Here is a 54227-nt window from a genome sequence, read left to right as displayed (position 1 = left end):
CACCAGTTTAACCAATGTCTAATTTGATCAGTCTGAGAGGCGCAACAAATTCCATTCACAAAGGCTGCACAACTTCATTTAATTGGTAACACCAAAAATCTGCAGGGATTTATGTGGGTCACTTGACTCTTAGTGGTCAATCTGGTGCAAGTTGGCATATGTTCATTGACTTCAGTCGAGCTATGCCAATTTACAGCAGCTGATATTAGCTACTGGGTTTATTGCCCCTTTAGAATTTGCTGGCCCTTTAAGATAAGCTGATCTAATGCTTGATGACATTCCAGTAAGGGCCTTCCTGGAACTAAGGCTGGAAAGTTCTGTGTCCGTTGGGCGACAGGCACTGGGAAGTGAGAAGCAGGAAAGCAGGTCTCTGAGTTGAGAAAGAGAAGGGACAGGGCAGACAGAGACAAGGGCTGCGGGGCAGTTCAGTTTGAAAAGATTAGAGAGACCAGGGAGAGTGTTAATAACAAGCTGGTTTCAATACCAGGCAAAGAAAAACACATTCAGCCTGGAAAAATGAAGCTGAGAGATCCGGGGACAAATGGTCTGAAATACAGACTTTTACATGGGAAGAAGAAACCCAGAGAGCAGTAAGGTTGAAACCTAGGGGCAATAGGGGCTGGCAATGTGACGTGAGGTGGATGTGAAATGGTGAATGAAATGTTGCCTTTTATACACAAGTTACAAAATGCGGAGCTAAGACTCAGACTGTGAAAATGCCTCTTGTGTGTTCCGTTCACTTCTGCTCACCCCAGGCCACTCGAGGGAGTAAAATTTTAATTTTGCCAAAAAATTATTAGCGGGTTGTGAGTGGGTTTGTGGAAACGATTTATAAAGAAAAACTAAGATTCCAGTTCATCAGGGCATTTTTAAGTTAAGTGTCTGCTTAGTGCTTTGCTGAACTGGGGCCCAGACTAATTCTTCCCTTACCCCCAAGGGCATTGGAAGAGTAAATTCATTCATGTTTGTGAGATGCTCAGATACTGTGGTGATGGAACCAGATAAGCACCTCGATACATAGTAAGGGCCTGATTCTGCATTCCTGGTACATGTTAAACTTCCAAAGTCACTGGCATTGGATGCACATGGAGTGTATGTTCTGCCCTATGGGATACCTGTAGTTGTAGATTTGGGAGCTCTAAGACTGCTCTGGGAATGTATGAAGTAAAAATGGCCCAAATCCTGAGGTTCCTATTTGGCAAATTCCCATTTTTGTCTAAATGCTGGATCCTGCTCGCACTGACACCAATGGCAAAGCTTCTGTTGCCCTCAGTGGTGTAGGATCAAACCCCAAGTAAGGACTGAATAAAAAACTGAGGAATAACCTGATCCCAAAATATCCAAGAACAGGAGCTGACCCATTAATGGAAAGATGCAAAATACGTAAGCTATGCAAATAGAATAGGAGCATTAGATCTGCTGTAACTCTCCTGGACAGAGGTAACGGTCAGACCTGTTTGTAATCCATACAGCACGTTTCTGATGTTATATAAATAATGACATTGAGTTCTGCAATTTTATTGTGATATTTGGTGTCTGTCTTAAAGCTGCAAGCCTTGGAGGCAAGTGATTGACTTAGAATCTCAGATTTATTAAAGAAAAAGTGAAGTTTCTAGCCCTTACGTTTGCAGAGAAAAGCTTTGAAAATATGACCTGAGTAATGTAACGTCTTAAAAACTGAGATTAAAAAAAATCCAGCACTTATTTTTTAAGCGATTTCATGGTATTATGAGGTTTGACTCATGATTTTGGAACACTTGGTGTTGGCAATGCTATAGTGATGTGTTAATCTTTTTCATATATAGATCTGCATGAAACACAGCCATAATTCACTCTCATTTGCATCACTGCAGAGGAGAGAACTTAACACAGAACATGTTAGATAGAGTTTGGTAACTAATTTGACCAATGTCACCTCTTCTGTTGGCAAAATGTCTGTGAATGGCTCAGGAGATTTTCTGAATGTATCCATTGTTTCAAATGATTTATCAAATCACTTCAAATAAAAATATAAACTCTTGCTCTGTAGGTCATTCACAAGCAATTCATTGTGTGGAAACATGCATAAGGATGGAAAGTGTAAACTGCACATTTCTATTTTTAACTATTATTGTATTTTATAAATTAGGTAAAGAAGGCAGAGCCCTGTGCGACTTGCAGGAGACATTCCTGATTTCAGCTCCAAACAGGTAATATGTATCAAGTGACACTATCACTTCCCAAGCTCTGCAATATAACAAAAATCGCTTTTGCCAACTAACCCAGTGCTCATAAGAGGGTTTTTTTTTTAAAAAACGGTGCTTCTGTTTTCTCCCATGGGAGGTTTTTCCCTACTCCTTGCACCATAATCTCACTACTTTCTTCTCAGGTGAATTACTTTTTCACTAGTTCACACTGTTGTGCCACTTGCACTGTCTGTTCCAAGTGAGCTCACACATTAGTTATAATTTATTTTGAAAGTTGTGTTTAAAACCTATTTACTAGATCATCTCCTACATCGTCCTCTTTACTGCTGCTGAAAGTCCAGTCTACACTTGAAAGTGGTACCAATATAACTGGTTGGGGTGTGTGGGGGGGTGATTTTGTTTTTTACTGATCTAGAGATAGTGGTAGAACTTCTGGCGTGGTTGCAGTTATACCTATATAAAGGGGTCTTATACAGGTGCAGTGTTTCCCCTTTTTGACCCGAGTGGCTAGCCAAAATTTGGGGCTCTGTGTGTGATCCAGTAGGGAGTAGAAATTGGTAATAGGTATGTCTTTGATGCAGTTCTGTTTATTTACAAAGAATGTATAAAGTCCTGCGTCTCTGAACACAGAAGGAGTCAAATAGCAGGAAACACCTTTTGCTCACAAAACCAAGAGCACTCTTTAAAGCCTGAGCCCTGTAGCCTATAGGTATTTGCTAGGTAAGGCACAGACATAAGTTAAGGCAGTAAAGCAATGAGCCTACAAGCCTACATCCTATAAGACATTAGCTTGAGCAGTTAGCATGAGTGAGTTACCCAACAGTGACCCTGGGTTATTGGGGATCTGGGAATATTATGTTTAGGGGATTTTTGTATATGACTAGATAACCACAGGAATATGAACTGATACCAGCTTTTGGATATTGTAGGATAGGAACATCCGCAGATGCATAACCACAAACTTGCCTTGGCAACAAATCGACGTACATGACAATATGTTGAGATCATTAATATGCTAACCTATGGATAAGGTCATGCCAGCAGTAGGAGGGTGAGGAAATACAAGTAAGGAAGAGGGGGAAAACCCCTGCTGAATATGCATTAGGTGTAGTGGTGTAAGTAGAACATATTATAAAAGTTGTTTGAGGAAGATAATGATTAACATTTCAGGTTGTTCTGCAAGGGATGGTGAGAGTTGGATGGTGGATGTTCAGATGTACATTTTGTATTATCTTTATCTACCTTGCTGGGTTAGTGTTGGTGACTTTGCTAACTGTATTAATATAACTATTACAAAAACAGAAGAGCTCCTACGGGCAGGTCTTCACTACCAGCTGGATCGGTGGGTAGTGATCCATCTATTGGGGATAGATTTATTGAGTCTCATCTAGATGTGATAAATCTATCCCCGAACACGCTCCCCATCAACTCCGGAACTCCAGCTCGTGAGAGGTGGAGTCAACGGGTGAGTAGCCAAGTAAGTCGACCTAAGATACGCCAACTTCAGCTACGCTAGTCGCATAGCTGAAGTTGAGTATCTTAGGTTGACACCCCTGCCCCCAGTGTAGACCAGGGCTAAGAGTGGGTGTTGCAACTGTGTACACTGTGGTTCTCAGCTGAACAGTAATTTTAATAATACTGGGCCAGATCTTTGGACAGGAACCTAATCAAACCTCAGAGTGTTAACTGGGAATTCTTAAGTAATCAGTATAATTAATACATAATCCATAGCTCAGGCAACCCAAAAACCCTCTCCCCATGTTTCTTCCAGAGTCAGCTCAGCTACCATGGTTTCAGTTCCTCCTTCAGGTGCTCTCTTCCTGTTTCTTCTTATCTCATATCAATTTCTGTGTAATCTGTTTTCCCATTCCTCCTGCCCCCACACCCAATTACAATACTCATCCAAAATCTCCTGGACCAGTTTCTAAATACCTTTTGTCTTAGACAGGGCTTATCCTTACAGTTACGTTAGTTGAATGGTGAGTTCACAGCTAGCAATCTCAATGAGGTGTTAACTCAACACATAACAAGGTTTCATCCAGTTCATATCAATAACTTATTCGCCTTCCCATGCTGGAATTGCTATACAGGTATAACTTTTATAGTGAGCCCATAGCTAAGGGGTTGTACTGTTTCAGCTATATATACCTATAGTGATAGAGATACAACTTTTATGTCTAGACAAGCCCAAGTCTCAAAGCTCTGCTGGTTCATAGAATAACAGAGTTGGAAGGGACCTCTGGAGGCCATCTAGTCCAACCCCCTGCCCAGAGCAGGACCAATCCCAACTAAATCATCCCAGCCACGGCTTTGTCAAGCCTGACCTTAAAAACTTCTAAGGAAGGGGATTCCACCACCTCCCTAGGTAACGCATTCCAGTGTTTCACCACCCTCCTAGTGAAAAAGTTTTTCCTAATATCCAACCTAAATCTCCCCCACTGCAACTTGAGACCATTACTCCTTGTCCTGTCATCTGCTATCACTGAGAATAGTCTAGATCCATCCTTTTTGGTTCCACCTCTCAGGTAGTTAAAAGCAGCTATCAAATCCCCCCTCATTCTTCTCTTCCGCAGACTAACAATCCCAGTTCCCTCAGCCTCTCCTCATAAGTCATGTGTTCCAGACCCCTAATCATTTTTGTTGCCCTTTGCTGGACTCTCTCCAATTTCTCCACATCCTTCTTGTAGTGTGGGGCCCACAACTGGACACAGTACTCCAGATGAGGCCTCACCAGTGTCGAATAGAGGGGAACGATCACGTCCCTCGATCTGCTGGCAATGCCCCTTCTTATACATCCCAAAATGCCATTGGCCTTCTTGGCAACAAGGGCACACTGTTGACTCATATCCAGCTTCTCGTCCACTGTCACCGCTAGGTCCTTCTCTGCAGAATGGCTGCCTAGCTATTTGATCCCTAGTCTGTAGTGGGGCATTGGATTCTTCCGTCCTAAGTGCAGGATTCTGCACTTGTCCTTGTTGAACCTCATCAGATTTCCTTTGGCCCAATCCTCCAATTTGTCTAGGTCCCTCTGTATCCTATCCCTACCCTCCAGCGTATCTACCACTCCTCCCAGTTTAGTGTCATCCGCAAACTTGCTGAGGGTGCAATCCACACCATCCTCCAGATCATTAATGAAGATATTGAACAAAACCGGCCCCAGAACCGACCCTTGGGGCACTCCGCTAGATACCGGCTGCCAACTAGACACGGAACCATTGATCACTACCCATTGAGCCCGACAATCTAGCCAACTTTCTACCCACCTTGTAGTGCATCCATTCAGCCCATACTTCTTTAACTTGCTGACAAGAATACTGTGGGAGACAGTGTCAAAAGCTTTGCTAAAGTTGAGGAATAACACGTCCACTGCTTTCTCTTCATCCACAGAACCAGTTATCTCATCATAGAAAGCAATTAGGTTAGTCAGGCATGACTTTCCCTTGGTGAATCCATGCTGACTGTTCCTGATCACTTTCCTCTCCTCTAAGTGCTTCAGAATTGATTCCTTGAGGACATGCTCCATGATTTTTCCGGGGACTGAGGTGAGGCTGACTGGCTTGTAGCAAGCACAAATTATTTTAAAATATTTTCAGCTTCATTGTCCATTGCATAAATTGTACTTTGCCACAATCCGGGCTGTCTCCCAGGCTTATCAAACTGAAAGTCTTTACGGAGAGTTGAAATCTGTTGCACGTGGGGGTGTGTGACAGGGTTGGGACTCACCACTGTAGCGCCTCCTACTGTTCACTCTGGGAATTAGCTCAGTTCATGCAGAGTGCCCTCTGCCAGTGGTGTCCCATCCATCTCTTGCCCTAGATCGGCATCTTGACCTACGTTGCTCCCAGCTTGTGGAGTCCTCTTCAGGGCACTGCCCTCCAGCAGTGTCCACTGCTCCAGTCTCACCCCCTTCCAGGGGTTTGGTGTTATCAGCAGTCCTTCTCTTCGCCCCAGCCACACCCCAAAGTCTAACCCCTTTTGGTAGGGGTCTGGTGCAGTCCATGATGGCCACTCCCAACGGCCAGGTGGAAGTGCAAGGGGGGGACCCAGGCCCACCCTCTACTCTGGGTCCCAACCCAGGGACCCTTTGGCAGCAGCCTTCCTGCCTGCCCTCCTTCTCTCCCTTTGTCCATCTCTCTCCCTTGGCCGTTTCCCCTTTTTCTCAAGGCCTGCAGCCTGGCAGGTACCGGAGGGGAGGGGAGGGGAGGGGAGGGGAGGTCCGGTCCGCAGGAGACAGACCTTCATCCTCTGAAGGCCTGGGAGAGACTGCCTGCTCCCTTCCTGGGCAGCCTTTATATAGGGCCTAGCCTGGCCCTGATTGGCTCTCTAACAGGCTGTCCCTGATTGGCTGCTGCCTTGTGCAGCAGCTCTGGCCTGTTGTAGCCCAATCTGGCATGGGGGGGGCACCGCCACACCACAGGCGGGGAGAAGTTGATTTTTCTTTCTTACTGTGTATATTAAACCAGTTCAAAACAATCAGAGCTGGTTGAAAAAAGGTAAATTTTCTGTGTAATATTTTTGGTTTTTCTTAACTGATTTTTTTGAAGTATTAGTATTTTAAAATTTTTTCTTTAATTTCAATGGGGGGCGGGGAAATCCAGTTTCTTTCACTTCTTGAAATTTTACTTTTCCTCCAATCTTTTTTGCAGTGGTGGAAATAGTAAAAATTAAATAAATAAAATAAAAACAAGTAATTTTGTTCTCCCCCCATTTTGCCCCTCTCCCCCAATTGAATTTTTTAATCAAAATTTTTTTGTTTTGTTTTGGTTGAAAAGGTGTGTTTTCCATCAAAAGCCTTTAAAAACAAGCTCTAAAAACAAGTGCCAGTGTATGAAGAATCACAGGAGACACTGTCTTCTGCCCCTGAATAAGGGACTCCATCAGGATAATGGAAACAATATTATCCACTCAGTTTCTTTTTCTTTGCTTTACTATAGAGCTTCTGTACAGAATCTTCCCCAGTTCCCATCCTGCCAGTCTTAAAGAAACAGAACACATACCTTCACATCCATCTTGTCCTGCCAGTCTTGGCATGCCAACAGAAAAGGCTGGCAGCTCATCCTTTGGAGGTTCCCTTTTTCATTCAGCTTTCTACATGCAGGAGAACGTATGGCCTAATGGGATCACACAGTACGTCTAACTCAGGGCAAAATCTGGCGCAAGCCTGCTAGTCAGACAAGCTATGTGAAATGTGTTGTCCAGGGAGGCAAGAGCAGATATGGGACAAATGTCCCCTGATGATTTTCAGTTTCATTTCAGAGGGAAAATGAGATAAGCCTCCTCAGATGGACAGCAGTTCCGTCAGTCTCAAGAAGCTCAAGTTTGGGAAGTTGAAGGTGGTGCGTCGGCACTTGCTGCAGCGGTATGAACATCAGCCCTTCATCTCCTGCCTGGCAGGGCTCTACAGCTGCCGGTGGAAGCGATATCAGCGGAGAAGGACTGAGCCAGGAAAATTCTGCTGCAAGATGGTATGTTAGCATGTTGCTACTGTGAGCTGTTAGTTACGGGACAAGTCCATCACACTTGTATTCGAAAGGTGCTATGGGCCAAACTCTGCCCTGATTTATGCCTCATGCAAACTTACTAGTATCTCTGGAGGATGTTAGCAGAAGCTACTGAAGTTAGACATTTTAAAATCAGCAGGTTCAGTTAACTTCCATCCAAGAGTTTTAAAAGAGATGGCTGAGGAGCTCTCTGGACTACTAATGTTGATTTTTCAATAAGTCTTGGAGCACTGAGGAATTTCAAGAAGACTGGAAGAAAGCTAATGTTGTGCCAGTATTTAAAAAGGGTAAACAGGATGACCCAGGTAATTATAGGCCTGTCAGTCTGACATCGATTCCAGGCAAGATAATGGAGTGGCTGATACAGGACTCAGTTAATAAAGAATTAAAGGAGAGCAACGTAATTCATGCAAATAAACATGGATTTATGGAAAATAAATCCTGTCAAACTAACTTGATTTTTTTAAATGAGTTTACAAGATTGGTAGAAAAAGGTAATACTTAGATTTTTGTAAGCATTTGACTAGGTACCACACAATATTTCGGTTAAAAGCTAGACCACTATAAAATTAACACAGCACACATTACATGGATTAAAAACTGGTTCATTGATAGGTCAGTGTAAACAGGGAATTGTCATCAAGTGCGTGTGTTTCCAGTGGGGTCTCGCAGGGATCAGTTCTATGATATTTAACATTTTTATCAATGACCTGGAAGAAAACATAAAATCATCACTGATAAAGTTTCCAGATGACACAAAAACTGGGGAGTGGTAACTAGTGAAGAGGATAGGTCACTGGTTCAGAGCACTCTGGATCACTGGGTGCAAGCAAATAATATGTGTTTTAATACAGCTAAATGTAACTGTATACATCTAGGAACAAAGAATGTAGGCTATCCTTACAGGATGGGGGACTCTATCCTCTGAAAAAGTTTTGGGGGTTGTGGTAACTTGAGTTCCCAGTGTATGTTATGGCCCAACCAGCAATCCTGGGATACACAAACAAGGTAATCTCGAGTAGGAGCAGAGAGAGGTTATTTTATCTCTGTATTTGGCACTGGTGCAGCTGCTGCTGGAATATGGTGTCCAGTTCTGGTGACCACAGTTCAAGAAGGATGTTGATAAACTGGAGAAGATTCAGAGAAGAGTCATAAAACTATTAAAGGATTAGAAAACTTGCCTTACAGTGGTTGACTCAAGGAGCTCAATCTAGTTAGATTAACAAAGAGAAGGTTTTGGGGTGACTTCATTGCAATCGGTAAATATCTACGTAGGGAACAAATAATTAATAATGGACTCTTCAATCTAGCAGAGAGAGGTATAACAAGATTCAATGGCTTGAAGCTGAAATTAGACAAATTCAGACTGGAAATTTTTGACAGGAAGAGCAAATAACATTGGAACAATTTACAAAGGATCCTGGTGGATTCTCCATCACTGACAATTTTTAAATCAAGATTGGATGTTTTTCTAAAAGCTCTGCTCTAGGAATTATTATGGTGAAGTTCTGTGGTCTGTGTTATATTGGAGGTCACACTAGATGATCCTGATGGTCCCTTCTGGACTTGGAATCTATGATTCTTCTTTGAGTGATGGTCCCTGTGAGTATTCCACATCTGGGTACGCATGTGCGGCATGTGCCTGAGGTGGGAATTTCTTCAAAGCAGTGTCCATTTACCCACACATGTGCAGCAATTCTCCCTGTGCTTCCGACTGAGGGTATAAGAGGCAGCGTGAGTTGACACCTCCCCTGTTCCTTCTTACTGCTGCATGGCCTGAGTTGGAATTGTGTCCTCTTCACTATTGCAGAACCTGTAAAATGTAGGTTTAAATAGTTTATATCTTAGCTTAGGAATTCTAGTTAGTATAGAATAGAATACTCCCACAGTCTGGGGAAATCCTCACTGGTCCCAGGACTATGCCCAGGGTCCCAGGATGCAGAAGAACATAAGGATGGCCGTACTGGGTCAGACCGAAGGTCCATCTACCCCAGCAATGCTGTCTTCCAACAGTGGCCAATGCTAGGTGCTTCAGAAGGAATGAACAGAACAGGTAATCATCAAGTGATCCATCCCATGTCGCCCATTCCCAGCTTCTGGCAAACAGAGGCTAGGGACACCATTCCTGCCCATCCTAGCTAATATCCTCCAGGAACTTATCTAGTTCTTTTTTGAACCCTGTTATAGGCTTGGCCTTCACAACATCCTCTGGTAAGGAGTTCCATAGGTTGACTATGCATTGTGTGAAGAAATATTTCCTTTTATTTGTTTTAAACCTGCTGCCTATTAATTTCATTTGGTGACCCCTAGTTCTTGTGTTATGAGAGGAGTAAATAACACTTCCTTACTTACTTTCTCCACACCAGTCATGATTTTATAGACCTCTATCATATCCCCCCTTAGTCGTCTCTTTTCCAAACTGAAAAGACGCAGTCTTATTAATCTCTCCTCATATGGAAGCTGTTCCATACCCCTAATAATTTTTGTTGCCTTTTCAGTATCTTTTCCAATTCCAATATATCTTTTTTGACATGGGGCAACCACATCTGCATGCAGTATTCAAGATGTGGGCGTACCATGGATTTATACAGGAGCTATATGATATTTTCTGTGTTATTATCTATCCTTTTCTCAATGATTCTTGACATTCTGTTCACTTTTTTGACTGCCGCTTCACACTGAGTGGATGTTTTCAGAGAACTATCCACAATGACTTCAAGATCTCTCTTGCGTGGTAGCAGCTAATTTAGACCCCATCATTTTATATGTATAGTTGGATTTATGTTTTCCAATGTGCATTACTTCGCATTTATCAACATTGAATTTCATCTGCCATCTCAGAGGTGGAATTGTTACTGTTGTCTCAGGAGAGGTCCCATCTTTATCCATCAGGCAGGAGTGCCTCAGTACCAATAACGCCACTGTTACCGACAGAACCATACTCAGAATTGGAGGAGTCAGAGGAGGTAGCTGCACCAGGATCTCCCTGAAGGCACAGGAGCCCTGGTAGACAGCGGAGACACTATTATTCCTCGGGTTCTGACCCCACCCCAGACATCTGGTATAGATTCCTGTGGGGGCCACAGCGACTGATCCTTTCTTCTGGCCACATTGGGGCCCTTGGGACCCCTATGGCAGACGCCCAGACCCTTCTCAGGAGTTGTACCATTCCTCCCTCTCTCATTAGCCAGTTCCATCAGTGCATGAGATGGAACTGGTGTTCCTCTGGTACCACCAATTCCGACATGGGGCTCCTCAGCATCTCTGGATGATACTATCACTTCTTTATGGCCCTCTCTGTTGAATGACCACTGGCAATATCAGATGTTGCAAAGGGTTGCTAATGATCTACACATCCCACTAGAGGAGGTCCAGGACCCCTAACATCGGCTCCTGGACATTTTACAACCACAGGGACCCATCAGGGTGGCCCTTCCAGTTAATGAGGCTGTAGTAGAAACAGCCAGATCAGTTTGACATACATCAGCTTCTTATGCACCTACATCAAAATGAGCTGAAAGATGCTATTTTGTACCAGCCCAGTGGGCTGATTTCTTGTTTTCCCATCCTGCCCCCAATTCATTGGTGGTACAGGCAGCTATTGGAGAGAGCTTGGGTGCACTACCAAAAGTCTACCCTGGCAGATAACTGGTCAAAGAGACAGAACCTCCTTAGTAGGAAGGTTTTCTCCCCCACAGGCCTCAAATTTTGTATAGCTAATTATCAAGCTTTATTAGCAAAATACAATTTTAACACTTACATCAGGCTTGTGGAATTTAAAGACAAACTCCTCGTGGAAGACCAAGTCCAGTTCCAGTCCCCTCTGGATGAGGGGAGGTTGGTAGCAAAGTACGAGGCTGCGGTAGATGCTGCAGACACAGCATCCAGATCTTTGGCCACAAGACTGATCATGAGAAGGCACTCCTGGCTGTAGTCGCCAGGCTTCCCTACAGAGGTCCAAAATACTATCCAAGATCTCCCCTTCGATGAATCCAACCTTTTTAATGAAAAGACAGTTGAGTCTCTAGACTCTGCAAAGGACTCGAGATCCACCCTGTGATCCCTCGGGATTTGCACTCTTGCCCCCAGAAGGAAACACTAGAGAGAGCCACATTTTCAACCATGACTACCTCCTGCACCTACCCCATACTACCAGTGTCCACCTGAACCTCCTCGTAAGCAACAAAGGATTCAGAAGTCCCATTTCTGAGCTCCCTTCACCGCTACACCTGCCACGTACTCCCAACTGCAGGCCAAAAGCCATTTTTGACATGCACATCAAGACCCACGCAGATGCCACCTACTTCTTCTCCCATCATCTTTGGAGGCCGTCTTACTTTCTTCACCCAGAGTTGAAGCAAGATCACCATGGACGGTTGGGTTCTGGAGATTATCCATAGAATTTTTTTCTTTCCCTCCTCGCAAGCCACCTTCCTACCTCCATCAGGGACCCCCTCACCAACTGATTCTTCAATGGGAGGTGGAATCCCTGTTACACCAGGGGGTAATAAAGAGCATCCCACCTCAGTATCAGGGGAGAGGGTTCTACTCCCCATATTTCCTAGTCCCCCAATAAGACAGAGAATGGAGACTCATCCTGGACCTTCAGTAACTCAAATCTTTATCCGAAAACTGAAATTCAGGATGATTGCACTGGCATCTATAATCTCCTCCCTTCAGGAGGGAGCGTGGTTCATGGCTTTTCAGATGAAGGAAGCCTATTTCCATATGGAAATTCACCCATCACATGGGAAGTTCCTGCATTTCAGGGTTGGCAAAGAGCACTACCAGTTCCTCATAGTTTCGTTGGACTTGCAACGGCACACAGGGTGTTCATGGAAGTTTTCACTATGGTAGCTGCCCAGACGAGACATCAGGGATTTAGGGTATTTCCGTACATGGACAACTGGCTCTTGGTAGGCCAATCTCGCCAAGAAATTATGTGAGCAACAGAGTTTCTTCAGTGCCTCCTTGCCACCTAAGTGTTTGTATAAACAAAGACAAGTCTGTTTTGTCACCCACAAGGACAATGCATTTTATAGGAGCATGGCTGGACTCAATCTATGCGAGAGCTTTCCTTCCCACAGACAGATTTTATGTGATTACTGATGAGCAACCTGATCTTTTGCATCACCCACAAACCTTGAACGACGATGCATCAGTTTCTCTCCCTGTTAGGCCACATGGCTGCATGCACCTAGGTGACACCTTTCACCAGACTCCACCTGTAGTGCCTACAAGGTTGGCTCCATTCGACCTACAGACCAAACAGGGATCACATCACCTCCAAAGTCACCATTCTCTCTGGAGTTCTCACCTCCCTCATTTGGCTGTCCAAACCGAACAAAGGCATAGTGGGGACTCCCTTCAGCCCTCCCATACTGAGGGCCACCATCTTGATGTACACCTCCCTTACAGGATGGGGTGATCACATAGACTGTCATACTGCTCAGGGTACCTGGACCCCATGAGAGGCCAGGATTCATATAAATTTACTGGAGCTGAGAGCAGTTGGCCTGTCGTGCAAGGCCTTTTTCCCTTCGTAGGCTCACTCCATGTACAAATAACGTCCGACAATATCACCACAGTGGCCTATATAAACAAACAGGGAGGAGCAAGATCTCATCCCCTCTGGGTGGAAGCAATCAGACTTTGGAACAGGTGTATCAGAAATCATATCTCCTGGGTGCTCAGAGCTCCCTAGCACAGAGATTAAGCAGAAGCTTCTCTGCAGACCACAAATGGGAGCTCCACCACACAAAACTAACCACCATATTTGCTCTATGGGGAACTGTGCTATGGGACCTCTTTGCATCCCAGATGAACAGAAAGCTTCCCATATATTGCTCCAGGGGAGCCATAGGCCAAGACTCCCAGGGCGATGCTTTCCCTGACAGATGACCTCAGATATGTCTTTCCTCCCATCCACCTACACCAGAAGTTATATGTAAGATTCGATGTGACAGAGCCACCATCCTCCTCTTTGCCCCCTTGGCCAGACAATTCTGGTTCACAGAGCCCTGATGATGTCTGCGTGCCCCCTTATCAGGATGCATGCATTTCAGGATCTCTTAACTCAGGATGGGGGGAAAGTCAAGTACCCCAACCAGCACTCACTCCGCCTCACAGCTGGGTGTTTGGATGGGTGTTGGAGGTAGAACACTCATGCTCCACCCCTGTTGAGTAAATCCTGACCCCAAGCAGGAAGGATCCTACTAGACTCTACTACCTGGCTAAATGGTGGTGTTTTTTGACCTGGACGTGTCGCCACCAGCATACACTTGATATTGTAGGTGTTCCAGTTATCCGAGACTATCTCCTCTTCTCAAAGACCTCAAGTTCAGCCGTCAGTTCACTGTGAGTACACCTAGCAGCGATTAGCACCATCCTCCCCCCCGGTGGAAGGACTTTCTATCTTTATACACCCGACCTCGATTCGATTTATGAAGGTCTCGATGAGGACCTTCCCACTGGTCATTGGGGGAATGGCTCAATGAGACCTTAACCTTGTCCTCTCAACACCTGTAGGCCTGCTCTTTGAATGTCTGGCCACATGTGCCATGACCCATCTGTCCACCCATGAAGGTCGTGTTCTTAGTAGCCATCACTTCAGCAAGAAGGGTCAGTGAGCTGGGAGCCATGATGATAGACACTCCTTATACAGTATTTCACAAGGAGATGGTTTCTGTTAGGTTAATTCCTCCTCAAGATTGTGTCTGAGTTCCACATCAATCAATCAATCAATCCAGTTACCTGTATTCTTCCCAGAACCACACCCTTCTTCCGAGGAGAAGATACTTCACTCCCGGCATGCCCTGGCATTCTACCTGCAGAGAACCAGACCCATTAGAAAATCTCCAAGGCTCTTTGTTGCCATGGCAGAAAGGGCATGGGGACAAGCCATATCCTCACAGTGGATTTTTAAGTGGGTTTCAGGATGCATCTTAGAATGCTACAAACTAGCCAAGCTTCCCCCTCCTGGGCGTACCACAGCTCACTCCATTCGGGCACAAGCGGCCTCCACGTTCTGCTGCAGGACATCTTCAGAGTAGCGACTTGGAGTTCTGTCCCTGCTTTCACAGCACACTACTCTCTGACTCTGGAGAAGGGACCATGTTTTGGTTCTGTGTTTGTACAGTGCCTAGCACAATGGGGTCCTGGTCCCTGGCTGGGGCTTCTCTGTGCTACGGCAATACAAATAAAATAACAAATGTGACAACAGTAAAGAGTTAATTCATTTTCTTCTCATGCTGAGTGCCACTAGAACAGGTGATAAAACTAAGAGTAGTGGGATTGAATGAAGAAAAGGAAAATTTAAGCTAAAAATCAGGGTAAACTACAAATGGTGAGATCCAGTAGATTGTGGGATTGTCTCCTATGGGAAGAGTGGAGGCCTCAATCACGTGAGTTATCTAAAGCTCTGATCGAGAAAGCGCTGAAGAACAAATTGTAGGGAATGTTCCCCTGCCAGTACAGACCTGGACTAGGTGAGCTAATAAGGTCCTTTCCCTCTCTGACTTCTGTGATTCTGACACCAAGCCTCAGGCATCTGGGATAAATTGAGGGTCAAAAATATTCCTGCAGTGTATGCTGTCCGTCATTGTGTAAACAAGGCTTTAACCCCCTGGCCTTTCTCTCCATTTCCAGGGGGAATGTGTGTTCATCCCATTTCTCGTTGGAGCATTCTGCCTCTCTTTAGTCTTTCTGTACATGTGGGGGGAAGCAAAGAATGACTACAATAACTTCGACTGGTAAGTAGCACAGTCTCCCTCCTCCCCCACCCAGTTGAAATTAGGTTGTCAATAGCCAGTTGTCTGCCTGGAGAGGAAGGACGGGTAATGAGGCCAGGCAGCGCGTTCTAATATACTGAGCACAGGACTATGCATCAGGAAAGCCAGAGTTCTTCTCTCAGCTCTGGCAACAACCTGCTGTGCGAAGCTGGGTCCATCGCACTGGCCATGGTCCTGTGAGAAGCTCCCATTGCCTGTAAGGGGAACGGAGAATACTCAGCCTCTCACAGGAGACGCTCAGCATGTTGGGCTCCTTAACCAACGTGTGTGGTGCCTTTCCTAATTGCAAACTGGGGCTAATTCATGCTTACCCTAGTCAGGCTGGGAGGATTCGTTAGTTAAGGCACACAGGGCACCTGGGGGATGGAAAGTGCTGAGTTTTATTTTGAGGCTATCATGAGGGTGCTGCTTGTTTACAAGCTAATGACAGTCTCCTGGGCTGAATATGCTCTGAAGCAGAACAGCGAGGTTTTTACAGAAAATACAGTCCAAGGCCAAAGGCTCTGGTGTTTGTTGCCATGGGGTAGTGTTATCCCCGGTTTATAACAGGAAGTAGCCTCAAGTTGTTGTTAGATGGAAATGCTTATTTAAATATTAAGGCCAAAATTTTCATATCCGGATACTTAAAGTCAGGCACTTAAATCCATCTAAATTAAAGAGGCTTGATTTTCACCAGAGTTGAGCTGAGATGCTTTGGGTGGCTCAAGGTGTAAATATGTATTTAGGTGCCTGACTTTAGGCCCTCACAGGTGAAAATTTTGGCCCTAAACTATCTGTGAAATGAAAGACAATACCTACAAAAGTCAAAATGGGCTGTCCGCAAACAAAGAAAACACTTTGGTCTGTCTTCCCTTCCTATGCTCATCCATTATCTCTCCCCTTCTCTTCACCCTCCCCACTTTCCTCCCTCCCGCCACCTTCCCTTTTCTCCCACAGCTCAGTAAGGCTCTCGCCCCCTGAGTATCTATTAGACCTTTCATTTACACGGCTTCAAAACTGGGTGGGGTGGGAAGGACTGGCATTCTCCCAGAGTAGATTATCATTATCTGTATTACAGTAGTACCTAGAGCCCAAAGACTTCACAATCTAAATAGACAAGACAGACAAAGGGTGGGAGAACAGAAGAATTGGTATCCCCATTTTGAAGATGGATGAGCTGAGGCAAAGTGACTTGCCCAAGGTCACATGGAAAGTGTATGGCAAAGCCAGGAACAGAATCTAGATCTGAGACTCGGTCTAGTGCCTTAACCACAAGAGCATCCTTCCTCTCCAATACAAAGATGTTTGTAACTCAAGCATAACAATTGTTCTGGGGACATGTGACCTGCCTGTCTCTAGGGAAAGGCACCATGGGAAAAGGGATGGGAAGATTAAATGAAATGAACAAAAACACTGTTTGTTTTTTCCCCTGCTCCTTCTCTTGGATTTTTTCTGCTTCCTTTAAAAAGGTCAAGCTGGGAAGGCAATTTTGTGTTTGTCGAACAGCTTAAATTTTGAGTACAGCAGAGCAGAAGGATTAGCATAGCCAATCGGAGTTGAGCAATTTGCTTGTTCACAGCAGGGATATTGAGAAATAATCAGCTGATGACTATGCAAATCCTTGCACTCTGAAATATGAAGTGATCATGCAAATTAGACATCTAGAACCAATCAGAGTTCAGTGAACTCCAAGATTGGGGGAAAAACTGTAACATTGTTATTTATTTGGGTCAGTAACTGTCTGTGCAGCACACCTCTCCTAATCTTAATCTGGGCATTTACAGCATATTTGACTCAACCTTTTGGTCTCTGGGTGCTTTACCAGTTCTGAGACGAAATAAAAGACCCCTGTGCCTTTCTCCACCCAGCCCCAAGCTGGTTCCGTTTTGGTTGTTTAAGGGGTGGGAATGGAGTGGTTCATTGTGGAAAGGCACCATCTAGCCCAGCCAGGAGTGCCATGTTCATGGACCAGTTGCAAAGAGAGTTGAATTCTGATATTGTGTTGTTGGGCCTTGTCTTAAAAAGCTAGTGCTAGAAACCAAGACTTCATATAACAGTGAAAACGAGGAATTCCAAGTGACACATAGCCCTTGTCTCTAAGGCAAGCAGTTTGTAAGGGATTGGCTAGTGAAGTAATGTCAAGATGAAGTGGGGTGTGGATGCAGCAGGGAAAGAAGATATTATTCCAAATGATGTAATTAATTTCCAACATTGTGTAGCCTGTCAGGAGTAGAAACACTTTGTTGGATCAATCCAAACACTCTCAGGACCAGCAAGCTTATCTGAGCGATGCTCTTGGACCAGTTCTCAGATATACATTTTATCCCTACCTTGCCATTTGTGTTATGGTCACTCCAGTTTTATGAAGGTGGATTCCATTATATCAACATGTTTCCTCCTAGTAGGAAATGCATATCTGTATTCCTTCAGGAGGGGAGTGTGGGGGGATGGAAGGGAATTTATTACTTACATTTATTTAAATAGGTTTCAGAGTAGCAGCCGTGTTAGTCTGTATTCGCAAAAAGAAAAGGAGGACTTGTGGCACCTTGGAGACTAACCAATTTATTTGCGCATAAGCTTTTGTGAGCTACAGCTCACTTCATTGGAATGTATCCAATTTTTTTGTTTAGTCTCTAAGGTGCCACAAGTATCCATTTATTTAAATGCAACTCTTAATAATTGCAGACAGTTTATAAGATTTTATTGCATTTTAGGTACAACTATGGAAACACAGGCCACTGGTTTCTCTGGTCTGTTTTTCTTCTGATTCTAGCTGCAGTCTTGTTTACATACATCACACTGTTACTGGTAAGTAACATTATCTTTAAACAGCGCTGTTGCCTGACAGCTAGTTATGGACCACGCAATTGGTGTTTGCATCCGCATTTAGTCTCAGCTAACGTTTGGGTTTGACAGCACAAAAGTATTAAAAACTGAGTCAAGCATCAATGGTAAAGAATCACAGAAAGAGTCACTTTTCTTCTTCTAACCCTGAACAAGGACATTCGTTAGACTGTAGAAAGCATTATTACCCCTAAAACTGTTTTGCTTCTCTCTCTTTTACTGTAGACCTTCTAATTAGAAACATACCCCGCCCCTCCCCTGCCTGGTTTCCTGCTACAGATTTAAACAAAAAGGGCGCACATGCTCACAAACAGCTCTCCTGAAAATTATGCCCACAACTGCAAAAATCACATGGGATCTTACCTTTTAAAAATCTCATGAGATCCTATCTGATCTCCTGAGATTTTTGTCGAACAGCAGGTGGATATATGGCAAGAGGCACTGATCTTGTGTGATTTTCACTGTTCACAGTGGTGGAACTGTTACAAGAATAGATGTTGTTGTCCTGAAATTTCTACCATCTTCTCTCCCCACCCCTGCACTCTCAGAAAACAAAGCAAAAACCTTAACTACAAGACAGATTTGGAAAATGACCACCTTCTGGATTTAGAGCCAAAACTCAAGAAACTGGTTCAGTCTCAGATATTTGACTCTGAATTCACTCTTCCCCCAACCACACTTTGAAATTTTAGGGGGCTGGATCTGATCTGAGGTTACATCTTGGACTCATCTATGCCACTAATAATCTACATTATTCTTATCTCATTGTTTCCTTGTGCTGGTCCCCATCTATTTGTTGCATTCACCTGTTGTCCCTCTCATCTTATACTTAGGTTGTTAGCTGTTCAGGACAGGGAGCATACTTTGTTCTGTGTTTACGCTGCGCCTAGCACAATGAAGTCCAGATTCATGACTGGGCCCTGGGCACTACTGTAGTACAAATAAATTATGACATTTTATTCTAACGTAAATAAAAAAAGGCTGCAAATAGGGGCCCTACTTGCCTGTGGCCTTTAGGTGTTACCACAACATAAACGGAAAATGGTAACCATTCTCCTGCTTAGCAATGGTGCAAATATAAATACTTCATTAAGATGATGTTGGTGCTGGTGAAAGGCAACACATTGATTCCATAGATCCTGAGGTCTGTTACCTACAGAACAGATCCATCACAGGCATTGGTGGGTGAGAGCTTCACCCACCCCAGCATACCACCATGTGAGAGGACAGACGGCCTGGTGGCTGGGGTACTAGCCTGGGGTTTAGGAAATCCAGGTTCAATTCCCTGCTTTGCCGCAGACTTCCTGTGCAACCTTGGTCACGTCACTTAGTCTTTCTGTGTCTCAGTTCCCCACTTTAAAATGGGGATAATAGCACTGCCCTATACACTGGGGACAAATTCATTAAAGACTATGAGGTGCTCAGATACTGTGGTGATGGGAGCTACAAGGATACTTAACATGTGTCTCTTCAGCTAGCCAGGTTACCAGTTAGGCAGAAGCAGTCCGGGACTGTATTTCTTTACAGAAGCCATAGAAAAGCTGCAGAGTGTTTCTAATGGCACTTGCCCTACTTGCTGCAGAACTGTGTCATTGTGTCTAATTTGGTGATGTTGCTCCATGCATCTATGTGGAGGAGTGGTGGGCACCAGGAGGCAATAAGCCCCAAAGTAAATAGGATTAGGATAAGAAGGAAGCGAGAGCATAGGAAACACACTGCCATTTCTGGTGAGGGAAAGAAACAGCTCCCTGCGTCTTATCACTGCAATTCTGAAACCTGACTCCTTCTGTCAAGCACAGGATTGCCCCAGTTTAGTACTAACCTAGTGAAAGCTCTTATCGCCACAGACTTAACCCTGTCCAGAGCTGCTTCAGCCAGAGCCCACTATTAAAACAGACTTCTTCTGCCACCCCCCCCCCCGACCCCAAAGTATTTTTCAAAGGGCATAATGCAGCTGAACCCCTGCAGGGCATAGGTCCCTGATAGCATCTCTGAGTGTGTGACCGCTCTATAAGGTGAGATATGGATTCCCAAGTTTTGGAAACAGATTGACTTGCAGTATCAAAGCCTTAGGCCTGGCCTACACAGGCTCTGTCCCAGTATGACTATGTTGGTGAGGTGGGTGACTTTTTTTTTTTTTTTTAACTAACGGAGTTACATTACTACAACCCCTAATGTGGACACAGTTGGATTGGCTTGGGCCTGGTCCACACCTAAAAATTAGATCAGCCGAGGCACCTTGCTCAGGGCTGTGAAAAATGTTGTGCCTTGAGTGCCATAATTAGGTCAAGCTAACCGCCACTGTAGACGCAGGTAGATCAACCTCTTGGAGGGGTGCACTGCCTACATGGATGGAAAACCCCCTTCTGTTGATGTAGGAAGTGTCTACGTTACAGCACTTCAGAGACACAGCTGCTGCGCTTTTGCTGTGCCGCTGTAGTGTAGACATGGCCTAAGTGTGCACTTAAACGTTTTGTCTACACAACTATCTCCCTTAGGGATGTGAAAAATAACATCCCTAACAACAGAGCTGTGCGGGCAAAAACCCTAGTGAAGATGCAGTTATACCAGAAAAAGTCCTTTTGCCAGTACAGCTTACTCTGTTCAGGGAACTGTTTTAAGCATCACTGCAAAGTGGGGGTTGCCGGTATAGCTCTTCTCAGTATACTTACAGTATACCTTTTAAGTGTAGACAAGGCCACTGGTATTATTGCACCTTTGGACCCAAGCGACTAGTCAAAGTTTGGAGCCCTGTGGGTGTTCCAGGTGGGAGTAGAAATTGGTGGTAATCAGGTATGTCTTTGATGCAGTTTTGTTTATGTCTGAAGAGTGTACAAAGTCCTGTGTCACTGAACTCAGAAGGAATCAAATGGCAGGAAACAGCACCTAGAGCACTCTTTTAGCCTGCACCCCTCACCCAAACCCCTCTTCCCAGGTTTCTTCCCGTGTCAGCCACCGGGCTTTCAGCTGCTCCTTTAGGCTGTCTCTCTTTCCAGGCTTTCTTGCCTGTTCTTTATGTTCTGCCTTCCCACCCACCCACACAAAACAATACTCACTAAAAACTTGTGGACTGGTTCACACACCTTTTGTCTTAAGGAGGCTTATGCTTAATTGAAGTTCTGTTAATTGAAGGGTGAGTTCACACCTATCAACCTCCATCCCATAAGAAGGTTTCACCCTAGAGGTGCCTTGTAGCGAAGGCTTTGTCTACACTACACAGCTTTCAGCGACACAGCCATGTCACTAAAAGTCGGGCAGTGTAAATGCTGTTTTTGGCACTTTTGCCGCCAACATACTTCCACCCCCTACGAGTGGGGTTCGCGTTGTCGACAGGAGAGTGCTCCTGCCGACAATGAGCCGTTTACACTGCCACTTGCCATGGCAAAACTTGTGTCTTTCAGGGGGGGCTTTTTTAAGCACCTGTGAACAACAAAAGTTTTGTCGTTCAATTGGCAGTGTAGACAAAGCCTTATTCTCCTTCTCATACAGGAATAGCTGTACCAAGTATAAGGTACCTACCTTTATACTGATATAACTGGATCCACATCAGGGGAGCTTTACCCCTTTAGCTATACCGATTTAGCTAAAATGTGGCAACTTTTAGTGTGGACAGTAAGAGCTGCGAGCCATTGCCAGGAGGCAACTTCTGGTCTTCCAAGTGGCCTGTGAAGGAAAATAAAATGGATTTGTGGCCACGCTCACTTTTTGTTTTTTTGTTCTTTGAGGGGTTTTTTTTTTAACATTTATAGATGTAGTCAGTCGGGTTCCTTCCCAACCCAAAAAGCGTGAGGATGTTTTGTGTGGTTGCAGCTTTTCTTTTAGAGCCTAATGTCTCGCCTACCTGTTTTTCCAGGAAGAGATTCTCTGGAGGACTGGAAAACTAGCAGAATGATGTTATCAGAGCTCCCCAGGAAGGTGAAGCCTGATTAAATTAAAGGGTTTTCTTCAAGAGCGTTAACCTCTGCATTTGCTGTTTTTTATTAATGCCTGTTTCACTCAAATGCCTAACCAACAGTTGGAAGAAAACCTCTCTCTGTTAAAGATGGATAAGCTCCCACAGCCATTCAGCAGGTTTTCCAAGCCAGGGAAGATGTGACATGACATTTATCACATGTCTAAGGATTTCCAGGATTAAAAAACTTGGGGAAAAATAATACTAAGAATTAATTCTAGGTTTTCTTTACAAAGCCTGAACACGTAAAAGAGAGAGCACCACCCTGATAGTTCCCTTTGCCAGGTCAGCTTTAAGCAACGAAGCTGTCTTGCTGATGCTGCCAGTGCGTGTGTGTGTGACGGGCCAAGATTTTGTCTTTTCTGTATGAAGGGGGATTCATTAGAGTGGCCTGAGAATTGGCTCAGGGCCTGGGGTCTCTGAAGCTGCAGGACGACAAGCAGTGCCTTGCAGTACATGTGCCGAAAAACAGGGCTGTTAAGCCACATTTTAACCCTCCAGAACAATGGAAAACACTAAACCCTCAGGATTGTCCAGTTCTCAAGAGTTTGAGGAGACCTACAGGAGGCACTGTGACAGGGAAGACGAAGAGTATATGGCCGGTCAGGGGAAGGGGCTTCATTGGGACTCTCAGCCACAGCCAGTGCAGAAATTCCCTCTTCTGCCTGCCTGCCTAATATACACCCCCTCTGGGTTCCTGCCCGTGGCAAAAGAAGCAACAGAGGCAGCATGGGTGAGAGCAGCATCCAGGGGCAGAAGAGAATTGGTACAACAATGTAGGGTCCAGTTCTGATTTGGGTCTGGGTCAAGAGGAAACATGTGAGAGGACTAAAACAGTCCTCTGGCAAAGAACATGTGTTCCCATAAAGCTGTATTCCTGACGGTATGGTCCTGTTCTTTCACCCAGAGATCTCCAGTGCGGTTAATTAATCCCGACTTGCAACACAACAGCCCTGAGGGGTAGTTTAATATATTATGCTTGACGGGCAAACTGATGCCCAGGGAAGTGAAATGACTTGCCCAAGGACACACACAAAGTCACTGCCAGAGCTGCTAGTAGGCCCGAGGAGTTCAAGCTCCTTATACTCTCTGTAATTAGTAGATAACATTCCCTCCCACATATAAGGAACTATCCCTGTCTATCTTACTTTGACACCTTACCCTTGTAAATATCTTCATTGCCATCATTTTGTGCTTGGTGGAAGACAGTACGTGATATTTTGCAGCTTGTTTCCCTACCTGGGTCTGGTCTACTTCTGAACCAACCTAGGTCAATGTGCTGATCAATGAAGAGATAGATCTAATAGATTTCATAGCTGGGAAGGCCAGAAGGGACCATAATGATCATCTAATTTGATCGCCTGCATAACACTGGCTATAGAATTTCCATCCAATGATTCCTATGTCTAGCCCAGCTACTCGTGGTTGAACTGTAGAACAGCATTAAGAAAATTATCCAGCCATGACATAAAAACTCCAAGGGATGGAGAATTTACCACTGCACTTGGCAATCTTTTTCAATTTTAATTGCCCCAACTGATGGGGCATGGGAAAGTGTCTTCTTTTGACTTTGAACTATGCTGACTTGAATTTCCATGGTCTCTGGCATGGAGAAAGCTGCGAGATTTCTGTGGGAAGTGGTTTTGGCCAAGGTTCCAAGTAAAGCTGCCACGTTGCCCGTTTGTTCCCAATCATGTGATGTGCATGATTCCAGTAGGGAAGTGGCACAGCAAAGTTTCTGCCTTGATGGTCTACTTTGATGGCTTGTCCCATCCCAGGCCTGAACACACTGAAGCCCTTGTTTGAATAGAACAATTCTGTAGTGACCGGTAGCCAGCTCTAGTTGCACTGGTTTTGTTTGGAAGTGTTTTGTCATCTCCCTTAATGACTAATCTCGACCACAGTGCCCTAGCCTTCTCCTCACTTATTCTGAATCACTGAAGCAAACTTTCTTCTTTCCACCAGCCCCCTCTAGCTGAGCAAAGCCTCGCACAACAAAGCACTTACTGTCTTTGCAAAGATCCTCTCCATCTGTCCACTTCAGTGTAATTTTTCCAGACATCCAGCTTCAATTAATTCAACAGCCATCCATTTCCCAAAACAATTTTCTTACTCCCTCCACACAAAAAAAGTTGGATAGAGATGGTTTAATTGAAGTATAATTCCAGACTTAGTGGTGCTAAGGGCAACAGATCTTATTTTCCTATATCCAGTACAAACTTGACCAACCAAAGGGTTTTGGAGATGTAACCACATGGTAACAGAGTGTGGCTATTTGTCCTCCTCTGGTGGCTACAGCACACAGAGAGGTTTATGATTCTGCTGCTGCATCGAAGATGGTGGACTAGGGCCTGTAGTTCAAGCAGTGCTTGGCTTTATAGAGCCGCTGTGTTCATGTGGGTTACTGAGACAGCGGGAATCTCCAGAAGCTTGTGGGTTTGGATGAATGGGTGTGTAAAGGACAGTGTACATTTGCTACCAGGGAGCATGACTGACTTTTGGTTAATAGGGAGCTGTAGTCAGCCAGATTAGGGCTGAGTAGGGTCATATTGAACTGTGTACATCCCAACTCCAAACTGACATAACGGGAAGAAAATAGTGTTATAAGACTATGGTTGGGGGACAGTGAGCTGGTGTTGCAATAGGAGACAGCACGTAAGAATCATAGAATATCAGGGTTGGAAGGGACCTCAGGAGATCATCTAGTCTAACCCCCTGCTCAAAGCAAGACCAATCCCCAATTTTTGCCTCAGATCCCTAAATGACCCCCTCAAGGATTGAACAGTGGGGGAGGTTTAGGTTGGATATTAGGAAAACTTTTTCACTAGGAGGGTGGTGAAACACTGGAATGCGTTACCTAGGGAGGTGGTAGAATCTCCTTCCTTAGATATTTTTAAGGTCAGGTTTGACAAAGCCCTGGCTGGGATGATTTAATTGGGGATTGGTCCTGCTTTGAGCAGGGGGTTGGACTAGATGACCTCCTGAGGTCCCTTCCAACCCTGATATTCTATGATTCTATGAACTCACAACCCTGGGTTTAGCAGGCCAATGCTCAAACTCTGATTTGTATTTGCTATATTCTCTTGCTCCTCTTTCTGATTGCATGTGCATTTAAAATCCCCCCTTTGGCTAAAGAGCATTGATTTCCAAGCAGTGTCATCCTGGAAAAACTGAGGGTGGGATTCACAAGGATATTTAGGCACCTACGCCCCACTGAAATTCCACCTTGGGAGTGTTTTTCATTGGATCCCAAGTGACTTGCACTACCTTCTGATAGTAGGTGAGGTCCAGCCCCAATATGGTGCTGCCATAAAAGCTGTGCATTCAGCCAGCACAGAATTTCCCCCAGCCCAAGCCCTGTGTAGGACAGCTTATGGCTGTATTATCCATGTCCCCTCGCAAGCTCTGGTTTGGGGGGATGTGCACAGGGATAGAAGGGGATGTCCTTAAGCAGCTTGTGACTGCCACAGCTTAAGACTGCTCCCCATTCATCCGAAATGATCCCTAGGGGTGTGAAGGGTGGTGTAAAGGCATCCTGGTCTCCTCACCTGCTGGGCTGTGAGTTCTGTGCTCCACTTGAAAGACCTGCATAGAATCTTTCACCTTTTGGATCTATCCTGTAATAAAGGGCAAATATTGCACTGGCATTATGAGCCACAGACAAGTGTTTTTAACCAGTTTTAGAATAGCTGATACAAATGTTTCACATCAGAACATATTCTTTCCTTGGGTTTCTATCATGCTGCTAGAGGTGCCTGCTTTCTGATAAGATGTTACCCGTTTTTGAGGCAGAATGTTGCTTCCCTTTTTTGACCTAAGTGGTGAACCAATATTTGTGGCCTTGGGGAGGAGAAATGGATGTTAGGTATTTCTTTGATGCAATCCTGTGTTACAAAGAATGTACACAAAGTCCTGTTTCCCTGAATGCAGTCAGAATCAAACAGGAGATTGTTTCTTTGCTCACAATTTCAAGCCCCTTTCCAGCCAGCACTCTGCCCAAAAGCTCTGAGCTTTTTTCCACAAAAGCGACTCTGGTTGTGTCTGGTGCTGCCTTGCCATCTTGTCTGTGTGCTGCTATGGTGTTCCTGCTTCTCTCTCTCTCTCTCACACACACACACACTTTTCTGTCAAACAATATCCAGCACCCTGAATTTGCATTTCAGCCCCCAGTCAAAGCCCTCGTTCCCCAGAGCTCTGATTCCTGACCAGCCATGTTTATGGCCTATGTTTTGGGTGGTAGCTCCTATTCTTTCAGCTCTCTATTGCACAAAGGAACATAATTGCTTTTTACCTTTACCCCGAATGAAGGGCAGCTGTTGTCATGCTCACCAGCTTCAAACAGGTTCCACTCAATCCCATCACAATAACATATTTTTAAAATTTCTTCCCACTGGAAACTGATTGTATCCAAATCTACTGCATGGATAATGTGCCTCTAACCACCCTGGCGTTAAGCAATAGGACAAAGGACCTCTACATTCAGTAGAAGGGGAAAGAATCGTTCCAGTTCTGTTATCCTTATTTCTTAATGCTGTTGGTGTAGCACGTAGACGCCGGTTCTTCTTTGTGCAATATCAGCTTTGGAAAGTTTCATTCAAAGTGACTTTTCTATGCAATATAATTCTGCATCTGCCTTCACAGATCTATGATCCTGAGGCCTGAAGTCACTGGGCAGTGTTTAACCATGTTATAATGCCATGGTTTTCCATTTGATTTCCCAGGTTCTAGCCGTGTGTTTGCTGTCAGAAGGTCAGCAGTTGTACCTGCACTGGAGTCACAAGGTGGGATAGTTGAGTCATTCCAGAAACTTCTGTATCCACACTTTACAACAATTAAGGTCAATTATGGGATGGTTCCCTACCCAGAGACCAAAACACATTTTCAGTCTAACGTGATGATTCTCTTCAAGGTTAAGGAATTTAAAAAACAAAAGCAAAAGGAAAGGCTTGGGGAGAGAGCACAATGTATGCATCCCCTTTGTAACTGGCTGCAGTGTCTCTGTAAACAAAATGGCTGACATCTCTGCCCACCGAAAGTGAGAATTAGTGCTCTTAAATCCACGAGGAAGTGTGTACTGCTGCTGATCATTTTTGTATCTGCTCCTGGGTAGACAGAGAATGCAATTCTCCAAGTCAGCCAATCTACCCCTAAAATTCACTGGTAGAATCACCCAGAGACAGAAAAAGTCAGGATGGATTACAGGTGATATTAGCAACCCCTCATAATTTCAGTTTATGACATTGTGATGCCTTGAGCCAGCTAATAGAGGGTAGGTCTACACTGCAATGTAAGCCCAGGGTTAATAGAACCGGAGTCAGCAGCCCCTGGGTTTGTTAACCTTGGGCTTGAGCATCTACACTCATCTGTAACTCCAGGTTAGGAATTGTTGAACCCTGGGTTCCAGCCTGGGGCTCCAGCCTGTACACATTATGCAGGCCCAAGTCCAACCACCCATATCCCAGACTTCCTAGTGCCATCCCAAAATGTGTCCACTCTAGCCCTTTGTTTATAGTACAGGGAAAGCCCTTTGTTTATGGGAAAACTTGACTGTCCACCAAACTTGACTGTCTGGAGGACAAAGAAAGTTGCCCCATGGGATTATGGGATACTTTTGGCAGATTCCCAGAGCAGACTCCCAGTGGAGTGGCATCTATACTGCAAAGCAATAGGGCTTGAACCCTGGCTACCAGCTTGAATCAGGCCCTCCACCCCCATGGAATACTGGGACCCTGGGTCCAAGCCCTGGGTTACTGTGATTAGGGTGTATGCGGAAAGGGGGTTAGGCTTGAGCCTGAGTTCAAAGCCTGCATTTACATTGCAGCACTGACATCCCTTAGGTGATTGACCTGAGACATGCTTGGCCAAAATCCATAGCATAAGAATGGCCATGCTGGATCAGGCCAAAGGTCCATCTAGCCCAGTACCCTGTCTTCCAACAATAGCCAATGCCAGGTGCTTCAGAAGGAATGAACAGAACAGGCTAAATATCAAGTGATCCATCCCCTATCATCCAGTCCCAGCATCTGGCAGTCAGAGGCTTAGGCACATCCAGAACATGGGGTAGCATCCCTGACCAAAGAGACAACCTAGCCATTATTAATGATGGATCTGTCACTCAGTGTTTCTCCTTAGTGCAGGTTTGGGCAAACTTTTTGGCCTGAGGGCCACATGGGGGGTTCCAAAACTGGAGGGCCGGGTAGGGAAGGCTTTGCCTCCCCAAACATCCTGGCCCCTGCCCTCTATCCGCCCCTCCCACTTCCTGCTCCCTAACTGCCCCCCTCAGAACCCCTGACCCATCCAACCCCCCCTGCTCCTTGTCCCCTGACCGCCCCCTCCCGGGACCCCATGATTCTAACTACCCCCCCACCAGACCACCCCCCCCCCACGCCCTGACAGGCCCCCTGGGACTCCCACACCTATCCAACCGCCCCCTGCTCCCTGTCCCCTGACTGCTCCCCAGGACCCCCTACCCCTTATCAACCCCCCTGCTCCCCGCCCCCTTACCATGCCAGTCAGAGCACCAGGACTGTCAGCTGCGCCACCCAGCTGGAGCCAGTCACGCCACTGCACTGCTCGGCAGGAGCTCGCAGGCTCGCTGCCCAGAGAGCTTGCGGCATGGTGAGCCGAGGCTGCGGGGGAGAGGGGACAGCAGGGGAAGGGCCAGGGGCTAGCCTCCCCGGCCGGGAGCTCAAGGGCCAGGCAGGATGGTCCTGCGGGCCAGATGTGGCCCGTGGGCCATAGTGTGCCAATCTCTGCTTTAGAGGTCTCTTTGCCTCTAAGAGTATGTCAACACTGCATTGTAAACCCAGGTCTGTGGAACCCACATTTGTGGACTTGGTGTTTCCAAGCCTATGCTTGAGTGTCCATACTGCATTGTAAACCTGGGTTTACGATTGTTGGACTTGGGGGTCTGACAGCCATGCTAACATCCGTAGTGCACTATGCAGACCTTTTCACTCAGCCGCTTGAGCTGTGTCCACACTGCAAAATGACAGGGCTTGGATCCGAGTCACAGAGTGTAGACCTAACCTAATTCAGCTAGGTCAGTTTAGATGATCAAGCTCATAAAGATCACTGCCACATAGAAAATACTCTATACCTTTGGAATCCAAGCCATCTTTATAACCCACATACAACAGTAGCTAAGGGTAGTATACACAGAAATACGAATTACAATTGTCCTACAGGTTTCAGAGTAACAGCCATATTCGTCTGTATTCGCAAAAAGAAAAGGAGGACTTGTGGCACCTTAGAGACTAACCAATTTATTTGAGCATAAGCTTTCATGAACTACATGCATCCGATGAAGTGAGCTGTAGCTCACGAAAGCTTATGCTCAAATAAATTGGTTAGTCTCTAAGGTGCCACAAATTGTCCTACACTAATTCTGAAGCCAGGCAATACCCTATTTGTCTCTGCAGATTGGGACTTTTTTGGTATTGGGTTTCTCCATAGCTGCCATCGCTGTATTTTCTAAACTGTGGGGAGTTCGATGGAAAACCGTCCGCCTGTCATTTCAGGTAAGAACATGGAAGCTCTACATAAAAAAAAGACAACTTGTTAACAAAAGCCTTGACTGGAAATAGTTGGAAAATATGGAAACAGAGGCATTTTTTTCACATACAATTTTTCTGTCAGGGATGCAGTGTCATCAAACTCAAAATTTTCCATAAAATATCAATTTTGACTACATTTTTTATTTTTTATTCTGATTCAGGGGAATGGGGATGAAAAATTTTGTTTAGCTTCAGAATGTCAATCAGAAACTCCATTTTTCATTTTGAAATGCTGAATTGTTTTGATCAAAAATATTTTAAAAAGTTGTTTGTGTGTTTACAATTCAAACCTTTTAGAATTTTTCGTTGTGTGATATTTTTTATTTCCACTTTCTGTTCTGATTTGGAATGGAAACGAATTCTGAAATGTCAACATTTCCTGTGATAGGAAAATAGCATTTACGAGCCAGTTCTAGAAAATATCTTCCATCAAATGTCCTTGGGTTCAGAAACAGGACGGGATTAAACTTGTTCAAAAAAAATGAGCCAGCATCCGCTGTTACCTATTTCTGGAATCAAACTTGAACTAAAATGTTATTAAAAAGTTTTTATCAATGTTTATGCAGTGATTCCTTCCACAAGCTGTCAGGAGAGTTTGAAACTAATGCTGGAGACACCTCTACGGCTTCAGCTAAAGGAGGAACTCCATTAGTTTTCATCCATAGTAGGCTGGTATTCTGTATATGGATTAGCCAGTAGAGGGATGCAGATGGCCAGTTCTAGGGGCGGGCAAGCAGGGCCGTCACCATGGGTGCCAACTTCCAGGGAATACCACCACAACGCTGTGCTGCTGGGCATTTTTGGCCAGCCTTTCTCCCCCCTCTCCTCAACATTGGCTGAGTTTTTCTTCTTCTTTTTTTGGTTTTGTTTTTTGTTTTGCTTGGCTGCTGGGCATGAGGAAGGTGTTAAAAACATTTTCTACCATGGCTGGCAAAATTGCTAGGACTGCTTTGGTGCTTCTGTGGATGCAACATACAACCATGTTACATTTGGATAATGTTTTTTCCCTACCATATACCTTGGTAATTTCAGATTTCACTATGGGTCAGATTGTCTGCTACTCTAGTTTTATGCTGGAGTGACTCCCTTGACTTTAATGGAGTCATACCAGCGTACAACTCAGCGGAAAATCTTGCCCAATATCTCCCGTCAGGCCAAAAAACAGCATATTTCTTTCAGATTTCCATCCCACTTTTGCACATTTATGATAAATTCAGAGAAGCATCTGAGCTTTTGAGTGCTTGTTTAACCTTTACAGTGAAAGAAATCAATTACAATTTCTATAGCTGTCCTTCAAAAATAGTAATCTAATAAATCAGTTATTTGATGTTAGTAAAACATGAAGAATATTCCCAAGGTTACAAATCTGAAGCTAAAAAAAACCAAATAAATTGAAATGCAATTGGATCTAAATACAATGGACCTAAACCCTCTAGTCTGAGATCAGGCGCTTTGTTTAAATAAATAAGAGTAAATACTTCTTATGAAGCACATTATTAATTTGTGGAACTAGCTGTTGCAGAATATTAGTGAGGCTAATCAAGTAGTCTAGCAAGATTGGAAAAAGGATTAGACACACATCGGAGTAATCAGCTGCTGCAGTTATACTAACTAGTATGATAGTACAGTTGGATATTGAGCATTACCATTCAAGTGAGTTATCATGCAATTAGTGGTCTGATTTTCATAACTGGTGATGTTCATAATGAAGTGTTGAAACTGAATCTAGCTGGAATGGCCTGACTGTCTGGTGGAAGACACTCAGGTACTATGGTGATGAGGGGCCATATAAGAACCAAGACTAAGAGAAGAAGTTGAGTTCAGGATAGTGCACTCAGCTCCTGAGGGAAAGGCGTGCCTTGCATTGCTATCCTGCATCCCCTTTGGCTGACTCAGGAGCAGGGTTGATGGGCTCTTGAGGATCACATCAGTATACTTCAGCTGACCTGCCATGGGGCTAAAGAAAAATGTAGGGGACAGGGACTTTCTTGTGGGTTCCACGAAGTTCTCAAAGGGCCCAAGCCAAGTGTAAGATTGGGGAAAAACTGTCTGTACCTCTAGCAGAGCCCCATAGCTCAACTATGTCAGTATTAGGAGAGCTGTTTGTTTCCATAAACTGGCTTTTCACAGCAATCCTCTTGTCTCCCGTACAGGTCACAGCTCCCTATCTCCACATAGGTGCAATAGCAGCCATGGTCCTTCTGTCTTGGCCAGTGGCTTTGCATGCCTTCCGAATGAGTAAAAAAGGTACAGTAGCTCTCCTTTATGCTCTACAGGTGCAGCTTCCACCTGGAACCTCTGTGCTCTGCTTTGTGCAAATGGGAGAGATGGGGATATAGGCCAAGACTTTCAAAAATAGGTAACAATTTTGGGCCTCACTTTTTGTGTGCCTTGAGACACCTTAAAACGGCCTGATTTTCAGAGTGCCCATAGCTCTTACATCAGCCTGTCAATATACTCAGTATCAAGGGGTGGAGCCTTCCAGCTAGCACACTTAATGCACCAATGCTTGTTTGCCCAGTGATGCTGCCTCCCTTCCTTGCTTGAGGTTCTGACAAAGAACTTTTGTCTTAGGGAGAAAATGAATGACAAGGAGCCCCAGCTCCTCGCCCGTCCTTTCTGCCAACACCTGCGTCCTTGCTTCATGGGGTTTCTAAACAGCCTAAGGCACTGAGCCATGGGCACCAGTCAGAGCCCCACTGATTTTACTGCGGCCCTGCACTTTGCGGGGAGGGGTGGGATAGCTGTATCAGGGCTTAATGGGAGGGGTTGTCATGGGAGCCCTTGTTGCAACTTCAGCAGCTCATTGCTATGTACAAATATGCAATAGCAGTGGTGAACAGGACACGGGTCATCTCCTCTGCCCCATTTGTGCTTGCTGAGATGTCTCTTCTGGAGGCTGCCCTAGGCAGTGGCCAGGATAGAGTTCATGGCAGCACTAGTGCCCGGTGTGGCAGCTAAGGCAGCCCACCCCTTCCCTTCTCCAGGGACATCCTAGGGAGACCTTATTAAGCTAAGTTTAAGTATCTTTGGTGTCCGTTGTACGTAATTAATGGATTATGGATTATTATGGGCCAGGACTGTACGTAACTTCTTGAGGGGGGAGGTGTGTCAGATGTGAGACCTGGGGGTTCAAACAACTGTACTGGATATGCTAGACAAGAATGGCCCCTTGGAACAAAATAGGTTAAGTCGTTTTTCCTGGGGAATATCTAGGAGGAGGTGAATGCAAATCCCCCACCTCTTGTTATGAACCGATCCCCCTGCCTTTTGAAATGGTGCTCTGAGGAGTGAGCCATTGTGTGCTGATCACCTGTTACTTGAGGCCAACGTCAAAGGCCCATGCTTTATAAAGGAAAGACTGAAGTATTCATGGCGGTGCTACTTCTGAGCTAAGGCTGTTATCAACTTGAAACCTTACAAAAAATCCTTTGTGGGGTTTGAAGGACTGACTCCTGCCAGAGCCCATGGCTGGGGTTGGGGTTGGGGTGATCTCTGCTAAGCTTATTAGCATGCATGTTGGTTCTTGAATTGTTTTTAATGTTTTCTCTGCAATGCTTTCACCTTAAGAATAAATGTGCTTGCTTATAAAGAGCTGTGTGGTAACTTGCTGGCAATTACAGCCTCTGGAGAGAAAGCAAAGTGCAGCCGTTGGCCTGTTTAGGCAGTCTGGCTTGCTGAGAATATCACACCATAGGCAGGGAACTGTGAAGCCTGGAAAACCCTGGTCAGGAGAGAGGTCTCCACCCAAGAGAAGTGATGGCTGAGGAGTCAGGAGACTAAGAGTGGGTGCCGTTGGTGGACTGTGGAGGGGGAATACATGTGAGGTTGCCCTGAACAATGACATTCATGGCAGCCCTAGCGCCAGGAGTGGCAGCTCAGGTAGTCCATTTCTCCCCCACACCCATCCTTCTCCAGGGACACACAAACACCAGCATGTTAAAACATGCTTCTTCCTCAACGCCTGTTAGCAAGTTAGAAATTCCATAAATTTGAGCTAGTGGTGTCCAGCATGTACAATCTGTATTATCTCCAGAGGATCGATTCCTTGGAGGCTGGCACTGAACACATGACAGGCTCTCAGCAAATAACAACCTCGCTGTTTCCTGGGGCCTGAGGAGAACCTTGCTCCTTACATAAGAAACACTGTGATTGACATCATAAAAAACCAAACTGCTCTGTTAGAAATTAGGTCATCCAGTCTGTCCCCTGTATCTAATACTTGCGATGCTGTAATATTTGCAATCCCCCATGCCTGCCTTAACACACAACAAAGGAATAATTGCGTCTTTGAATTTGAAACCCCACAGCAACAATGCTTTCTCTCTCTGCCATGGTTTTCCTCACTGTGACGAGCATTAAGGTCATAATTGCCCCTTTGTTTGGCAAATCTTTCATGCCTGAGAGGGTTTAGCACAAGCCCTGATGTTCTTAGGCATGTACAGAAATGGAGCTAGAACTGTAAGTCTGGCCGGAAAGGCTGCCAATCCTCTTCCATGTCTGGCTCTTGTTTGCAGTCATGTTTCAAGCGGGTTCTTCTGAAAGCCTGTCCAGTCACTCCACATCACAGAAGGGGCTTTCAGAAGAACCCACCTGAGATGGAGCAAGCGACTGAAGGTAGCCCTTAGTATGGCAGGGAAGCTTGATGAGCTAGCAAGGAGACTTTGTCCCCGTCTGTTGGAATGTTCTAAGGATTGATGTGCGGCTCAGAGAAGTGTTGTCTAGGAGCATAAGGGCAGGCCCAGGTGTCAATAACTCCTGATTATGAATCCTGGCCCTGGCACTCTCTCTTTCTCTCTGTCTCACCTTCTCCTTCTGCAAAATGGTTACACTTACTTGCCTCCTTGCCAGGGATGTTGTGAGCATTAATCAGTGACAGTATCCAAAGCAAATGAAGATGTTGAACATTCACACTGGAGCCTGTCACACTTTGCAGCTCTCACCTGTGCTGTTCAGTTTGACACCCAGAGTAGATGTTAATTTGTATCTAAAACAGTCGTTCCCAAACTCTTCAGCATCACTCCTCCTTTTTAATTTCTGAGAAACCCTGACACCCCATGCCTCTCCTTTACCATCATCCAACCCCCCCAATCCTTGTCCCCTGAACACCCCCTCCCGGGACCCCCCACCCCAACTGTCCCCCCGGGTCCCACTCCCTATCCAATCCCTCCTGCTCCTTGTCCCCTGATTGCCCCCTCCTGGGACCTCACCCCCTATCCAATCCCCCCGCCCCCGTACCCTGTCTCCTGACTGCCCCCCCAGAACCTCTGCCCCATCTGACCTCTCCCTGTCCCCTGACTGCCCCCCCTGCACCTCCTGCCCCTTATCCAAACCCCCCTCCCCCCACTCCCTACCCCCTTACCAGGCTGCTCAGAGTGGTAGGACTGGCTTATTGGAAAGCCTGGGAGGTGGGTGGGCACAAGCCATGCTGCCTGCACGGCGGCGTGGCTGCAGGGGGGAGTGGACAGGAGGGGAGGGGCTGGGGGGCTAGCCTCCCCAGCCGGCAGCTCAAGGGCTGGGCAGCCTCATGCCCCCCTTGGAATTTCTTCACGCCCCCCGAGTTTGGGAACCAGTGAAAATGCTGTACTCATACAGTACGTGCAAACTCCTGGTCCACCTCTCCTGACTCTACTTCTCTGCAATAAGAACCTCACCTGATGCCAGACTACGTGGAACACAGACATGGTTGGCTTGAATGTAGCTTCCACTGCACTGTAGGGATTTCAGTCAGTATAGTGCCTTTGTGGGAATCCCCACAGGGCACATCCAAAGCTGTCTCACTGTGATAGCATGCATGGGCTGGGGAATGGGATGCTCTCCAGGGTACTGTACCTCACGGGAAGCTTGGTCCATAGGCGAGAACGTCTCAGAGGCGCTATTTTCTTATCTTCTGTGAAAATCCCCAAATAGTTGCACACTGAGGTGCTCTGGTGCCATGGTGATGGGCCACATCTAGATGTATGGGTAGGCAGACTTCTGAACCACACAGCCTGCGGAAAACCATGGAGCTGAGATCTATAGCAGGCCAATCTACCTTGGTAAAAGTGAATCCTGCTGTGGAAAACCATTGTTAAGGAGCTGAAGTTCGCCCTCTAGGATGCACAAAGAGAATGGTGCAGAGAATGCTCCTCACTGCATCATCCTGCTTTTGAGTATAAATGAAATTTTTAAATGCCGCTTACCATATCATTCATCTAACAATAAATAGTATTTCGCCTTTACTGCAAACAGCATCGACCTTCTCAGGCTCTTTCCTGTGAAGCTGAGTAAATCTTATTACATCCATATTTACAGATAGGGAAACTGAGGCATAGACTGTGACTTCCTGAAGATGGCACAGCAAGTTAGGAGACAAACCAAAAATATGACCCAGCAGTGCTGAATCCCAGTTATCTGACCACTAAACAGACTGGTACAGGGCATAGTTTGGAGAGATGCATGGGGTACAGAAAAGAAGGGGATTGACTGATGGGAAGGATTTAGTGATTCAGGACACCAGACTTGGCCCAAGAGCCAAACAGCTCTGATATAAATCAAGCCCTGGGGCAAACTCATAAATTATCAAATGGATTAACTCTAGCCTTCCCCTTCTGCATTCTTTCAGTGATTCAGGCAATAATTATTGGTCCATACCTGGCTATCCTGGTCCTTCTTTTCTTGATACCTCTGGGGATGTACTCTCCCTGCATCAGAGAGGTGGGGACTCTGGGGCCCAAACCAGCCCTCATTGGACACAGAGGAGCACCAATGGTAGGTCTGGGGGAAGATGTTTGGTATCATTCTTTCATGATCTGTATTGTAGATTGCAGATTCCCCACCCTCACCCCAAGAGCTCTGCAGTCAGCCTCTGACAGGGAATCTATAAAGGGAATCTATTCTGTTTTGGATTTGTATGCAGAAAAAGCCCTCATGATTTCATTACCAAGCACCATCAGTGCACCAGAGCTTTCCGATGATTCAGGTCAAAGAACACAGGCATTGTGCGTAGCGTGGAATTGAGCGAAGGAGACAAGGGGAACAGTTCAGAGTGACTCTCAGGCAAAGTACTATCCCAGGATAGTTCACAGCATGAGAACAAGGCAGAAGCTGGAAGACTGTTTAAGGGGGTGATGAGAAGCTTAAAAGTTGTGTGGAAGAAGATAAGAAGCCGGTGAAGTAGGTGGAGGAAGGCAGAGATGTGGCGCAAAGATGATTTTGGGTGTGTTGGGTGGCGGAGTGGTAGGCTGAGTGGTGGCTGAGTGGAAGGCTGGGGAGGTGCAGGTTATGGTAGTCAAGGCTTGAGATAACTAGAGAGCAGACTATCAACTTGGTGGTTGGCACTGAGAGGAAGGAAGGTATTTAAAAGAAGCACCACAATTTGGTGAGAGCCTGGATGTGAGATGAAATAGCCAAAGTTGACCTTTAGGCTACAAGCCTGTATAATGGGAAGAGTGGGGATATTGTCAACAGGAACAGAGAAAGAGGAAGGGTTAGAGGTATAGTCAAACTCTGCCTCGGATGTACTGATTTAAGGAGCAACGTAACGTGAACAAAGCCTCCTGCTCTGTTATTGACTGACTGAAGAACTTGATGGTTTGGGGCTTGTCCTGCCCTCCAGCAGATTTGTAAATGATCCTGGATGCTCCTAGAGCCCTGATGGGACCTACAGGCATGAAGCAAGTAAAACAGATTTTCAGCTATTGGACAAAGTGAACTTTACTGGCAATCACAGTGGGGCAGGGCAGTGGGGGTGGTTACCAAGAAACTGAAAGTATTCTTGGGAGTCATCTGGCGCTTGTCGAAACTGGAATTCCTTTATGTCATCTTCCTAGCTGGCTCCAGAAAACACTGAGATGTCATTTCAGAAGACCATTGAACATGGTGGGGATGGTCTTGAGACAGACGTCACAATTAGGTAAGGGGGAAGCACCGTGTCTCAGTGTGCAACTTCCTCTGGCTAAGATTTCACTTTGCTACGACACAGATATGGGCAATCAATACTTGATGGGCTACGTCCAATCCTTTATCAACTAGTGTTTGACACAACTGCATGTCGGGCCTGCTCCTGTTCCCACTGTCACACTGTGACTTTGGTATTGATTTATTATTATTTGTATTACGTAGTGCCTAAGAGCCCTCGTCATGGACCAGAAGCCCATTGTGACAGGCACTGTGCAAAAATAGAGAACAAAGAGATGGCCCCTGCCCTAAAGACCTTACAATCTAAGCATAAGACAACAGATACAGACAGAAAGGGGAGTATAAGGAATAATTACTTTATCGTGCATCCGAGTATGTAGACAGATTACAGGAAACACATAGAAGGCAGATCTCTATCCTAACGATCTTACAAACCTCAGTGGGATTTGGATGAGGTGCAGAGAACACAGCCAAGTTGCTTGCAATTACAAATGAGAGCATTGTATTAGTTACTGCCAGGGTCTTGATGTGCCATTCCGAGTTGGAATCATTGCCCTTACACTGTTGGGTAGGGTGATCGGCTTTTCGGTGTTTATGTAGCACTGTGGAAAGTATGAATGTAGGCCCCCAAATCTACAAAGCGCTGAAGCACGTGCCCAAGTGCTTAGCTGAGTCAGGGCTTTGCAAAGGGTAAAATTCTGCTCTCACTTACACCATTATAAATGCAGCATTGAAGTTGACAGAACTACTCCAGAATTACCCTGGTGGGAGCTAGAGCAGAACCTGGCCCATGGTCATTGCTGTATTTCTTCTTAAGATGTCAGATCGAAGTATCGTTATTTCCATTTTACAGATGGGGAAACTGAGGCACAGGGAGATGTGACCTCTCCAAGGTCACCCAGCAGGCCAGTGGCAAAGCTGGGAATAGAACCCAGGTTTCCTGACTCCCAGAGTATGTCTACACTGCAATCAGAGGTATGCCTGAAGCATATGTAACTACCTGAGCTCGCTTTAATCTAGCTAGTTTGAATAACAATAGTATTGAAACCACGGCAGTATGGGCAGCTGCATGGGTGAGCCACGCAAGTATTTACCCAGGGTCCCACATGGGCTTGTGCAGCCCATGCTGCTGAGGCTTCACTGCTGTTGTTGTTTGACCTGGCCAGATCAAAGCTAGCTTGGGTATGTCTACACATGCTGCATTCTCACCCCTGATTGCAGTGTAGACATAGTGTAGTCTAGTGTCCTGTCCCACGTGACTGCCTATGTGATAATGGATTCTACTCTAGGCGTTGTTTTCCAGAGGGTGTCCTTTTATTAATGTCCTTCACGTATAATTAGGGCCCTACCAAATTCATGGTCCATTTTGGTCAATTGCACAGTCATAGCCTTTTAAACTTTGTAAATTTCATGATTTCAGCTATTTAAATCTGAAATTTCACTGTGTTGTAATTGTCGGGGTCCTGATCCAAAAAGGGGCTGTGTGAGGGAGTCGCAAGGTTATTGTAGGGGGTGGTTGTGATATTGCTACCCTTACTTCTGCTGCCTTCGGAACTGGGCACCCGGCCAACATCTGCAGCTCTCCAGCGCCCAGCTCTGAAGGCAGTGCAGAAGTTAGGGTGGCAATACTGTGATGCCTCTAAAATAACTTTGCGATCCCCCTGCAACTCCCTTTTGGGTCAGGACCCCCAGTTTGAGAAACATTGGTCTCCCTTGTGAAATCTGTATAGTAGAAGGTAAAAGCACACAAAAGACCAGATTTCATGGGGGGAGACCAGATTTCATGGTCCGTGACACAATTTTCATGGCTGTGAATTTGGTAGGGCCCTACATATAATTCTGGCCTTGCTGTACCGTGCTCATGTTTTGAATGTTGTCCATGTTGTGAAGAGCCCTCTCCTTTTATCGTAGCTATGATGGGATTCCCTTCCTGATGCATGACAGCAACTTACAGAGGACAACAAACATCCGGGAGGTCTTTCCCAGTAACTCCACTCAGAATGCTGCATTGTTTTCCTGGGATGCCCTAGAACAGCTGAACGCAGGAAAGTGGTTCCTCAAGGTAAGATTGTTCGGAGATCTTTCTTAAAGTGCCTACTTGAAGGGATATGTGCTATGGTCCTGATCCAAAACCCACTGAAGTCGATGGGATCAGTCCCAATAATTATGCAGAAGGCGGCAACAGAGAAGTGTATTTTTCTTTACTAGTTTATGTAACTGTGGTTCTCGATCAGGCTTTGCAATTGCATAGCAGAGATGGAGGAAAGAAGACCTAAGCTATTCATGCAAGGCATAGACACAACTCCTAGGGGGCAGGAGAGGGGAGAATGTCCACCCACTTTCTATGTCCTGATGATTTACTCCTTAGGGCAGCTGCAGAGTTAATTCCTTCTCAATCCCAGTCCATCTTTTTTTAATGTGGCTGCAAGACTGATATACAGAGTCAAAGACCTAAGGTTAAAATGTTAATTATGGGTGAAGGGAGAGAACATGGAGACTCATATGTTTATACCAACGACATATAGGAGATGAAAACGAGAGGAGGAACAAAGGAAAATGAACTCTTTTATCCCACTGAATGCCGACGTTAGCCTAGTTCCCCCTTAGAGAAACAGGAACTGTTTGTATGCAGCTAACTCAGCCTGACTTCTATTTATTTCATTGTGTATTTATTTATTTTTAGGACACACCATTTTCATGCATGGGCTCACTGTCAAGTGCAGATCAAAAATTGGCAATGAATCAGTCAATTTACAAGCTAAGTAATTTCTTGAGACTTGCAGACAGTGCGAATAAACTTGTGATATTTGATCTCTACCGCCCTCCAGTGAAACATCCTTACAGGAACACCTGGATCAATACAACACTGGAAGTGATCCGTGACTCAAGGATTAACCCTCATCTGGTATGGTGCTGTCACTCCTCCCTCTCCTCTTTGTTGTGGTTTTTAGAATCGAGGTTTTGGGCCAGATCCTCATAAATCAGCATCACTCCACTGACTTCACCAACGAAAGACTTAGCTCATTACATTTTATTCTCCCACTGGTGGCTAGTTGACTCAGGGACCAGTCCAGCAAAATTATAAAAATGCATTTCCCCAAGGCCATATTGTAACACCCTTCCCCATGCTGGAGAGTTACATCTCAAATCATCCCACTGATTTTAATGAGATTACTCGTGGGGGAAGGTGTGAATAGGGTACTGCAGTCGAGCTCCATGCTAGCTATAAGTGTTGAGTTGGAATGAATGGTTGCCAATTGCTTTGAGATCCCTCAGTAAAAGTCTCTGTACCAAAGGCCAGATCCTCAGCTGGTGTAAACTGGTGTAGCTCCATTTACACCAGTTGAGGATCTGGCCCCATGATTGCAGAACAGCACTGCCATTGTAGCAGTGGGTCACCTAAATGTTGCTCCCCGTCTTTTCTGGATTATTCATGTTACCTTTGCGCCTAGGAACCCCCAGTCAGTCTCAGGACTCCAGGAACCATGTTCATGTAACACAATCAGAAAGGGCAACCCTGGGATTTAGATCGCGCCTCTCTGCCCCTCCCAAAGCAATCTCAGCAGTTGGGCCAAGTTCCCAACCGGTGCAGATCACAATGGGTGTAGCTCTATGAGCTTCAAGGGAGCGACGCCGATCTGTAATTCACCCTGGGTGCAGCTCCGCTGGGGGAAGCTTTAGCGTAGGTGGGGGCCTTTGTGCTAAGCACTTTAATGATATGGTCACAAGCCCTGTTGCCATCACCTGTTGAGACTTATGGCTACAAAGTTTGTGTACACAGGGCCCTGTGCCACCCCTCCCTGTCAATTTGGGATACGAATGCCATAATGAATTAGCTAGCTGTTTACCACAGCCAGCTACTGTTTGGGGTTAGAACTGTCTGTGTGTCATAGGCCCTATAGTGCTAATGGAGATTCTCCATGACCTCATGTGATAAGGGACTGGTTTTTGGGGGTAGGAGGATCCAGGTTCTATCCCTGCTTCTGCCATCTGCAGTTAGGTATGGAAGTGCAAGCTTCCAAGGAGCCAAGACATATTTCAATAGTTGCTCATCTCATCAGGCTGTATGGGGGCTAAATTCCATAGTTACCCACCTGAGCAGGCTGTGTGGGAGCTAAAGTGCATAGAGAGCTTTGGATGGAGGGTGCTACAGAAGTACTAAGTATTGTGACAAATGTAATGTCTGTTAATGATCAATGTCTGAGGCTCCTGGGGGAGGTTAAAATCCCAGATGTGCAGTGCTTTACTTGCAGCAGGGGGATTCAGTTCCTTCCTGACACCTGTGGTGATCATCCTCTGAGGTATTGCGTTTGATTTCCCTTATTTTAGCAGGTATAAATACAAATATTGGTGTGTAAAATTATCCAGTGCTTTTAAAGATCCAGATACAGTATCTGACTCCCTGGCCTCCTGTAGCAAGGAGTTCCACAGGCTCCTTCACAGAACAGTCTAAGTCATATCACTGTAGTATTTGACAGGTTTCAGAGTAGCAGCCATGTTAGTCTGTATCCACAAAAAGAAAAGGAGGACTTGTGGCATCTTAGAGACTAAAAAATTTATTTGAGCATAAGCTTTCGTGAGCTACAGCTCACTTCATCAGCTGTAGCTCACGAAAGCTTATGCTCAAATAAATTTGTTAGTCTCTAAGGTGCCACAAATCCTCCTTTTCTTTTTGTAGTATTTGAGCATGTGTTTTCATTTTATATTTACCCACTGCAAAATCAGATCCTACCTGCATTTCAATGTACCTGGCATGTCACGGAGTGAACCCCTCTTTCCTTGTATTATGGGACTATGTAGAAGACAAGGGACTGTTCAGGAATATCCCTGTTAATTCACTAGCTGCTGTTGTTACTCACAGGTCCTGTGGCTGGACAACACTATGAGGTCCTTTGTTCAGTCTGTAGCTCCCGGGTTTCAGCACACCATGGCCAGTATGGCCCCAGTTGATGAGCTATTGAGAGACAATGTTGTGAAGCTCAATCTAGTCTATTCTGCAATGTCCAGTGAAGATATCCGGTAGGTAGCTGTATAAGCCTCACATAGGAGGCAAGACACTTCAGTGGAATTGCAAAAAAACCTGCACAAGTAATATGCCAGTTTAGAACATGTGGTTATGTCTCCCTGTAGTGTCTGGCCTGAGTGACTACAACAGCCTGGTACTTACTCCTAACTACAGGAGAAGCTCCATAAAAGTCTCAAGCTCAATCCCGACTGATGAGCATCTGCGTAGGCTACTCCCAGGAGCACTGGAAGCTCCCTAGAAGTGGGGGCCCACCAGCGCCTGGACCGTGGTCCAGCCCCCCGATCGACTCCCCTGCCCCCATTGCCACACCTGCACTCCACCCTGAGGCCCTACCCCATCCAGCCTGTTCCCTCCAAGGCCCCGCCTCTTGCCCCGCAGCCCCACCCCTGTCACTTTTAAAAATGGAGGGTTATGCCCTCCCAAGTTTTTCTTGCCTTAAGGGCGAGTGACATGGCGGAGGGGGTGGAGAGGCGCAAGTGGCGGGTGGGGCCTTGGGGGAAGAAGCAGAGCGGGGGCGGGAAGAGGCGGAGCAAGGGTGGGGGCTCGGGGTGGAGTGGGGGCAGAGCGTGGGTAGGGCCACAGGGGGAGGGGTGGAGTACAGGCAGGGTCTCGTGGGGGAGGGGTGGAGTAAGGGGGGCAGGGCCATGGATCCGGGTGCCAGCTGCCTCCCCGCTTCTAGGGAGCTTCCGACACTCCTGCTCCCAGGACGCAAAGGTGGCAGGCCGGCGCACCTCCGAAAAGAGGTGACTCACATCTGACATTTGCCAGCCTCTTTGATTTTGGGGAGGATTAGCCTCCCCAAATCTCTTATATGTGCAGACCATGACCATTTGTATGTATGTGATCATCATCTGGTGCATGTAAGTCCAACCGTCACTGAAGTTGATGTCATAGTAGGTGAATTTTTGCTGAGATCCCAGTGAATCAGTGGTAGTAATGGAAGGAGAAGCCAGGAGTCATGACTCCCTGATTTTTCCATTGATTGCAGTAGGTGGTGGATCATCCCCAGAATCAGACAGTGCTGAATGTTATGTAAATTGACACTCAGCATTAGCAATTCAACTGCTGGCGTCCTTTGATTTTATTTATGTGCAGAGCAAAGCTCCCTCCTGATTATACTAAAGTGCCTTGTTGAATCACAGCTTTGGCACCTAATAGTTTTACCTTCATTTTCAGATCCCAAATCTATTGGACTTTTCCTCTGTACTTCAGAAACCGTGCTGCAGTTGTTCTAACAGTAATTAGATTCACCATGCAGATAACATGTAAAGGAGTGCCTTATTATAGAACAGGAGAAACTAATATATATGGCCTACTTCATTCACGAAATTGTGGATCCTGCAACATTTGGCTTCCACCGCAATTTTGATTTTAATTAGCTTACTTTGCATAGTCCACAATTTTGCATGCCTTTTGAGTATGCAGTTAATACTGCTCCAACATTCAATGCCTGAAAAATGTAAAAGGCTAAAGTGACCGGACTCGATTTCTACAGGAGTAGTTTTAAGACGTTTCGTCTTCTGAATTTTTTATTGTACCAGCCACTTTTTTTTTAATGACTGTAATTTATTTGCAGCAAAAGGTCTGGTTATCAAAAAATTAGCAGGGCATAACCTAATACTTGAGTGTTTATATTATTCCAGCAATTTTTTTCTTAAACAAATAGATCTACTCTGGCTTTTCCAAATTACCGCTGTTAATAAAGGTCCATTATTACTTTTCTGTGATTTTCCACGTCTTGTCTGCAACTCAGCTGCAAATATTTGAAGGTCATCCCGTGATTCTTATATATATTTATTTTTATTTATATGTGTATATATATATGTAATATAGATACTTATATATAATATCGTTCGCATGGCTGAATAATGAATTGGCAAGTGACCACTGCCCCCTAGTGGATGGTTTATAGGAGACATAACCCTCCAGTACTGGACTACCACTTCTAAAAGTTTACAGTACTTTGAAAATGTAAAATCTCAAATGGAAGGGCTCACATTTCACTCAGTATTTTCTAGAATGGTTCTGTCTCGTGAAAAACTCAGCTCTGCTCTTCTGCTTTTTCTCTGTGGCTGGAATTTCTGCTTTCCCCAAACTGCAAGAGCACTTCAGTTGTCAAAAAAGCAGCAGTTTATTGCTTTGAGTTGGACAGTGCTTCAAACTTTTCTAACAATGCTTGTTCCAAAATTTCAAGCAGAGTTACCAACAGTTTAGTGTTCCACTGTATTGAGTTAAATTGTACAACAAATATTGACACTGACAATATCTATTTAGAACAAGCACCATTTGCTTTAACAATCTAGAAAGAACAGTTACATTTTGTTAAGGTTCCATTCAGGAATGATTTATAAAGGGTTAGTAAATGATGAATAGCTGTTATAAGCATGTTGCAAACATGAGAACCAGGTGTTATAGATGCTTATAAGCCCCTCAGTAGAATGCGTTACAGATGGGTGTAAACTGATCTTATAAGTGACCTGTTAGACTTTATCACAATTCATTAACTATTGATTAAAACATCTAATCATTAACTCTTTATAAACTGAACCTTAATACAAAAGTATGACTGAAAGAACCCTGTTTTTACATCATTCTTCAAATGTGACTGTCCCCAGAGGATCAAATGTTCCAGTTTGGCCAATCATAACTGACACTGGTCTTTTCATATAATCAGCTGGTTGGCCAATCTTGGCCCCATCCACTCCGATGCTCTCGAACTCCCAAGGCAATCCTCCTCAAAGGACTCCTAGCACTCCACTGAGACGGCCCAAAGGGAGGCCATTTGCCCTTAAAGTTGCTTTTTGGTTGAGGCAAATGCGTCTTTGTATTTTAAAGGAAATACGCTCAGGCCAACATTACCACCAACCTCTATGTGATCAGTGAGCCCTGGCTCTTCTCCCTGGCCTGGTGCGTCGGAGTGCACTCTGTGACCACCAATGCCGTACACGCCCTGAAGGACATCAACCGACCTCTCTTCCTCATGGTAAGGGGAAAAAACAGCTCTGCTCTCTGGGAGCAAAGGACCCAAAAGACTGTCTTGGGGCTAATGGTCATGGTCACCTGTGCCTTTTGTGGGACAACTTCATCCCTGCAGTGGGGCAGAGGTGGAGGGGAGACCCCCTCGACCAGACACAAGCTAGGGCAATGTCCTAAGTGGCATCCCTGTTTAAATGGCCTGTGTGGGCCTCGGCAGGAGTCCAGGTTTGCACCAGCCTTGTTCTCCTCTGAACTTGGAACACCTCTGCCCCTTGGGGTGCCATGGTGGCAGTGCATAGGCCCCCCTGCACCAGTAGTCCCTGAGGGAAGGGGCGAGGAATCCCCGGCGTGGCTGAAAAACACAGCTGAGTCGAGGCCTGCTAGTGCTGAGAGACTCAGGCCTTGAGAAGAGAGAAAAGAAACCAATTTTAGAGAGCCCCTGGTGAGCTGGGGCTTGCACCTACCTGAGGAGACATCATCCTGCCTACTGAGGGAGGTCTTCTGTCTAGAACAGGGGTGGGCAACCTATGGCACGCGTGCCAAAGGTAGCAGGCAAGCTGATTTTCAGTGGCACTCACACTGCCCGGGTCCTGGCCACCGGTCGGGGTGGGGGTGGGCTCTGCGTTTTAATTTAATTTTAAATGAAGCTTCTTAAACATTGTAAAAACCTTATTTACTTTACATACAACAATAGTTTAGTTGTATATTAAAGACTTCTAGAGAGAGACCTTCTAAAAATGTTAAAATGTATGACTGGCACGCGAAACCTTAAATTAGAGTGACTACATGAAGACTCGGCCCTTCTGAAAGGCTGCTGACCCCTGGTCTAGAAGCCCCCTGACCGCGCTGGTGGTCTAGGCAGGGGGTCACCTCTTGCAGCACCCTAGCTTCTTGCTCATGCATGATCTGGAGGCAGAGGCCCAAGGAAAAGGAGCACTAGAATCACCTTGCTTGGGTGGGAGAAGCTTGAGTTTTCCTCCAGCCACTCCAAGAAGCTGGTCTGACAGGCCCATGGATCTCGCCTTATTCATCCAGATCCCTCCGAATGCCCCACGGGGCGAAGAGGGTCTCCTGTACTGTTGGTCCCATCCATAATCTGCCCATCCTGAAGATTCCTGTTTCACAGATAGCCACGGGGCTGCTTTCAAGCTCACAAACTGGATATAATCCCAGATAGGCCAAATCTGCAAAGTTTAGACCCAAACTGGGACTTTCCCAATGGTCAGAGGCCTTAGATTTAGGGATTTGGTTGTAGGGATATGGACAAAGTTCTCATCTGGAGCTTCCTGGGATTCATATTCAGTGATTTGGGGTGGGCCTGTTGCAGTGTTCCCCAAACTTTTCAGGGTCGTGCCCCCCCCCCCCTTACCTGTCTGTGCCGGGATGATAGTGGGGCCACGGCTTGTGAGGGGAGGTGGGAATGCGGACAGAGGTAAGGGGGCCTAGGCTGGGACCGCAGCTGGGGGTTGGGGCTGGGAGTGAGGCCGGGAATGGAGCTGCAGCCAGAGGCCAAGGCTGGGGCTGGGAGTGGAGCTGCAGCCGGGCCCACGGCCGGGTGTGGAGCTGCAGTGAGGCTGGGGACTGGGCAAGGCGTGGGGCTGGGAGCCTGGGCTGTGGCTGCGGGGGGTGGCCTGGGCCCTGCCACCCTCCCCAATGTTCCTCTGTGCCCCCCTAGGGGGCACACCCCACAGTTTGGGGACCTCTTGTCTATTGAGTAGTCAGCAGGCCAGGATTTAGGCACGGGCTGAATGGTGACATCGCAGGTTGTGTTTCGTCTTGGCACTGGTACAGGCTCTGTCTGTGTCCAGTCGCCTCACTAAAGGATCCCCATACTAGTCATTCCAATTGAGTCCAGGCTCCTCTCTGCTGCCAGGCACGTGGCAGGCCCCATCTCTGAGTACGGGGGTGAGCACTAGGCCATCCAGCAGGAGGTAACACCAAGCGAGGTGGCTGCTCCTTTCAAATGTCAACACACTCTATTTAAACATCAGCCGGAAGGTATCATGCAAGGGTCAGTCAGGCTACTCATCCAAATTGCATACAAAAATCAGATGTTTGCAAGTATTATTTAGACTAAACTCTTGCTGCTGGACATGTTCTCTGTTGTTCTCTTCCAGACTCCAAAGGAGTACAGAATAATGTGGCTTCTCACAGATGCAGTCGCAGCCCTGCTCATCTCACTCGTATTTGCTCTGCATTGGTAAATATCCTGCTGCTAAAATCTCTGGGGATGTTGGGGGCCGCAAACCTCTTAGGGATGATTCAAAAGCGATGATACGCAGGGCCTGTCTACACTACAAAGTTAAGTTGACACAAGGCAGCTTACATCGACCTAACTATGTGGTGTACACGCTGCCATGCTCCTTCCATCGCTTTAACTCGCCTGCTACGCCAACATCATAAGACTATCTTGACGAGAGGCGTTATGCTTAGGGTGACGTAGTTGAGCAACGCCGTGTCAGTGTAGACGTCGGCCTCCAGGAGGGATCCCACAATGCCAACCATGACCACTCTGGTCACCGTTTTGAACTCCTCTGTCCTGCAGCCAGGTACACAGGTGAACACCCCTCCCCTGTTAAAGCCCCAGGAAGTTTTGAAATTGCTCTTCCTGTTTGCGCCGGTGGACAACTGAAACAGCAGCTGCCCCGCTGAGCAAGCCGGCTCCATGCAGCAAAGGCGCTCCTGCCTGGAGTACCTGGGAGGTGGTGGATCTCCTGGGTCTCTGGGGAGAGGAGGTTGTGCAGGCCCAGCTCCACTCCAGCCTCGGGAATTTACTTGGGGCATGGAGGAGCAGGACTATGATAAGGACGCGTAAAAATCAAAGAGCTGCGGCTGGCATAGCAATGCAAGGGAAGCAAATAGTTGCTCTGGTGCGGATCCACAGACGTGCAGCTTTTACAAGGACGGGGCTGGGATCAGGGTGGTATTATATGGGTGGGAGGCTGGTGGGGAGAGCAGTCAGGGTGGGGATCTGGGAGCTTAGTCTCAGGCTGTGGGAAAAGACAGTACGATTTTAAGGAAGGATGAAAAGAAACCGAATTAAAACTTTCTCTGGACAAGTGAAAACAGATACCACTGGCATTCACTTTTTCACAGAGATGTAAACTGTGCAAGGTTAAATTACTGATGGAGGATGGGAAATTGATACAATTTTTGTACACCTACTGTAGATTATTCATTCAAGAAAAGAGATTTACTTCTCCTGAGGAAGGTTTTTGTGTTAAAACAAAACCTAGTTTTCAAGGCACCTTTACTTTAGTAAATTCCTGGACCGCCCTACACTCCCTGCCCCCGGCCCCCATTCCATGTGTCTTCTAGGGCTGCAGCAGTACCAAAGGCACTCCACCCTTGTGGGAGATTAAACACGACAGCCACGCACACACCCAGCTGTGAGAGCCTCAATGTGCTTGTGACGTCCCTATTCCTTCCCCTTTAAAGACACTTTCCCCTGCATGTATGAAGTTTCCCTCAGCATTACATAGGGGTATGTTTGCCGGGGTGTGGAATAAAAATCTACTTATGGAAACAGAATTTATTTTTATTATTCTCCATCACGGACAATAGTAATAGGTGCATGTGCATTGCAAGGTTCATAGCACGGTGCAAACAAACAATGCCAGGCTCAGCACGCTACGGCTACACGTATTACTTTGGCTCCAGGTTAAAATGGTCCTTCAAGACCTCCCTCAGAAGAATAGCTCCCCTGTCCCCCTGTCCCTCTCCTCTTAGAGTTCTGTGTTCATAACGCACAGCACAATAGTGAAGAGCAGTGCGGGATCCATGCTTTCTGACAGAGATGGCTGGCTCGCAGGTTACCAGAGCAGTTGAAATGTGGCTGGAAACCTACAAGGATGCCCAAGGAACGATGGGATTGAGAAACCTGCATCGTGGGATGCTGAACTTGCCCCTGTGAGGCATTGCAAACCCTTCCCAAAGCACCGTGTGGCCAGTTGCACAGTGGGATAGCTACCCATGGTGCACTGCTCCGTGTCGATGCAAGAGCTGCTACTGTGGCTGCGCTCCCCTGACACAAGGAGCATCGTGTGGCCATGCAACAGCGGCTTAATTACAGCAGTGGCATCGCCAGAGCTCAACTCAACTTTGTAGTGTAGACATAGCCTAATTCTGCCTGGTTGCCATGCAGGGGAGTGAACTAGCTGACCTGTCCAATCCAAACAGGCCTTTAATTAGCAGTGTCTCGTCCTTTTCACCCAGTAGCCTGGCTTTCCCCTTCACATTTCTTAACCCAGCTCTTCCTTTTCATGCCAATGCCAAACTGCTTGGCCCCTTCACTGGGACCATGCGTCCCTATCACGTTGGTGAGTGAATGGCTCCTGTCTCACCTCCATCCCCCATCCCAGCCTCCAGCTCTTCCTCCTCCTTCCCCCTTTCTTGTCTGCTGTCCAGCTCAGCTTGTCACATTGCCTGAATGTCGATTGTAAGCTCTGCAGGGCAGGGGCTGTGCTTTTGCTCATTTCCTGGGACACCTCACACACTTCCAGGTGTTCAGCTGACAGCAGTAATGAATAGATCTCTGCAGCTGGCAGCTGGAGGGACCCTCAAAGCCCTGCTAACATTCAGTCGGCGTTTAACAGCCCGGGACAGTCTTGGACTTAGGCTTCTAAGTCACCTAGGCGCTTTTGAAAAATGTGACCTTATTTGTATCGTGTTAGCACCCTGTGGACTCAATCATAGATTGGGCCCCTGTTGTGCTAGGTGCTGTACAAATGCAGAACAAATCCAAGAACCAACAGCTGGGCACATCAGCGACGCAGGGGTGGCACACAAGGAAATCCTGAGACAATACTGGGGAGCATGAGCCGCAGTGGGCTCAGTGCACCAGCTGCCTGACCTAGTGTTCAAGCTCATTGCTTCACTGCTGCTTGAACTCTTTCCAGGTGGAGAGAGAAGGGCTTCTCCTGTTGTTCAGATGACAGCGGCGTAGTGCTCGAGAATGGTACATACAACAAATTCCGAACAGGTGAGTCCCACGCTCGTGGGGGTTGTGGCTCCAGCACTCTGTACCGAGTCCAGCATGGAACCTGGCTTGGGGCTTGTCTAGATGAAAGATTAGTGCCTGGCCAGCTGGGGTGTAAATCTACAGCACCCTAGCCTGCTGCATGCTGACTGTCCACATGTACTCTGCTGCCACTCGCTAAACACTCCCATTGACCTCCTCCCGTTTCAAAGCAGAGTAGATCAAAGCACACTAGGGACCGTTGTGAATGGGGCAGTGAACAGCAGGCTAGTGTGCTGTGGATTTAGTGCCCAGCAAGCTGGGGGTATAACTATTCTCTAGACAAGCCCTTACGCTCTTCGTTCACTTACACCTTAACACTGGCCATGCCCATGGTTACAAAGCACTACAACGGTCTATGGCAACGGCTCAAATAGAAATAAGTCACCAAGACCACATGGCATTCACCCAAGAGGTATGAAGGAACTCAAATGTGAAATTGCAGGCCTACTAACTGTAGTCTGTAACCTGTCATTTAAATCAGCTTCTGTACGAAGTGACTGGAGGATAGCTAATGTGACATCAATTTTTAAAAAGGGCCTCAGAGGTGATCCTGGCAATTACAGGCCAGTAAGCCTGATTTCAGTACCAGGCAAATTGGTTGAAACTATAGTAAAGAACAATATTATCAGACATATAGATTAATATAATTTGTTGGAGAAGAGCCAAAATGGTTTTTGTGAAGGGAAATCATGCCTCACCAATCTACTAGAATTCTTTGAGGGGGTCAACAAACATGTGGACGAGGGGGATCCAGTGGATATAGTGTACTTAGATTTTTCAGAAAGCCTTTGACAAGGTCCCTCACCAAAGGCTCTTAAGCAAAGTAAGCTGTCATGGGATAAGAGGGAAGGTCCTCCCATGGACTGATAACTGGTTAAAAGATAGGAAACAAAAAGTAGGTATAAATTGTCAGTTTTCAGAATGGAGAGAGGTAAATAGTGGTGTTCCCCAGGGGTCTGTACGGGGCCCAGTCCTATTCAACGTATTCATAAATGATCTGGAAAAAGGGGTAAACAGTGAGGTGGCAAAATTTGCAGATGATACAAAACTACACAAGATATTTAAGTCCCAGGCAGGCTGCGAAGAGCTACAAAAGGATCTCACAACTGGGTGACTGGGCAACACAATGGCAGATGAAATTCAGTGTTGATAAATGCAAAGTAATTCACATTGGAAAACATAATTCCAACTATACAGATAAAATGATGGGGTCTAAATTAGCTGTCACCACTCAAGAAAGGGATCTTGGAGTCATTGTGGGTAGTTCTCTGAAAACTTCCACTCAATGTGCAGCGGCAGTGAACAGAATGTTGGGAATCATTAAGAAAGGGATACTGCGTGCAGATGTGGTCACTCCATCTCAAAAACGATATATTGGAATTGGAAAGGGTTCAGAAAAGGGAAACAACAATGATTAGGGGTATGGAACAGCTTCCATATGAGGAGCAATTAACAGGACTGGGACTTTTCAGCTTGGAAAAGAGACGACGACTAAGGGGGGATATGATAGAGGTCTGTAAAATCATGACTGGTGTGAGAAAGTAGATAAGGAAGTGTTATTTACTCCTTCTCATAACACAAGAACTAGGGGTCACCAAATGAAATTAATAGGCAGCAGGTTTAAAACAAACAAAAGGAAGTATTTCTTCACACAACGCACAGTCAACCTGTGGAACTCTTTGCCAGAGGATGTTGTGAAAGCCAAGCCTATAACAGGGTTCAAAAAAGAACTAGATAAGTTCATGGAGGATAGGTCCATCATTAGCTATTAGCCAGGATGGACAGGGATGGTGTCCCTAGTCTCTGTTTGCGAGAAGCTGGGAATGAGCGACAGGGAATGGATCACTTGATGATTACCTGTTCCATTCATTCCCTGTGGGGCAGCTGGCATTGGCCACTGTCGGAAGACAGGCCACTGGGCTAGGTAGACCTTTGGTCTGACCCAATATGGCCGCTCTTATGTTCTCAAAGCACAGCCTCTTACATTGTCCATGAGCGCTATAGAGTACCCTAATATTTTGCAACCTCTTTAGTCTGCTCCATAATTTTGCCTGGGACACAGATTTACAGTGTAACCGGGTTGGTGGTTCAACGAGAACAGAGCTCAGGAGGTACAGTCATGTTGGACTTAGGTATTCTGTATAAAGCACACACTGATAATACAACATTAAGGCCATGACTTTCAATGCCTAGGAGTCAGGAAATGGGAAAAGTTTTGGTTAGCTCATCCACACTGCACATACTGTACTCTACTAGTTAGAGGTGCATCTAAATGTATACACCAAAAAGCACCTGATTCAACGCTCATTTACACCGATTTTACTGCACTGTAAGTCCTGTGATTTTGATGGTGTTACATCAGTGAAAGCCTGAAGTTAACTGAGAGCTGCGGCAAACATTACAGCTCGGTGAAACATTCACAGCTGAATGCCCCAGACTGCCAGGAGCTTGGGATGGGAGAAATTGAGAATTGTAAGGTCTCTGCCAAACCAGCAAACCTCTGACACCTCAAATTAGCAGGGGCTTTTGCAGCCTCATTTGTCTTTTGAGCCCTCAAATGAAAACAAAATGGCGAGGGCTTGAAAACCTGGGTACAACAATGTGACTAAAATAATCCCCTGGGACACTCAGAAGAAAACGTTGAGTTGTTTCCAATGCCCACTGCTGATTGACCTGGGATGCCACCCACACATGTCCGTGGGCAATTTCTGTGGTTCAACAAGTCTCCTCTTTCCAGAGCTCAATGATCTGCCAACTGTCGTGGCCTGAGAGAGCAAGGCCAGCGGTGTGGTGCTGAGGTCCCACCTGTCATCTGGAGAACAGCCCGTCCCAGGCTGGGGAGGAGCTATGGCACCATACAGACACTAAATTGGGATCAAGCTGGAGAAGCCAGGTGCTGCTGTGCCGTTAGCCGGAGGCCTGTTGGTCAGAGCACTGCTTGTACATGACAATGGCGGTGGAGTTTGGATGAGCCTGAAAGGCCTTTGATCCCATGCAGAGGGCAGCAAGCCTCTGGAACTCAGTTTGATGGCTATGAAGTGCCCTTCCCTTCAGAAATGCCTAAGACTCTTTCCGTATGCCTCTCCCCAGTGGGAGGCCCCAGGGCCTGCTTGGGATGGTGGCTGGATGGGCGAGCAGCTGTAGCGGCCGGCTGTTGACAGATACAAGGCAAGACCCTCCCAGCAGAACTGAGTCTGTCTCTGTGCGATCACTGGCCTTTAACACTGGGAGAGTCACCTGGAAACACGCCTTTTAATAAGTGGATTTAAAGCTGCTATTGGTTTAAGTATTTTTGTATGGAGGAAATAAAACCCACCTGTGGAGAGAGAGTCTGTCCGGCTCAGTGAGTTCACCGGGAAGGGAGGGTGGGGGGCCTAGTGTGTCGAAAAGAGCATGTCTTGCCCCCCTTCTCAGCAGTGAGGGAGGCCTGGATACAAGGGTACCACAGCATGAGGGATGAGGGGAGCCAGACACCCCCTGGCCTCCTGTGTGCCATCA

At 46.1% G+C, this 54227-nt stretch overlaps 1 protein-coding gene across 1 annotated transcript; it reads left to right on the top strand.

The window, feature by feature from the left end:
- The first annotated feature begins 7468 nt into the window (after positions 1-7468).
- GDPD4 (glycerophosphodiester phosphodiesterase domain containing 4) lies at positions 7469-53498 on the top strand. The gene is made up of 15 exons (XM_077841939.1): positions 7469-7651; positions 15335-15438; positions 18171-18264; positions 26974-27033; positions 29674-29772; positions 31962-32055; positions 36413-36558; positions 37620-37702; positions 39619-39769; positions 40391-40612; positions 42569-42726; positions 45569-45716; positions 47827-47909; positions 50608-50690; positions 53467-53498. Exons 1-15 carry the CDS (start codon positions 7469-7471, stop codon positions 53496-53498), a joined length of 1740 nt encoding a protein of 579 aa, XP_077698065.1.
- The last annotated feature ends 729 nt before the right edge of the window (positions 53499-54227 follow it).

Source organism: Eretmochelys imbricata, chromosome 1 (assembly GCF_965152235.1).
Source record: "Eretmochelys imbricata isolate rEreImb1 chromosome 1, rEreImb1.hap1, whole genome shotgun sequence".
NCBI lineage: Eukaryota > Metazoa > Chordata > Testudines > Cheloniidae > Eretmochelys > Eretmochelys imbricata.
The sequence above is the reverse complement of the archived record's forward strand: the minus strand, read 5'-3'. Positions and strand labels throughout refer to the sequence as shown.

Excerpts from the sequence above, each read along its gene's own strand:
- GDPD4 (XM_077841939.1), top strand. The coding sequence starts at position 7,469 with ATGGACAGCAGTTCCGTCAGTCTCAAGAAGCTCAAGTTTGGGAAGTTG. Across the intron at positions 27,034-29,673 it reads ACCTGCACTGGAGTCACAAG|ATTGGGACTTTTTTGGTATT; the intron begins GTGGGATAGTTG and ends TTGTCTCTGCAG. Across the intron at positions 39,770-40,390 it reads CAGGAAAGTGGTTCCTCAAG|GACACACCATTTTCATGCAT; the intron begins GTAAGATTGTTC and ends ATTTATTTTTAG.